Below are 72,089 nucleotides of genomic sequence, written 5' to 3'. Positions count from 1 at the left end.
TTCTTTGTCCCACGCCTCGGCTCCTTTCTTGCAACTTCTCTGTTCTCTTTGCTTCCATCCTTCGTCCCACGCCCCGGCTTCTTTCTTGCAACTTTGAGGTCGAGATGTCTCTGTCTTCATCTTTGCCTTTGTCTTCATCCTCATCTCCTTCCCCTTCTCCTCTTCCTTCTCCTTCTTCTTCCCCTTCTTCTATGAGTCCCCAAGATGAGGTGGTTAGTGTGTCTATGGGTAGTGCCTCCTCGGAGGCCTCAGAGAGTTCGACCACGCTTGATGTTCTTAAGTCATGGTATGACGTAGACTCGGTGGTAACCAAGGACCTTTTGAGAGTGCTCCGGGATCGCTACCGCATCCCGGAGTGATACAGTCTGCATGCCCCTCGGCCTGGGCAGCAACCGTATGATCGGTTTTCCAACGGGTTCGAGTTGACTGTGGGGGCGCTTGAGGTAGGGCTGCGGTTCCCGGTGCACCCCGTCATCAGAGACTGTCTTCGCCTTTGGGGGATCTCGCCCTCCCAGGTGTCGCCAAACTCATGGTGCCACCTAGTAGCCTTCATCTAGGAGTGTTAGGGGGCTAGGATCGAGCCATCCCGGGCCCTCTTTCTGGCTTGCTTGCGCTTGGGCAGGGGGCAAGGCGGGTATTACCTGACCGCCCACAATAGTTCAAGATCAGTGGTGCGCCCTCCAACAATAAAGGTTGGAAGAGGCATTTCTTCTTTATTAGTTGTGGTCAGGAGTGGGGCTTCTGCACCGAGTGGGCCTTCCAGGCCATCGAAAATTCCCCCCTCCCCCCCCCCCCCCCCGCTCTTTGATGGAGAAATAGCGATCATGGATTGACTGAGGGGTATCCTGTCCTCTTCTCGAGTAATCAAGGAGATGACCGAGGAGTGGATGGTCGAAGCGGATCTGAGCCCTACCACCAGGAGTATGGCCATTCGCCTATAATGGCTCGGACATTTGTCTTGACTTATCTAATCGATCCACCTTCTTTTGCAGAGATGGTGGACCTTCATTCAGTGAAGAAGACGCCCAGCATCAAGGCTGCCATGCCCCGATCTCGGGACGGGGAGGGTTCTGGAGGTGGGGATTCCCCACGGGAGGGCACTCCGAAGAGGGCGCCGGCGTCCCTGGTAGTGGGGCGCCCTCCGAAGAAGACGAAGACAGTGGCCTGGAAGATGCCTACGTGTCACAGACAAACTTCGAAACAGGATATTTGATGTAATGCTTATGTATGTCCGTGTCTTTTGGTATGTTCATGCTTTACACAACATGTAGAGAGTTGACCGAAGGCTTAATAGTCCTATTTTAGTTGGGTTTAGAGGCCGCTTTAGGCTTATAAATAAAGGTTGTGTCATATGGACACTTGTGAGAGATTTTCGGTCTATAGTGGACCATTTTGACCCTTTGTTGTGCAACTGTTCAGAGCTTATAAAGTCTGTTTATAATTTGTATTGTCTATGAAGTGTTTCCTGGAATGTTTGCTTATGGATCCCGAGTGAGGCGTTCTCTCTAGCCCCTTTTCTTTTTCGTAGGTCCTAAGGGACCATGGGAGGCTTCGGGGAGGCTGACCTTTGCGGACGTGTGGACGGACAAGCAAGGGTGCCGCATAACTTAGGCAAAAGTAGCTAAGTCTATGACATATGGTATCAGAGTGGGACAAGCACTCATAGAAACACTTAGCATGCAAATGTGGGGGATCTAGCGGGGCTGCGTTGAGGGCAGTCAGCACACGCATGACCGTTTGGGGGAAAACGAGCATGGAGATGTAGGGAAAAGGAGTCGCTCGGAGGAGCGAGCATTTGAGATTAGCATTTAGAGGATTAGTCAACCCTTCATGCAAGAGGCACCACGAGAACAGGCAAGCTTGGAAGAATGCGGAGCACATAAAGGTTGGGATGGCTGAGTTTGAGCTACGGCTCAACGTTGACAATTATACATGATGGTGCTTAAGGCAAGCGAGGCGCTTGGTAAAGGATGAGACCATGCAAGGTGGAATGAGTTGAGAAGGTGAATCACAATAACTAACTCAACGTAAGGAGTGCAAACACTTCAAGTGCTTCAGAAGTGTGAGCAAAGAGAGTAGGCGAAGGCCAGTACCCAGCTCGATGCATGGAGTACAACCTCGAGGAGGCAAGCGAAGTTAAGTAACCTTTGTCTTCTCAACTCTTAAGAGAATAGGCGAAACCGAGTACCCCAATTCTCTTATCTATCTAGTAGAGGAGCTCTACATAGGTTTAAAGACCCTTCGAAGATAATAGAAGACGATAGTTGTCAAATCCTCACTAATGGTGATCAGTGCTACTGAGAGTAGATTGTCCGCTTCATTTTCCAACGAAATGCCAATCGAAAGCGGAAGTGATGCAAATCTACTTGGAAGTGACAACTAAGTGAAAGAAGAGTCAATGGGCAAATTTTGTGGAGGAAGGACCCAAAACATCAGAAGTTTGTCAAGCGATGCTCATTAGAGCTCCAACAAGCATCCGCCTAGTTCAAGCAGCATGAGGCATTTGAGAGACTAGCACATAGTAAGAATGGTCTTTTCCTTCATCTAGAGGATCTGCAGGAACCAATAAAGATCAACACAACTCAGCCAACCCCACACTAGAGTCAGAGTCATTGGCGAGTTGAAGCAGCATGGCAGATCAAAAGGTTCGACTACTCAAAAATAGCAGCTGGGAGCCAAGAGGCGCATTACAGCTAGAGCAAAAGATTAAAGACTCAGCAAAGGCAAGGAGTTGTAGTGTTCACAAAGGCTTCGACGAGGACGTCGAAGGAATAAGTGGGAGAGAATGTTACAGACAAACTTCAAAACATGATTATTGATGTAATGCTTATGTATGTTCATGTCTTTTGGTATATTCATGCTTTACACAACATATAGAGGGATGATCGAAGGCTTATTAGTCCCATTTTAGTTGGGTTTGGTGGCCGCTTTAGGCTTGTAAATAAAGATTGTATCATGTGGATACTTATAAGAGATTTTCAGTCTATAGTGGACCATTTTGACCCTTTATTATGCAACTGTTCAGAGCTTGTAAAGTCTATTTGTAATTTACATTGTCTATGAAGTGTTTCCTGGAATGTTTACTTGTGGATCCTAAGTAAGGCGTTCTCTCTAACCCATTTTCTCTTTCGTAGGTCCTAAGGGACTATGGGAGGCTTCAGGGAGAATGACCTTTGCGGACGGACACGCAAGGGTGCCGCACGACTTAGGAAAAACCAGCTAAGCCCGTGACATGCAGGCCCAGCCACTCACTCGATGGTCATCCTGGAATTGCCCAGGGCCGCTCTCTAGGGTGAGGGCTCGAGGAGTGTGTAGGGAAAGGGGTCGGTCGGGTCGTCTGGTAGTGGCCCTTATAAGAGGACGCCGACGCGCCCCTTGCCAATACGGGAACTGTGTAGTATCCACTCCTGGGCCAGTGATGAGCAATACCAGGCCCTGAATATGGTCGATCTTCTGGCTGGGGAGCCGGGGGTCCCATACTCCACTCAATGGCCGACCCTCAAGGCCAATAGTCGCATTTGGGGTGACGGGCCAACGGCCCAGGAGTTCCTCCGAGGGGCGCTGCACCCGACTATAGCCAAGGACCTCTACAGCTCCACCTCTAAAGTGCTAGTAGAGCGGGCGACCAAGTCGCTCATCTGGGTAAGTGGTGGCTTCTCTTCCCTACTCCATCCCCTTTTTGTCTGAGTGCTGACACCGACCTTCGTGCAAAGCCAGCACTACGTTATGGCGCTGATCGACCAGGTCCTCGATGTCGGGCGAGTGATCGGGCACCAGTCGGAGACCTATGCTGCCCTCCGGCTGGAGAAACTAGAGCTAAGAGCTGGGGGGGCCAAAGGCTGTTGCCGCGGCAGAAGAGCGCGCCTCGGCATTGGGTGAGGAAGTGGCTCATTTGAAGACCAAGCTGGAAGAAAGTCGATCGCACATCCGATCGCTAGATGAGGAGCTACTAACCCTCTCCCATAACGTTAAGACCGCCAGGTCCATGGCTTGGGCCTCCGAGGAGGTCCTGAAGGAGGAGCGACTGGCGTTGCCTAAGAAGGTCGAGGAGGCGATCGCCGGATACAAGGCGTCCGCTAGGTTCGAGTGTGGCTTGGTGAGGTCGGGCCGGGCCACATACGAGTACGGGTACCGGGTGGCCTATGCTCGCTTCTGAGTGAAGTACCTAGACCTGGAGCTGGAGTCGGACCCATTTGCCGACAACCCGGTGGATCAGGACGTCGACATGCCGGCGAACGTCCCCTTCGACGATAGGCTCGAGACTCCCCCCCCCCCCCCCAAGCTAGGGGTTGCACCCCCTTTCCTTTTTCTTTTTGCTCTGGTTGGGTTTGGAACTGTGCCACCCAACCTCCATGTGTACTCCCTCTTTCATCAAGAAGGACTTTTATTTTAAAATTCTAACTTGTTTCTTCCCCAACTATGGGTGGGCGAACCTCGTATATCTTCTCTACATCCCAACCAGCCCCCTTCATGGGTAGAATTTCTTTAGGTTTTTCGCGTTCCACATTCATGGCAGAGACTTCCCTCTATAGTCTCCTACAAACGCACTTGCTAGATTGTGACTCCACGTCAATACAGCCCCCGTTGCACCACTCAAGGCCTTGCAACATGCTGAACTCACTGCACACTTCAGCCTCCTACGGACGTATCCTTTACATGCCGAAGAGAAAGTGGTGAGAGAATGCATTGATGGATGCATTCTTCCGTGGAATGGTGGGTGCGAGGGCCACCATCAACTCAATGCAAAAATGAGGAGCGGAGCAACTTGGGTGTAACTTGGCGAAGTACCCAAGCCGCATGAAGGGAGCCAGCATAGAAGATGGAACATGGAGCGGAGGCACAGTGCTTTCCTTGGACAGAGGTCAAGGACATGAACTCTTACAAAGGCAAGAGCAGGATTATGTTGTTTCATGGGTCTTTCATTCTGACGGAGCGGACTCATCTTGTTTGGTGCCAAAGACGAAGGGAGCTTCTAGGCACATGCACCTTATCTCGGAGAAGCATATGATGGAGGAACTAAGGCGACTCAACTTGCGGAGGCAAAGTTGGGTTCAGAAGGCCTTGGCACGGGGCAAGAGGATGCGAAGGCAGGTACTCTTGAAGAATATGCCACAGTGTTGCCATGAAAGAAGTGGTGTGCAGCGGAGATTGTGCTGGTAGGGGCAGAGGCCCAGGATCCAGACAATGGTACACTAATTACAGCGAAGTCGGGGGACTTCGGGAGCTACTAGGCTATGGACTGTTCTAGCGCGGTACTTCATCTAGGTGTGACCCAAGAGTAGGTGGATGAAGGTCGATTACCAAAGGAGAGAATAAAATCGAAGGTGAAAGAGACCCTGCAATATATTGGCAAAGGTCACACATGAAGGGATCACAATTCGAGTTCATCCCATAAGGATCAAAATGCAATGGAGATGTCACCAGGAGGCGACATGGTGTAGTGGATCATGGTGGAACAGTTTGTGGCAATGCGATACACATGAATGAGTCCCGTGAGGGACTAGATCAAACGGATGTATGACCGGGAGCTACTAGTAGCTCCACTTTGGTGAATAACATGACGGCAAGAAGGGCTATGAATTCAAGGAGTGAAGGCCATGGTACCGTAGAGGCGAGTCTTCCGTGCGTGCATCGAATTTTGCATCGGATAAAAGCCTTGGTCATCAGCATATGGGGGCTGTGTTCCACCAAGGGAAAAGTTTGAATGCAAATACTAGTGAGTCCCATGGGAGGGACTTGATCATACAGAGGTATGATCGAAGCAGCTGGAGAGTTGGACTGCTCTAGAGCTCATATTCGCTTAAGGGAGTCCGGCAAGTCAGAGGACAAGGTCAAGTAAGCGAACGTAGCTACCAAGGAAGCTAAGGAGAACAGAATCGATACAAATCCTACAACGTGATGGCAGAGGCCATGCATAGGAGTTGCAATCTGTCTTTCCATCGATCAAAAGGAGCTGCTTAGAGAACACAGAGGTGTTGAAGCAGAGGGTTGAAAGGGGCGAGGAAGCGACGATGAGTCTAGAGGGACTTAGCTACCCAAAATCAAGCATCGGTTAGAATGGAGGTGGACTCGGAGGAGTGTCATAGAGACATATCTACTGATCATAAAGAAAAGGGATGCAGATGCGAGGCGATGGATAGTAGGGCCATGGGCATGGTAGCGCCATGGTACCGTAGAGGCAGGACTTCCGTGAAAGTCATTGATCCCTTGCTCTCATGGAGGGAGAGCGCTTGGTCGTGAAAGGGGCCAAGGAGGTGGAGCATGCAAAGGCAAACTCCAAGTACCAAGACAAGGCTGAAAGGCAGAGGCCAAGGAACTTCGTAAGACCAGTGTCAATGAGCTTCTCATCAAGATAGCTGAAAGTGAAGGACTTCGAGTCAGGCAAGAGTGCACGACCAAGGAATGAAGTAGGCAATACGCGATGCTGTACCTTTGCCACTCAGTGGAGTAGGCAGCAGGGTTGATAGAGAAGACAGTACAATCCCAAAGGCGACCAAATCTATTAGAGAATTACTCCAAGTTGGGGTGAAAACTTCCTGCATTCTAGAAGTTCGATGGCATTGAGAAGGTGAATCACAATAACTAACTCAACGTAAGGAGTGCAAACACTTCAAGTGCTTCAGAAGTGTGAGCAAAGAGTAGGCGAAGGCCAGTACCCAGCTCGATGCATGGAGTACAACCTCGAGGAGGCAAGCGAAGTTAAGTAACCTTTGTCTTCTCAACTCTTAAGAGAATAGGCGAAACCGAGTACCCCAATTCTCTTATCTATCTAGTAGAGGAGCTCTACATAGGTTTAAAGACCCTTCGAAGATAATAGAAGACGATAGTTGTCAAATCCTCACTAATGGTGATCAGTGCTACTGAGAGTAGATTGTCCGCTTCATTTCCCAACGAAATGCCAATCGAAAGCGGAAGTGATGCAAATCTACTTGGAAGTGACAACTAAGTGAAAGAAGAGTCAATGGGCAAATTTTGTGGAGGAAGGACCCAAAACATCAGAAGTTTGTCAAGCGATGCTCATTAGAGCTCCAACAAGCATCCGCCTAGTTCAAGCAGCATGAGGCATTTGAGAGACTAGCACATAGTAAGAATGGTCTTTTCCTTCATCTAGAGGATCTGCAGGAACCAATAAAGATCAACACAACTCAGCCAACCCCACACTAGAGTCAGAGTCATTGGCGAGTTGAAGCAGCATGGTAGATCAAAAGGTTCGACTACTCAAAAATAGCAGCTGGGAGCCAAGAGGCGCATTACAGCTAGAGCAAAAGATTAAAGACTCAGCAAAGGCAAGGAGTTGTAGTGTTCACAAAGGCTTCGACGAGGACGTCGAAGGAATAAGTGGGAGAGAATGTTACAGACAAACTTCAAAACATGATTATTGATGTAATGCTTATGTATGTTCATGTCTTTTGGTATATTCATGCTTTACACAACATATAGAGGGATGATCGAAGGCTTATTAGTCCCATTTTAGTTGGGTTTGGTGGCCGCTTTAGGCTTGTAAATAAAGATTGTATCATGTGGATACTTATAAGAGATTTTCAGTCTATAGTGGACCATTTTGACCCTTTATTATGCAACTGTTCAGAGCTTGTAAAGTCTATTTGTAATTTACATTGTCTATGAAGTGTTTCCTGGAATGTTTACTTGTGGATCCTAAGTAAGGCGTTCTCTCTAACCCATTTTCTCTTTCGTAGGTCCTAAGGGACTATGGGAGGCTTCAGGGAGAATGACCTTTGCGGACGGACACGCAAGGGTGCCGCACGACTTAGGAAAAACCAGCTAAGCCCGTGACATGCAGGCCCAGCCACTCACTCGATGGTCATCCTGGAATTGCCCAGGGCCGCTCTCTAGGGTGAGGGCTCGAGGAGTGTGTAGGGAAAGGGGTCGGTCGGGTCGTCTGGTAGTGGCCCTTATAAGAGGACGCCGACGCGCCCCTTGCCAATACGGGAACTGTGTAGTATCCACTCCTGGGCCAGTGATGAGCAATACCAGGCCCTGAATATGGTCGATCTTCTGGCTGGGGAGCCGGGGGTCCCATACTCCACTCAATGGCCGACCCTCAAGGCCAATAGTCGCATTTGGGGTGACGGGCCAACGGCCCAGGAGTTCCTCCGAGGGGCGCTGCACCCGACTATAGCCAAGGACCTCTACAGCTCCACCTCTAAAGTGCTAGTAGAGCGGGCGACCAAGTCGCTCATCTGGGTAAGTGGTGGCTTCTCTTCCCTACTCCATCCCCTTTTTGTCTGAGTGCTGACACCGACCTTCGTGCAAAGCCAGCACTACGTTATGGCGCTGATCGACCAGGTCCTCGATGTCGGGCGAGTGATCGGGCACCAGTCGGAGACCTATGCTGCCCTCCGGCTGGAGAAACTAGAGCTAAGAGCTGGGGGGGCCAAAGGCTGTTGCCGCGGCAGAAGAGCGCGCCTCGGCATTGGGTGAGGAAGTGGCTCATTTGAAGACCAAGCTGGAAGAAAGTCGATCGCACATCCGATCGCTAGATGAGGAGCTACTAACCCTCTCCCATAACGTTAAGACCGCCAGGTCCATGGCTTGGGCCTCCGAGGAGGTCCTGAAGGAGGAGCGACTGGCGTTGCCTAAGAAGGTCGAGGAGGCGATCGCCGGATACAAGGCGTCCGCTAGGTTCGAGTGTGGCTTGGTGAGGTCGGGCCGGGCCACATACGAGTACGGGTACCGGGTGGCCTATGCTCGCTTCTGAGTGAAGTACCCAGAACTGGAGCTGGAGTCGGACCCATTTGCCGACAACCCGGTGGATCAGGACGTCGACATGCCGGCGAACGTCCCCTTCGACGATAGGCTCGAGACTCCCCCCCCCCCCCCCCCCCCCCCCCCCCCCCAAGCTAGGGGTTGCACCCCCTTTCCTTTTTCTTTTTGCTCTGGTTGGGTTTGGAACTGTGCCACCCAACCTCCATGTGTACTCCCTCTTTCATCAAGAAGCACTTTTATTTTAAAATTCTAACTTGTTTCTTCCCCAACTATGGGTGGGCGAACCTCGTATATCTTCTCTACATCCCAACCAGCCCCCTTCATGGGTAGAATTTCTTTAGGTTTTTCGCGTTCCACATTCATGGCAGAGACTTCCCTCTATAGTCTCGAGTTGGTAGGTCTCCTCTCGGACCATGTCGTAGACTCGGTAGGGCCCTTCCCAGTTGAGCGCGAGCTTTCCCCTCGCTCGGGTCGGGTCGCTCACTTCTACTGTTTGGAGGACGAGGTCCTTGACCTAAATCGGCCACAGAAGGACTTTACGATTGTATATCTGAGATGTCGCCTTCTTGTATACCAAGGTGTGTAGATGTGCCTTGGCTCTCCTTTCCTCGAGGAGATCCAAGTTTGCTCAGAGTCCCTTCTCAAAGCCCCCTTGCTAGTAATTGGAGGTGCGTAGGGTCGGGAACACCATCTCGGGTGGAAGGACCGCCTCGGTCCTGAACACCGGGCTAAAGGGGGACTCCCCTAAGGCGGTTTTGGGAGTTGTCTGCATTGCCCACAGGATGCTGGGAAGCTCGTCCACCCAAGCGCCATGTGAGCCTGAGATTCTCCTATTGAGGCCTTCTAGAATCGCCCGATTCATCACCTCAGTTTGGCCGTTGGTTTGGGGGTGCGCGATTGACCTGAACTTCATCTGGATCTTGTATGACTGACAATAGGCCTTAAATTTGGCGTTGTTGAATTGAGCTCCATTTTCGGCGATGATAGCCTTTGGGATCCTGAACCGGGTGATGATGTTCTTCCATGTGAAGCTTTGGACTTGCTTCTCAATAATGGAGGCCAAGGGTTCTGCTTCGACCCACTTCGTGAAGTACTCGACCCCGACTACGAGAAAATGTCGCTAGCCCGATGCCGGAGGGAAAGGTCCAAGGAGGTCGAGCCCCCATTGGGCAAAGGGCCAGGCCACGTCTATTGGAGTAAGGGGGACCGCTGGCCGGTGCGACAATTGGGCGTGCCTTTGGCATTGTGGGCACTGCTGCATGTATGATATAGCATCCAGGCACATAGTTGGCCAATAGTACCCTTGCCGGAGAGTCTTGAAGGCTAAGGTTTGTCCTCCATTGTGCTCCCCACAAATCCCCTCATGGAGCTCGGTGAGGACCGTCTCGGCCTCTAATGGCACGAGGCAGCACAAGAGGGGTTGAGAGAAGGCCCTTCGGTATAGCTTCCCTCCGACGACGCAGTACCAGGTTTGGGTTCGCCTCAACCAGCTCACAGCCGCTGGGTCGTCGGGCTCCTTCCCGTCCTCTTTGTAGTGGAGGATCTCCTCCATCCAGCTCGGTGATGAGCTCGTTTCGGTGACCTCGTGAGTCATCGCCGTCGATGCTGTTACGGACTTGGTCACTAGGGCCGATACCGGGCTGCGGGAGGAGGGTGATCTAGCTAGCTCATCGGCCCGCATGTTATGTGCCCGAGGTATCCTAGTGAGGGAGAGATGGTTGAAGCAGTGGGCGAGTCGCTTCGCCTCCATCAGGTTTGACGCCATTGTTAGATCCCGGGCTTCGTAGTTCCCGTTGACGTGTCTCGTCACCGGTTGGGAGTCGCTAAAGACTTCAAGGTCGTCCACATGCATCTCCAGGGCGAGGCACAGGCCGTGGAATAGCACCTCGTATTCGACCTCGTTGTTAGTGGCTTGGAATTATAATTGGAGCGACCTCTCGTAGGTCTCTCTTGACAGGCTTTTGAGGACGAGCCTAACCCTGACTACTCCGGTAGTGGACGAGCCATCCACATACAGGGTCCATGTGTCCTGGTTGTTCCCTTACCCCATAGCATAGTCTTCAGGAGTTAGCTTGGAAATAAAGTCAGCCAATACTTGAGCTTTGATGGTCGTCCTAGGGGAGTACTGAATGTTGAATTTGTTGAGCTTGACTGACCACTATAGCATGCGACAAGATGCATCGAAGTTGGAAAGGATCTGTCATAGCAACTGGTCGGTGGTCACTTTGATTATGTGGGCTTGGAAGTAGGGCTGCAACTTTCAAGCTGTCTTCATTAGAGTGAGAGTTAGCTTCTCGATTGGGGAGTACCATGCCTCGGGGCCAACGAGGATATGGCTAACATAGTACACGGGTTGCTGCATCGGTGGTATCTCCCAAACTAACACCGAGCTGACTGCTTGAGCCGAGGCCGCCAAGTAGAGGCTGAGAGTTTCGCCCGGCTCGAGCGAAGCGAGTCGGGGCAAGCAGGCGAGGTGCGCCTTCAATTTTTCTAAGGCTTCCTCCCACTCCGAGGTCCATGTAAAGTTGTCAGCCTATCACAGAACTCGGAAAAGGGGGAGGCACTTATCGCCTGGTCGCGACACGAACCTGCTGAGTGCTGCCAACTTCCCAGTAAGTCGTTGTACCTCCTTGACCGAGTAGGGAGAGTGCATCTAGGTTATGGCCCACACCTTTTCTGGGTTGGCATCTATCCCCCTCTAGTGAATGACAAAGCCGAGGAACCTCCCCGAGCTGACCATGAAGACGCACTTCGTGGGATTCAAACGCATGTTGAACCGCCTGAGCATTTGGAATGTTTCCGCCAGGTCAATCAAGTGTGTGCTTGCGACCTTACTCTTTATGATCATGTCATCCATGTACACTTCCATATTCCTCCCAAGCTGGTGCTTGAAGAGTTTGTCGACCATCCTTTGGTAAGTTGCCCTAGCGTTTTTCAGGCCGAAGGGCATTACTTTGTAACAGTACGCCCCACTGTTGGTGACAAAGGCAATGTTCTCTTGATCCTGAGCCGCCATCCAGATTTGGTTATAGCCCGAGAATGCGTCCATGAACGTTAGGAGTTCATGGCCTACGGTGGCGTCGACTAATTGGTCTATCCTGGGGAGCAGATAGCAGTCCTTGAGGTATGCTCGGTTGAGATTGGTGTAATCAACACACATCCTCCAGCTTTCATTAGGTTTCTTAACGAGGACTACATTTGACAACCATCGAGGGTATTGAACCTCGGTGATGAATCCGACCCCTTTAACACGGTCGACTTCATCACCGATTGCCTTCTATTAGTCGGGGGCAAACTTCCTTGGTCTTTGTCTCACCTGCCGAGCCTCGGGGTCGATATTGAGCCGGTGTTGGGCCACTTCCGGATCGATCTTGGGCATCTCGTCAGGGGACCAGGCAAACATGTCGGCGTTTCACCTCATAAATTAATGAGGTGGAGCTGATCTGCTACGGGGAGGGTGGTCTCAACCTTGATGGTCTGATCGGGTCGGTGTTAGAACCCTTGCAGATTCTAAACTTGGGGTTGATCTCTTTAGGAGATCGGCCTCCTTGGAACTCTATAGGGGTTCCTCCCTCCAAGTTGCTACTCAAAGGCTGCAGAAAAGATTCATCTATTGCTTATGAAAAGAGAAGGAATACATGGCTATTTATAGGGCTTCTAAACCCTAACTCCTAATAGGACTCCTACTTAAGACTCTTACTTCTAACCAACTCCTAGTAGGACTCCTAGTCAAGACTCCTATTCCCTTACAACTCCTAATTCTTCTCTAAGAAAACACCTCCTACATGAATGCCCCTCTCAATTAGGACTCTCCTAGCTAGAGTCCTAACAGAATGTCCCTCTCAATTAGGACTCTCTAAGCTAGAGTCCTAACAGACCCGCCCTCTTCAAATCAACCTTGTCCTCGAGGCTGATGATTCGTGAATTCTGGGAATTTGATCTTCAAGTCGTCATAGTTCTCCCAAGTGGCATCTTCTATTGGTAGGTTCGCCCACTGTATTAGCACTTCATTAGTGGGTCATCGTCGTCGAGTCATGATCCGTCAATCAATAATGGCACTTGGCTGGGTCTGGAGTTCTCTTTGGGTAGTCATATTTGGTGGGTGGCTTTGGGCTGTCTCCAAGCACCTATTTAAAACTTTCGTCTGGCCGTCTGTTTGTGGGTGATATGTCATACTCCTTTTCAATTTAGTACCCTGCATATGGAATAACTTTGTCCAAAATCTGCTCATGAAGATGCAAGTAGAATTTATCGTAAGCACAATGCGTCTCTTATAGTGTAATTCTTTTGAGTCCCAATTGTAATGAGCCATGGGGCTTGGTGCTTCCTCCAATTTTTTTATAATCTTACTAGTCTCTGAATCTTCCTGCCATTCCATCTTAATATCCTTAAGAAAGTCGCTGGTCGGAAGTGAAACGGCCAAAACTTCAACTTGCTCGGGTAGTTGCGAAAGCGCATCTGCAAGAACATTCTCTTTCCCCTTTTTGTAAGTTATTTGATAATCAAATCCAAAAAGTTTTATTACCCTTTTTTGCTGCTCAAGGGATGATATTTTTCGCTCCAAAAAGTACTTGAGGCTTTTATGGTCGGTTTTAATTTGAAATCGTCGGCCAATCAAGTAGGGTCTCCACCTCGTTGCTGCGTGCACAATGGCGAGCATCTCCTTATCATATGTTGACTTATTTTGATGGGAGGAAGATAATGCCTTGCTAGTGTATATGAGTGGTCGACCATCTTGCATGAGAATGGCTCCAATTCCGACTCTAGATGCGTCGGCCTCAATAATGGAGGGTCGGTTGAAATCTGGTAGTGTTAGCACCGGCGTCATCGTCATGGCTGCCTTAAGTTTGTCGAAGGCAGCGGAGGCTCTGTCCGACCATTGGAAGATATCTTTTTTCAGTAAGGAAGTAAGTGGTGCACTGATCTCTCCATAGTTTTTCATGAACTTGCAGTAGTAGCCTGTTAAACCCAGAAAGCCATGTAGCGATTTTATGTTCCACGGGGTCAGCCAGTTTTGCATTGCTCCAATTTTGAAGGGGTCTACTGCCACACCTTCCTCTGATATGATATGCCCAAGATATTCCACCTTCTTATGAAGAAAGCAAAAATTCATAGTGGTTGTTGTGTGTTCAAAAGGTGGTTTTCGGTATGTCTTCTTCGCATACTCGTATTTGATGATACCCGGATCGAAGGTCCAACTTTGTGAAGATTTGTGCTCCCTTAGCAACTCATCTACTACTGGAATAGGGTATTTATCCTTGATGGTTATGCCATTGAGAGCTCGGTAATCAACACATAATCGCCATATTCCATCCTTCTTTCGTATGAGGAGCACCGGTGAAGAGTAGGGGCTACAACTTGGCCGAATAACTCTTGTTTTGAGCATCTCTTTTACAATCCTTTCTATTTCATCCTTCTAGAGATGTGGATATTGATATGGCTGAGCATTTGCTGGAGATTTGCCTGGAAGAATCATTATACAATGATCATGCCGACGGGTAAGAGGTAGGTTGCGCGGTTCGTCAAATATATCTGAAAATTCAGTAAGCAAAGGAAGTAGATTTGGATCTTCAAATTTTGTTGGCTCTCCCTTAGTTTGTTGCTCAAGTTGTACCAAAAAGCCCCTGCATGCTTTATGCAAAACCTTCTCTATTTGTTGTGTGCAAATCATCGTTACGTCGCATATCCCGTGCAGTATCACCTGTTTCTCCTTACTGTAAAATTTTATAATTAGTTGCATAAAATTCCAAGAAATATCACCTAATGTCATCAACCATTTAATTCTGAGTATGGCCTCATGATCATCAAGAGGGAGGAGGAAGAAATCTGCTTTTATCTCTTGGTCCTGCAGCAACAGTTTCACCTGCGGGCACCTATGATCACACTTCAAAATCCGTCCGTTGGCGACCTTAACGACAAACCTGCTGCAATTCTCAATAGGTAAGTTCATATGGACAGCAACCTTACTATTTAGGAAGTTATTAGTGCTGCCCGTGTCGATGAGAACAGTGATCAGTTGTTGTTTGAGAAGGCCTCCAACTTTCATCGTTTGTGGGATTGAGTAGCCAACCAGTGTATGTACCGTAACTTTGGTCGGTTGTGGCTCTTCTTCTGCATCTTCTTCTTCATGTTCAAGGCTCTCTTTTGGATGTTCAATGACCTCTTCTTCTATTGGTTCAATCATAAGAAGTCCCCCTTTACTACAGCGATGCTCACGGCTCCACGGCTCATCACAATGCCAACATAACCCCTTCGCATATCGCTCCCGAAGCTATTCTCTTGTTAACCTCTTTGGTGTAGGGACTTGGTCAATAGTAGGGGGGGTGAGGGCTTCAATATTACTGGTTGAGGAGCGACCCTAGTCCTCCGAGCTTCATGGTTCAATTGCTCCTCTTGATGTCGTGCGAAAGAGATGGCTGCCATAAGCATATACGGTTGTCGCGCTTTAACTTCTCCTCGGATCTCCGGCTTCAAGCCCTCAATGAAGGTCCTCAATAGCTGTTTTTGAGACCAATCATGAGTTTGGTTAGATAACCTTTCAAACCTGGTTTAGTACTCTTGAATGGTGGAAGTTTGTCGGATCTTTGCTAGTTGTCCATCAATATTCTCGTAATCGGTTGTTCTGAAGTGGATCAGTAGTCCTTCTTTGAACTGTTGTCATGAAAGGACTCCATAAGTATGTTCAAACCAGTCAAACCATTGTATAGCATCCCCTTCAAGATGTATAGCTGCAATTTTCACCATAGATGCATCCGCGGTTTTGTGGTACTGAAAATATCGCTCCGCGCACGAGATCCAACCAATCGGGTCTCCTTCTTCCCATCTAGGGAAGTCCACTCTCATGCATGGATAGTTGGGTTCAGTCATAGAGCCTCCCCTCCCTTGGAACTCATCTCTTCGAGCCTGGTGTGATTGGGCAAAGCTCTCTCCGTGATATGATTTTTTTGGGCTTAGTGGTCGGCCCAATCTGAGTTCATTAAAGAGCGTCCGAATCTTATCCTCCATTTGCGCCTCCAAGGCTTCGAATTTAGCATTGATTGCCTCCTTAGATGCCATAGTATATGCCTCCAAATCTATGATGTTAAGATCTCTCTTTTGTTGTCAAGTTAAAGGCATATATAGTTGAGAGAAGTGATGGTCGAAAGGATTGGTGGATCGATGGATGTAGGCTACGATTTAGGCTTATTTTGTGGCTGTTTTGGGTGCAATTTGAGGGTGTGGTTTAGTGAAGTTTTAGGGCTATGGATGAATGTTTTGGATCTGTGGTAGATGGTAGCAAAGGTTTGATAGAAATCAGTGGAAGTTGCAGCAAGTATGTGTTGTCTTGTAAGAGTAGGATTGTCGTCGAAGAAACAACGGTTTCTCGACGTAATTTCCACCAAAAACTTGAGAGAATTGAGGAGGAAATTGATAGCAAAATCACAGTTTATATGACAGCAAGGATATCTAATTTAATCAAGAAAATTTTGGTAGTATTACAGAAAGGAAATTGGTGCAAGTTGCGATTGCAGAATTTTCGTCGAAAAATTTCAGCGGGTTACGATAAAAATTTGCAGCAACATAAAATCATTTTTAGAGATGAATTTCTTAATAAATCAATCTTAGATAGAAGCCAAGATAATCTATGAAGTGTATAAGAAATTTCATTCAAAAAATATTGCAAATAGATGGGTTAAGGTAACAATATGCGGCTGAAATTTTCTGCAGCATAGATTTTTAGGTATAGCAGATTGGACGTAAAAGATCAGTGGTTTATATTGAGAATTTTTTGATGAAACTAAAGGGAAATCTACTGTTAGGAAGTGTCAAAGCTATCATAAAAATTTCGTAGAGATTTGGATAGAAACAATATAGTATCAAGATCAAACAAACAGTGCTATGCGGCTGAAATTTTACAGTGCAGATTTTCAAGTATAGCAGATTTGACGTAAAAGATCAATAGTTTATATTGAGAATTTTTTAAAAAAACTAAAGGGAAATCTGCTGTTAGGAAGTGTCAAAGATGTCATAAAAATTTCATAGAAATTTGGATAGAAAAAGCATAGTAGCAAGATCAAAAAGATGATACTATGCGGCTGGAATTCTGCTATGTATCTTTCGTCGTAGAGATGAAAACTTTGTGACGAAAGGTTTATGCAGCAATATAGGAACATTTTTTTTTTGTTTTGGATTTTCGAATAAGGATAACTAAATTGCAGCAGTAGTAAGGTAGGAAACCAGAACCTGTTGCAATTCACGGGGAGATCAAAGGATGATCCGCGGTGGTGGAGATGATGGCGGAATTCGATGACGATTTTTTAAGCAATTGTGGGAATTGCTTTGGGCGGTTGTGGAGGGCTGATGGATGGCAGTAGAAGGGCAGCGAGATGCCAAGAACGCTGCTCTAATACCAGGTGTTAGAACCCTTACAGATTCTAAACTTGGGGTTGATCTCTTTAGGGGATCGGCCTCCTTGGAACTCTATAGGGGTTCCTCCCTCCAAGTTGCTGCTCAAAGGCTGCAGAAAAGATTCATCTATTGCTTATGAAAAGAGAAAGAATACATGGCTATTTATAGGGCTTCTAAACCCTAACTCCTAATATGACTCCTACTTAAGACTATTACTTCTAACCAACTCCTAGTAGGACTCCTAGTCAAGACTCCTATTCCCTTACAACTCCTAATTCTTCTCTAAGAAAACACCTCTTACATGAATGCCCCTCTCAATTAGGACTCTCGTAGCTAGAGTCTTAACAGAATGTCCCTCTCAATTAGGACTCTCCTAGCTAGAGTCCTAATAGTTTTACATGAATGTCCCTCTCAATTACGACTCTCCAAGCTAGAGTCCTAACAGTCGGCTCCTTTTTAGGGGCACCTCGATGAGTCACTCAGGAGGCTCTAGCAGCGTCGGTGCCATGGGTCCTTCACAGGGGTTGGGGGTTTGAGTCGGTCACGATTTCCTCGGGAGAGTAACCGTGGTGAGATAGCATCGCCTTGACTCCCCCGAGTTGCTCCGGGCCTCCCCGATTCCTGTCGAGGTCGGAAACTTGATGGCTCTGTGGTAGTGGAAACCACTGCCTTTAACTTGTTGAGCGTCGGTCTGCCAAGGATGACGTTATAGGTCGAGGGTAGATCGACTACCATGAAGGTGGTCAATACTGTCTTCGCTCTCGGCTCTTCCCCCATGGTGATAGGGACGACCGTGGTCCTGAGCGGGGAGATGGAATCCATCGTGAATCCTGTGAGCACTGACGCCATGGGGGTGAGGTCTCTCTCGGTCAAGCCGAGCTTCTTGAAGGAGTCGAAGTAAAGGACGTCGGCGGAACTCCCGGTGTCAACCATCACCCTTTTGACTCAGGCGTTGGTGACCTGGACCGAGATCACTAGAGCGTCGTCATGATGAGAGCGCTCGACTTCTCCAGCCCCGAAGGTGATTTCAGGCTCGTGTTTAGGCCGGGGTCGCTTCTAGATCATGCTGTGGGCGTAAGCCTTCCTCGACGCAGAGCTATTGCCACTATCTGCTGGCCCCCCAAAGATGACGTCGATTTGTCTTTCAACAGGGCCCCTAGGGCATGGAGTCACTTCTCGGGGTTCCTTGAGGTAGCGTCTTAGGTGGCCTCTCTGGATTAGCCCCTCTATTTGATTCTGGAGGTCATGGCAGTCCTCCGTGTCATGGCCGTAGTCCCGGTCGAACCTGCAATATTTAGACCGATCTTTGTGAGGGGCCTTCATGGGACGAGGTTGTCACAGGAGACCCTTTTCCTTAATTTGGAGAAAGATCTCGGTGCGGGACGTATTCAGGGGGCGAGGCAGGGGCCTTGGGAGCAGTAGCTCTTGTCGATCGGGCCTCCGGTTGGGCTACATCGGGGCTGCTGAGGTCGTTCCCCGGGACTGTTCTGCCTTTAGCCTCTTGCCATCCATGCGCTTCCCTACCACCAACGCTTCGGTGGTGATGTACTGGTTGGCGCGCTGAAGCATTTCGGAGATAGTCACTGGTGGTTTCTCGATCAGTGACCAAAAGAACCTCGAAGGCTTCAAACCCATCATGAATGCCTGCATGATTAAAGAGGGGTGAGCATTTGGGAATCCCCAAATCTCAGTGGCAAAATGTGTCACGAACTGGGAGAGCAGCTCATCTTCGCGCTGCGATAGCACGAGCAGGGTGGCCATGGAAGGCCTAGGTCACACGCTGGCGAGGAAGTTCTGCTCGAATTCCCGAGCGAGCTGATCGAAGGACGAGACCAAGGATTAGCGTAGTAGGCTGAACCATGCTTGCGCCGGTCCCCTTAGGGTGGTCGGGAATGCTCGGCACATCAATGCATCGGAGGTGCCATAGAGGGCCATCTAAGCCCGAAATGCGGAGACATGCTCCGCGGGATCGGAGCCATCGTCGAATGTCTCTAATGCTGACAGCCTGAAGTTGAGGGGTACCGGCTTGTCCTGTACTTCCTGAGTGAAAGGGGACTCGCCCGAGCCACCTTCGCTGGACTCGCCCTGTGATTTTTGAAACTCGCACTAGAACTCATCCAGGCGTTGGTTGACCCGGGATAGTTGGGCCCTAAACGAGTCATCTGTCGAGTCAGATGATATGGTGTTAGGCTCGGAGCAGGGTGGTGTGGTTCGGCAAGGCACGGGTGTGCTTTGCTTAGGCGGACCTCTCGCGTCCGTCATTTGCTCTCGGACTTCTCCGGTCCCGACCTACTCCCTGTCCGGCCTTTGTCGGGTCGGGTCAGTCGGGGAAGTTGCTAGCCATACGATCTTGGGAATGAGTGGAACAAGCGTCTGCATCATGCCCGCCATGGTTTGCACTTGCTTGGTCAGGCTAAGGAACGCCTCAGGTGTCACGGCCGAGGGTCCCGTAGTAAGTCCGGGGGGCGACAACTCCGGGTCATTGAACAAGCGCCAGTAGCGATCTGGCGTCGAGGCCGGGACCCTCCCCTCTCTGGGGGCAGGGAGGGGCTGATCTCCGGGCCCAGCGGAGGGGTGATCGGTCAATGGTTCTCCTTCGGGGAGAGCTCCTGTGAGATGCTCTTGCGACATGGCTCTCCTTCTAGTGCCAAAATGTTAACGAACAGATATGTCGTGGTTGATGAGTTAGCACGGCTTGGTTCATAGGTCAATGTCGGGAGCCTTCTATTGGCTGAGCTGGATGTCGTGGTCAATCGGGCCCTCGCGACGGGGTACTAGTTGGCGTCAGTCGAGATCTGGGCTGGTTGACGACTCGCCTTATGGACGTCGGTCAGGATCCGGGCGCCGTTTATGATGAGTCACACCTTTCCATCTCCGGGGTGGTTGACAGCTCGTCCTCGTACACTGGATGGCGATTCCTAGGCTTTGACACTTATCGCTCGTGGGTGATCGTCTACCTGCAAAAAATGGCCCCCGCCGGGTGATCCTCGGCCGTGGCCCCTTTGACGAGCAAGTCAGTGTGGGGTGGATTGTATTTTTTTTATCTTCCCTTAACTGGAGGTCGACCAAGGGCTTTATACTATTGCGCGAGAGTCGGTAGTGCATGACCGTTGACCCTCGAGGGGTGGGATGGGACTTCTGATCGGTCGTCGTGTCCGGGACATGCGGAGCAACGTCAGATGGCACCGCCCGAGCTCTCGGGACGGGACAAGTGGAACAGCTTCTTGGTACAGTTCTGACTTGGTGTGTGGCGTCGTGACATGTCTGGGGCTCCAAAACATGTCGTATCAGTTCCAATAGAAACGGCATGCCAATTAGCACCAGCAGGGAGAGACACTCTCATCAGCTGCTTGTCCACATTCTTTCTAGGAAACTATTATTCATAATTCTAACCTTAACTGCTATCCTTGTAAGTTTTTTTCTTTTCGTAATTTTAAGATATTTTATATCTGAACACAGCATCTCATTGTGTCATTTTGTCATCCAAACAAGATACACTAAGTTTTATCCAGTCTCCTCCATCTTCAGGTTGCATCCTTCCTCTGTTTTCTTGTAGCTTCCATTAACTGGCCCTGATAAAAACAGAGGCAAAAGACAAGTCCTTATGCCAATAAATCACTGAACTCGATCTTCACAGCTCGGACGTCGTTGCAGGTTCGATCGTCGATCTATATATATCCTCTACTGCACCACGTAAACCTTCTGCATGTTATCGTGGTGCATATCAATGAGTTCTAAGTTCGACATGTTTTCTTCTTTGGTAATGCAGAACAAGTTGCACCTTCGGTCGGCAACCACTTCAGAGGGCGTGCCATTGGAGCAGCAAGCTTCCCGTACGTATCACATGTATTCATCTCGAGAAGCTCGCTCGACTTGAGGGATTGATTACACACAGTGAGGCATAAAAACTGGTGAGGTCTTCCTTACTCTTAGCTTGGATGAAATAGGCTAGTCTCAGTGAACTTGAGAAGAGTGGGGTTCCATTTGAATTGGTTGGCAAATACGACCACAGCAATCTTCCAGCAAGCAAGATGACCATGGATGGGGACGAAGACAAGCTGAGGTTTATGCCCTAGTTGAGAAGGTCACCTGTCGATTGACACCGCATCCCACCCACGCTTGAAACCTCACCATGCAGTATTGTTTTAGAGTGATCCAGGGACACCAAAGCTAAGCTGAACTTGTGGTTGCCTTCTCTCTCTCTCTCTCTCTCTGTGTCAAGTTTGCTTGTAGCTTCTCAGAATGAACCAAGGAATAAGTTTCCTTCTCATCGTCGTTCCTTTCCTCGGATGGTAAACTATATCTCTCCTTGATACGTCGACAAAGAATCTGATCCTCCATTCGACACTGCAATGCATTTTCTCATCGTTACGACGGATGATTCCGTATGAGCTTCGCAGGCTTTTAAGCTTATATTGGAATGGGTCTTCTTCTACTCTTGTTAGGGCTTGCTCTACTTGTGGTCATGGAAAACACGAGCCCTCATGTGGCCGATGATGCAGCTAGCTTCTAGTGTTCCTTCACAGTGGGAAAACTAGAGTTGAACTCCACCCCAAGGCAAGTTTATGTTGAGATTTGATTCATAGTTATCTAGGTAGTTATCATAATCTAGTAGCTACAGGGTGATTTCAATAACTACCTCAATCATGATCTAGTAGTTATAGGGTCATTTCAATAACTACCTCAATCATGATCTAGTAGTTATAGGGTGGTTATCACTAGGTCCTATAAATAGGGCCATAGTTCATGAAGCAAGGTATATAGATAGTGTGTGCACTTAGGAATATCTTATAAGTGTTTTTGTCAATCCTCTTGATTTTAATACTATAATAGTATTTTATTTTTTCCTTGCTCCTCCATCCCTAATATTTGTGGTATCAAAGCCTAGTTTCAATCTGAACTAGGCATTATGATTTTCAATGGCAATTCTATGTCTCAACCCCTTGTCCCCATCTTCTCGGGTAAATGCTTTGAATTTTGGAGTATTAAGATGAAGACTTTATTCAAGTCTCAAGATCTTCCAGACTTAATAGAGAATGGATATGCGGATCCAGATGACGAAATCAAGTTGAGGGAGAATAGAAAGAAGGACTCAAAGACATTATTCTTCATTCAACAAGCTGTACATGAGATAATCTTTTCAAGAATTGCAGCAGCGACAACCACAAAGCAAGCTTGGTTGATACTTCAAAATGAATTTCAAGACTCATTAAGGGTGATTACGGTAAAACTTCAAGCCCTTCGTCATGAGTTTGAAATTTTGTTCATGAAAAGCAATGAATCGGTATAAGATTTTCTTTCTCGAGTGACTGAAATTGTTAATCAAATGAAATCTTATGGCGAACATCTTCTTGATCATATAATTGTTGCAAAAGTTTTGAGAAGTTTAACTCCGAAATTTGATCATGTTATTGCCGCAATTGAGGAGTCAAAAGATTTATCTACATATTCATTTGATGAACTAATGAGTTCCTTACAAGCATATGAAGTAAGGTTGAACAGGTCACTTGAAAAAAGTGAAGAAAAAATATTTCAAGTTAAGGGGGAGTCTTCTACTTCAAAAGAAGATAAAAAATCAACAGGAAGAGGACATGGTAGAGGAGGATTTCGTGGTAGAGGAAATGAAAGAGGGAGAGGAAGAGGACACTTTGATGGGCATGATGAGCAAAGGCAATCAAATTATGATCAAAAAAATTACAAGAGTGGAATTCAATGTCACTACTATAAAAAGTTTGGTCACATGAAGGCAGATTACTGGAAAAGAGAAAAGCAAGCAAGTTATGTGGAGGAAAATAAAGAAAATAATAAGTTGTTTATGACTCATTCACAAGTTCATGATATCTCAAATGATATTTGATTTCTAGATAGTGGATGTTCTAATCAAATATCAGACATAAAATTAATATTTAGAGATATTGATGAAACTCACAAGTTGAAAGTTAGACTTGGAGATAGCAAGCAAATCCAAGTAGAAGGGAAAGGAACAATTGAGATGAAGATAAATCAAGGGAAGGTAAAATACCTTGACAATGTTTTCTTTATTCCTACTTTATCACATAACTTGTTGAGTATTGAACAATTAATAGATGATAGATATTCAATAATATTTGATTATGGTTTATGCACCATTAAAGATAAAAAATTTGGTTTGATTATAGTAAATGTTTGCATGACACAAAACAAGATATTTCCACTTGATGTGTCAAATATTGAAAGGCATGTGCTTGTCGTAACTCAAAAGAATGAGTCTAATTTATGGCATTTAAGATATGAACACCTTAATATTAAGGGTTTAAGGTTGTTAAGTAAAAAAGGAATGGTTTTCGGATTGCCTAAAATTAATACACTTGATGTATGTGAAGGATGCATTTATGGCAAACAAAGTAAAAAATCATTTCCTATTGGAAAAGCATGGAGAGCATCTAATTGTCTTGAATTAATTCATGCTGACTTATGTGGACCTATGAATACAAAATCATTTGGTGGAAGTCAATATTTTTTATTATTTACTGATGATTATAGTCGCATGAGTTGGGTATATTTTTTGAAATTAAAATCTAAAATATTTGATAATTTTCAAAAGTTTAAGGCACTTATAGAAAGGCAAAGTGGTAGATATATAAAAACACTTCCAACAGGTAGAAGTGATGAATTTTTATCTAATGAGTTTAGTTCTTTTTGTGAAGAAAATGGTATTCACTGAGAATTGATAGTACCATATACACCGGAGAAAAATGGTGTAGCTGAGCATAAGAATCGGACTGTCGTTGAAATGACAAGAAGTTTGCTTAAAGGAAAACAAATTCCAAATCAGTTTTGGGCAGAAGCAGTTGCAACAGTAGTTTATTTATTGAATATTTCACCAACAAAGACTGTTATGAATCAAACTCCTTTTGAGGCTTGGTATGGTATGAAACCAAGTGTTAGACATCTAAGAATTTTTGGTTGTATTGCTTATGCTTTGGTGAATTCACAAAATCATCATAAGCTTGATGAAAAATCTAAAAAATGTATCTTAATTGGTTATTCCTTACAATCGAAAGCATATCGATTATATAACCCTATTAGTGGCAAAGTAATTATTAACAAAAATATTATGTTTGATGAAAGAGCAAGTTGGAATTGGGAGACCAATAAAAGTGGAACACAAATGCAGATTCCAGCAGAACTAGACACTCCACAAAATCAAATGACAGATCCTGCTCTAATAAGTTCATCGTCAATCTCACCCAATAGCAATTCAAATTCTGATTCCTCAGATGAAACCCCTCCAAGAAATTTCAAATCACTAACAGAAATTTATGACTCAACATTTGCTTTGTTTATTTCAGATCCAACAACTTTTGAGGAAGCAGTTAAAAAAGAGGAATGAAGAAAAGCAATAAAAGAGGAAATCAAGTCAATTGAGAAGAATGAAACTTGGGAGCTAATGGATCTACCGAAAGAAAAGAAACCTATTAGGTTAAAATGGGTGTTCAAAACAAAATTTAATGCAGATGGAAGAATCCAAAAGCATAAGCATGGCTTGTAGCAAAAGGATATTCACAGCAATAAGGTATTGATTTTGATGAAACTTTTTCTCGAGTTGCTAGATTCGAAACCGTGAGAACTTTCTTAGCTTTAGCTGCTCACTTGAGTTGGCCTGTTTATCAATTTGATGTGAAATCTATATTTTTAAATGGAGATTTACATGAAGAGATTTTTGTTGCTCAACCTGAAGGTTTTTTGGTTAAAGGACATAAAGAAAAGGTGTATAAGCTAAGAAAAGCTCTTTATGGGCTTAAACAAGCTCCAAGGGCATGGTACAGTAAAATTGATCATTATTTTCTTTAAAATGGATTTAAGAGGAGCAATAATTAACCTACTCTTTATCTAAAGAAGGAAGGTGAACATAATATTCTAATGGTTTGCCTCTATGTTGATGATATTATATATATGAGTTCATCTAACTCTTCTATAGCAGAATTTAAAAAATGCATGATGAATAGTTTTGAAATGTCAGATCTAGGTCTACTATACTATTTTCTTAGGTTAGAAATGAAATAAGGATCAGATGAAATTTTTATTTCATAAAGAAAGTATGCAATGGATCTACTCAAAAAATCTAATATGATTAATTGCAAAGCTGCAGCAATACCTATGAATATAAATGAGAAATTGAAACTTGAAGATAGTACAAGTCTGACAAACATAAAATACTACAGAAGTCTAGTTGGAAGTTTGATTTATCTAACTCATACTCGACCATGTTAGGATCAAGAGCACTAAGAGGGGGGGGGGTGAATTAATGCTGCGAAAAACTTTCGACGATTAAAACTGCGTTCGTACGTTGAAATCCGATTCCGACGTAAAAGTCATTTCATGTAGATAATAACTTTGAAAGCATACAGAAATGTATTTGAAATAAAGTAAGGCAGGAAGTTTGTAGTTAAGATAGAAATTGGAATGTAAGCGCAAACTGAAATATGCTGTTCGTACGATAAAATCGATTTCCGATGTAAAACCATTTTCGGAAACTTAACTTGAAAGTGAGTTCGTAAAAGAGCAAAAGGTAGTAAGCTATTGAGGAGGTTTGCAGTAAAGATAAAATGCTCAAAGTAAATGCAAACCGAGATTTAGAGTGATTCGGTCAATCTTGACCTACATCCACCAACGAGGTCACCGACATCCACTAGAGGCCTTCCTTCAATAGGCGAAGGCCAACCACCCTTTTACAGTTTCACTCCTTTTGACGGGCTTAGGAGACAACCCTTACAAACTTTTCTCTCCTCTCTTGAAAGATCAAAACTTGAAAAAAGAGGGAGGAGAACTTCTAGCCTTTACAACACTTTTGAGCTCTAAAAATCACGGAGTAAGATTGGATTTTCGGTGCCCTTTCATGCAAGAAAGGGTGGGGTATATATAGGCCCTAAACTAATTTGAATTTGGAGCTCAAAAATGTCTTTTCCCGGATTTTCGGGGTCCTAGCGGTACCACCTCCTAACTGGGGAGGTACAACCGCCTGGCAGCTCGGAGACTGAGCTTCTGGGCGATGCCACCGCCTGATAGGGGTGGTTGCACTGCCCAGTCTCGCTCGGAGACTGAGCTTCTGGGCGGTGCCACCGCTTGATAGGGGCGGTTGCACCGCCTAGTCTCGCTCGGAGACTGAGCTTTGGCGGGGCCACCGCTTGTCAGGGGCGGTTGCATTGCCCAGTCTTGCTCAGAGACTGAGCCCAAGTGGTGCCACCACCTGCCTGGGGCAGTTGCACCGCCCAACTTTCCTAGGAAACCCTCTCCTAGGGCGGTTGCATAGTAGGAATTCTGGTCCGAATGGGTTGATCCATTCGGCTCAATTTGGGTCTGTCAAGGGCCCAATTGCCCCCAAATTAAGTTAATGGGATCACATCTCATTCCTAACTTAATCTACATGCTAACTACGACAATTCTTAAGACATTTACTACAGCTTGCTCCGGTGCATCAATCGCTTCTTTCGACGAACTTCCGGCGAACATCCAACGAACCTCCGGCGATGCTCCGACGGACTTCCGGCAAACTCCTGGACTTGCGACGATCCACTTGGCGAGTTCCGAAGAGCTTCTTTTGGCAAGCTCCTAGACTTCTCGGATTTGTTCCCGCAGAACCTTCGACGACTGTCCGGACTTCCGTCGAGCTCTCGAACTCCCAACGTGATCATAGTCTTTGACTCCGGCTCAACTCCTGTTGCATGTCTTACTTTTATCGTGGTTAATCCTGCACACTTATCTCAACATATGGATTAGATAACAAATGACAATTGACTTCATCATCAAAATCCGAGATACAACAATCTCCCCCTTTTTGATGATGACAATCAATTGATAACGGAGTTAACCTTAACTCCCCCTATCTATATGCCATACTTGAGATAAGTCATTCTTGAATTCAAGGCCTTTGAAATCAATAGACTTATTAATAAGTTAAGAACTCTTATCCTTATCAATTGCTCCCATCATGATTCCTATCATGATATATCTTACTGAAAATGATGTCAAGACTTGACATCCATTCTCAAGTTTTACATTTCAAATATGAATGATTGTAGCAGTTCAACATAAGATATCAACATGTAAAATTACGATGCAAGTTCTTGATATCTTAATATGATGCAAACATGGCATAATGCAAATATGGCAATCATAGTTATCATCGATTCATATATTTTCGATGATGCAAGCATAGCATAATCATAGCATCAATTCATATATCTCTCCCCCTTTGTCATCAACAAAAAGGAAAACGATATAAATAATTTTTAAGCATAAGTGCGATTTTATTCATACCATAACTAGGTTCATGTCATTTTCCAATAGTGAGTGATAGGATACCAATTATACAAACATCTCAAGGAAAACATGACATGGAGATAGCTTTTAATACTTCTTCTTTTTCATTTGTTATTATCTTTTTGCATGAAGGAGGAAGGCTATTTGTGATACCAGCTATTTGTGAGTTTACTTTGAATGAAGTTAAAATCGATGAGAGATTAAATTATATTCTATTTTTACAAGGATCAAGATATGTATGTGAAACAAATCCTTACAAGTAAAAACACTATCATCCATATTTCAAAAAGGAATTTACACGCAGGAATCATTTTATCAAATTCATTTCTCAAAAAATATTTTTCACATGATAAGTGTATGAGAGATGTTTTTGTTAGTTGATTCCATATGTCAAAAATCAATGATGAGAATCAAACTCGATATACATATGCTTATTAAGTTCGAAAAAGGATAATGTATCGAGAAAATCCGATTGTTAGGATACCACTAGTTAAGAGAATCCGAAAATGAAATTAACACTTTCATGCATTCGGACAAGACTATACTATAGATTTTCAAATACAATCATGAAAATAAAACATGCTCATTGTTATGGAAATTTTTGTATCCAAAAAATATAATTTCCAACATGTAATTTTAGGTATGTAATGGCAATCAAGTGATTTGATCATTCAATCAATAAAGTCCGAAAAATGATTTTAACAAGTTTATGCATTCGGACACATTAACATTCCTAATTCTCTTCTAATGAAATCAAATTGTTCTTCGCTTAGAGGTTTTGTAAAAATATCAGCTAGTTGATGCTTAGTATCAATGAACTCTATGATTACATCATGATTAATGACATGATCTCGTATGAAGTGATGTCTAATATCAATATGTTTTGTTCTTGAGTGTTGAATGGGATTCTTTGTTAAACATATTGCACTTGTGTTCACATTTAATGGGAATGTTTTTAAGATGGACTTTATAATCTTCTAAGGTGTTTTTCATCCACACAACTTGTGCACAGCATGCACTAGCTACAATATACTCAGCTTCGATTGTTGATAGTGCAACCGAGTTTTGTTTCTTAGATGACCAGGAAACAAGGGAATGTCCCAAAAATTGACATGATCCTGATGTGCTTTTTCTATCTAATCTATACCCAGCAAAATCCGCATCAGCATACGCAATTAACTCAAAATTCTCGAATTTTGGATACCATAATCCTAGATTTGTGGTACCTTTAAGATATCTAAGTATTCTTTTAACCACTTTAAAATGAGATATCTTAGGGTTCGATTGAAACCTAGCACAAAGTCCTACATTGAATATGATATCTGGTCTAGTTGGAGTGAGGTAAAGTAAACTTCCTATCATACCCCTATAAGTTTTTTAATCGAAGCTTTCTCCACTTTCATCAACTTGTAACTTAGTGGAGGTGGTCATAGGAGTGTTAATAGCTTTTGAGCTATTCATATTAAATCTTTTTAGCAAATCTAAGGCATATTTAGTTTGACTAATAAAGATATTATTACTTAGTTGCTTAATTTGTAAGCCTAAGAAAAAGGTTAATTCTCCCATCAAACTCATTTCAAATTCGAGACTTATGGTTTCAGCAAAAGATTCACAAAGAGATTCATTCGTAGAACCAAAGATAATATTATTAACATAAATCTGAACAATGAGAAAATTATTTTCAAAATTTTTGATAAACAATGTGGTATCGACCTTGCCTTTTATGAAATTATTTTCAATAAGAAAAGTACTTAATCTATCATACCAAGCCCTTGGAGCTTGTTTTAAACTATAGAGAGCTTTGGTTAATTTAAATACATGATTAGGGAGGCTTTTATTTTCAAATCTGGGAGGTTGTTCAACATAAACTTCTTCAAAAATAAAGCCATTAAGAAAAGCGCCTTTAACATCCATTTGAAACAACTTAAAATTGTTATTACTAGCATAGGCAAGGAGCATCTTTATGGCTTCTAATCTAGCCAAAGGAGCGAAGGTTTCTTCGTAATCGATACCTTCTTCTTGGTTGAAACCTTTGGCCACTAATCTAGCCTTGTTTCTAACCACGATACCAGATTCATCTTGCTTGTTTCTAAAGACTCATTTAGTACCAATAACTAAATGGTTATTTGGCCTAGGAACAAGCTTCCATACCTTATTTCTCTCAAATTGATTTAACTCATCTTGTATTGCGATAATCCATGAATCATCTTTTATGGCTTCGTCAATACATTTAGGTTCAATTTGGGAGAGAAAAGCGGCGTTGGCATAGAAATTTTTAAGAGAAGAACGTGTTTGAACCCCCTTAGATGTATCTCCTAAGATTAGCTCCTTAGGATGAGCATCTACATACTTTCAATCCTTGGGTAAAGGTGTTTCGGAAGTGGATGCATCCAAGTTGCTAGTTGGAGAAGGGGTTTCATTTAAATTCAAAGAATTAAAATTAACATCATCATCAAAATCATTTTCCTTGACTTCGGAAGTCTCATTGAAAACAACATGAATGGATTCTTCTATAATTAAAGTTCTTTTATTGAAGATATGAAAAGCTTTAGAAACTGAAGAATAACCAAGAAAAATTCCATCATCAGATTTAGCATCAAATTTTCCTAAGGCATCTTTTTCGTTCAAGATAAAACACTTACACCCAAAAACTTTAAAATATGAAACATTGGGTTTTTTATTTTTCCATAACACATAGGGAGTTTTGGTGAGTAAGGGTCTTACTAGAACTCTATTCAAAATATAGCATGCAGTGTTTACGGCTTCGGCCCAAAAGTATTTGGGTAGGCTATGTTCATTTAACATGGTTCTTGTCATTTCTTGTAAATTTCTATTCTTTCTTTCTACTACTCCATTTTGTTGAGGATTTCTTGGAGTGGAGAAGTTGTGGTTGTATCCATTAGATTCATAAAATTCTTGGAAATCATGGTTTTGAAATTCACCACCGTGATCACTTCTAATTGACGAAATCATAAAATTCTTCTCATTTTGAACAAGTTTACAAAACTTAGTAAAATATCTAAAGCATTCATTTTTCTGTTTTAAGAAGTAAGTCCATGTGTATCTGCTATAGTCATCCATAATGACGAAGGCGTATTTGCTACCTCCTAGGCTTGATGTAGAGATTGATCCGAACAAATCCATATGGATCAATTGTAAGGGCCTAGAGGTGCTTATTTGATTCTTAGATTTGAAACTACTCTTAATTTGTTTTCCTAATTGACAAGTATCACACACATTATCTTTGATGAACTTGATATGAGGAATTCCTCGTACAAGTTCTTTGGATGATATTTGAGTGATTAGTTTCATGCTAGCATGATCTAATCTCCTATGCCAAAGCTAAGCATCCTCATTCAAAACTGAGAAACACATTTCATTGCAAAGATCATTAATGTTAATGGTGTATATGTTATTCTGTTTTAATGCAATCATAGATGTGTTTTGGTGTGGTTTTTCAATGATGCAAGCATTTGATTCGAATTTGACGATATATCCTTTATCACATAATTGACTAATACTTAAGAGGTTATGTTTTAAACCATCAACTAAAAAAACATCGTCAATAAAGAAGTTGGATTTGTTACCTATAGTTCCTTTGCCAATGATTTTACCCTTGTTGTTGTCTCCAAAGGTGACATAGCCTTCGTCTATGCTAGTGAGCTTAGAGAATTGAGATGGATCTTCGGTCATATGCCTTGAGTATTCACTATCAAGGTACCATCTCTTGCTCTTAGCTTATGATGGTGAATGTCTCTACAAGAAAGGATAATTTTTAGGTACTCATTTACTTTTGGGTGCCTCAAAAACTGATCTACATTGTTTATTATGTTGCATAGAGTTTATCATGGTTCCTTTATGAACCCAAATCAGTTTGTTCGGACTAATTTTCTTGAATGGACAATGATACATTTTATGTCCATGTTTGCAACAAAAGTTACATTTGCTTTGGTGTTGAACATGTAAAATAGTGCCTTTTATGAAGGTGGTTGGATTTTGGTGAGGACTTCTTACAAATCCGATTCCACTTCTTTTGGGAACGTGACCCTTGTTTGTAAGGATCATGTTCAAAGACTTGCTACCAACCTCGAATTTCTTCAAGGTGTCCTTAAGTAACAAGTTTTTCTTTTGGAGAGTTTCTAGATCATGGCATTTTTCACATTGAATTAAGCTATCATGATATTCAGTTTTTAATTTATCAAAATTGCTAACAAGACTATCATGCTTATTTTTCAGCAATTTATATTTTCTATTAATTATTTCGCATTCATCAAATAAGTCATGGAAGGTATTTAATAATTCATCAAATGATAAATCTACATCAATTAAATTTGTTACCTCTTCTCCGATGGCCATTAAGGCGTAATGAGCAACTTGCTCAGTGTTGGACTCCTCTTCTTCGGACGCGCTCAAGTCATCCCACGTTACTTTGAGCACCTTATTCTTTTATGTTCTCTTCTTGGCTTGGGGACAATCACTTTTGTAGTGTCCCGGCTTTTTGCATTCGTAACAAATAACTTGGTCCTTTTTGGGTTCAAGTTTATTTTTTGTGTCACTTTTAAACTTGTTTCTCTTAATGAATTTTTTGAATTTCCTTATTAGAAGTGCCAAGTCATCGTCACAGTTCTCATCACTTGAGTTTTCTCTCAAGTGGTCATCTAAAGTTCTAAGTGTCATATCCTTCCTGTTCTTTGGAATGATGTCTTCTTGCTCTTCATGAGCCTTGCAAGTTATTTCATAGGTCATTAATGACCCGATTAGTTCTTCAAGAGAGAAGTTGTTTAAATCTTTAGCCTCTTGAATAGCAGTGACTTTAGGGTCCCAACTCTTAGGAAGGGATCTAAGTATCTTATTTACGAGCTCAAAATCCGAAAAACTTTTGCCGAGTCCTTTTAGACCACTAACGACATCCATGAAACGGGTGTACATGTCGCCAATAGTCTTGCTTGGTTTCATTCGAAAAAGTTCAAAAGAATGTATCAAAAGATTGATTTTTGACTCTTTCACTCTACTTGTGCCTTCGTGAGTCACTTCGAGTGTATGTCAAATATCAAACGTAGTTTCACAAACCGAAACACGATTGAACTCATTTTTATCAAGCGCATAAAATAAGGCATTCATAGCCTTTGCATTAAGAGCAAAAGTCTTCTTCTCCAATTCATTCCAATCGATCATTAGAAGAGAAGACTTCGAAAATCCATTTTCGACAAGATTCCAAAGTTCAAAATCCATTGAAATAAGGAAGATTCTCATTCGGGTCTTCCAATAGGTGTAGTACGTCCCATTGAACATGGGTGGACGTGTAATAGAGTGGCCCTCTTGGTTTCCGGCGTATGCCATCTCTCTTAGGTTTTAATCCATTTGAGAGTTAACCCCGCTTTGATACCAATTGTTAGGATCAAGAGCACTAAGAGAGGGGGGGGGAGAGAGGGTGAATTAGTGCAGCGGAAAACTTTCGACGATTAAAACTACGTTTGTACGTTGAAATCCGATTCTGACGTAAAAGTCGTTTCATGCAGATAATAACTTTGAAAGCTGACGGAAATGTATTTGAAGTAAAGTAAGGTAGGAAGTTTGCAGTTAAGATAGAAATCGGAATGTAAGCGCAAACTGAAATATGATGTTCGTACGATAAAACCGATTTCCGACGTAAAACCGTTTTCGGAAACTTAACTTGAAAGTGAGTTCGTAAAAGAGCAGAAGGCAGTAAGCTATTGAGGATGTTTGCAGTAAAGATAAAATGCTCAAAGTAAATGCAAATCGAGATTTAGAGTGGTTCGGTCAATCTTGACCTACATCCACCAATGAGGTCACCGACGTCCACTAGAGGCCTTCCTTCAATAGGCGAAGGCCAACCACCCTTTTACAGTTTCACTCCTTTTGACAAGCTTAGGAGACAACCCTTACAAACTTTTCTCTCCTCTCTTGAAAGATCAAAACTTGGAAAAAGAGGGAGGAGAACTTCTAGCCTTTATAACACTTTTGAGCTCTAAAAATCACAGAGTAAGATTGGATTTTCGGTGCCCTTTCATGCAGGAAAGGGTGGGGTATATATAGGCCCCAAACTAGTTTGAATTTGGAGCTCAAAAATATCTTTTCCCGGATTTCCGGGGTCTTGGGAGTACCACCTCCTGACTGGGGCGGTACAACCGCCTAGCAGCTCGGAGACTGAGCTTCTGGGCGGTGCCACCGCCTGACAGGAGCGGTTGCACCACCCAGTCTCGCTTAGAGACTGAGCCCTGGTGGTGCCACCACTTGTCAAGGGCGGTTGCACTACCCAGTCTCGCTCGGAGATTGAGCCCAAGCAGTGCCACCGCCTGCTTGGGGCGGTTGCACCGCCCAGCTTTCTTGGGAGACCCTCTCCTTGTCGGTGCCACCGCTGACCCTGGCGGTGCCATCGCCTAGTAGGAATTCTGGTCCGAATGGGTTGATCCATTCGACCCAATTTGGGCCTATCAAGGGCCCAATTGCCCCCAGATTAAGTTAATGGGATCACCTCCCATTCCTAACTTAATCTACATGCTAACTACGACAATTCTTAAGACATTTACTATAGCTTGCTCCGGTGCATCAATCGCTTCTTCCGGCGAACATCCGACGAACCTCTGGCGATGCTCCGATGAACTTCCGGCAAACTCCTGGACTTGCGACGATCCACTTAGCGAGTTCTGACGAGCTTCTTTTGGCAAGCTCCTGGACTTCTCGGATTTATTCCCGTAGAACTTCTGACGACCATCCGGACTTTCGTCGAGCTCTCGAACTCCCAACGTGATCATAGTCTTTGACTCCGGCTCAACTCCTGCTGCATTCTTACTTTTATTGTAGTTAATCCTGCACACTTATCTTAACATATGGATTAGATAACAAATGACAATTGACTTCATCATCAAAATCCGAAATATAACAGACCAGATATTGCATTTTCTATTGGTGTAGTATTCAGGTTTATGCATAGCCCAAGCAAACATCATTTTGGAGCTATTAAAAGAATTTTGCATTATATTGCTAGAACTACAGATTATGGTATTTGATATTCTCATAATTTTAATTGTAAATTATCTGGTTTCACTTATAGTGATTGGGCAAGAGCTTTAAATGATCGAAAGAGTACTTCAGGCAATGTTTTTAGCCTCGGATCGGGAGCTATATCTTGGAGTTCTAAAAAGTAAGCAACAACTGTCTTATTAACATTGGAAGTAGAATATATAGCCATAACATCAGTAGTTTGTCAAGCAATATGGCTTAGAAGACTTCTTGAAGATCTTCATCAAGAACAAAAAGAAGCAACGAAAATATTTTGTGATAATAAAGCCATAATTGCAATGACGAAGAATCCAACATTTCATGGAAGAACGAAGCATATAGAGATGCGCTATCATTTTATCCAAGATCTTGTAGCAAGTGGAGCCATAATAATGAAGTATTATGGAACAGATAAACAAGTTGCAGATATCTTCACCATGTCGCTTTCAGTCCAAAAGCATATTTATTTCTATTGAATCTCGGATTTTGATGATGAAGTCAATTTTTATTTGTTATCTAATCTATATATTGAGATAAGTGTGCAGGATTAACTATGATGAAAATAAGATATGCAGCAGGAGTTGCGCCGGAGTCAAGACAATGATCACGTTGGGAGTTCGAGAGTTCGACGGAAGTTCGGACAGTCGTCGGAGGTTCTGCGGGAACAAATCCGAGAAGTCCATGAGCTTGCCAAAGAAGCTCGTCGGAACTCGCCAAGTGGATCGTCGCAAGTCCAGGAGTTTACCGGAAGTCCGCAGGAGCATCACCGAGGTTTCATTGGATGATCGACGGAAGTTCACCGGAAGCTCGCCGAAAGAAGCGATTGACGCACTAGAGCAAGTTGTAGTAAATGTCTTAGGAAATATCATAGTTGGCACAATGATTAAGTTGGAAATGGGAGGTGATCCCATTAACTTAATCTTGGGGCAATTGGGCCCCTGAAAAGCCCAAATTGGGCCGAATTGATCAACCCATTCGGACCCTGATTTCTGTCAGGCGGTTGAACCACCCCAGCCAGGCGGTGGCACCGCCTGGGCTCAGTCTCCGAGTGAGACTGGGCGGTGCAACTGCCCCTGACAGGAGGTGGCACCGCCTAGGCTCGGTCTCCGAGCTCTGGCTGAGCGGTGCAACCGCCTCAGTCAGGCGGTGGCACCACTTGAGCTCGGTCTTCGAGCTCTGGCAGGAGGTGCAACCGCCCCTGACAGGAGGTGGCACCGCCCAGAGGCTCAGTCTTCGAGCTCTACCAGGCGGTGCAACCGCCAGATCCCGGAATTCCGGGAATTGACCGTTTTGAGCTCCAAATTCAAACTGCGTTGGGGTATATAAATACCCCACCCTTTTAGCACTGAAAGGGCACCCAGAAACCACCGAAATTCTGATTTTACTTTGTGATTTTTAGAGCTCAAAAGTGTTGTATGAGTTGAAAGTTCTTCTTCCTCTTTTCTTCCAAGTTCTAATCTGTTAAGAGAGGAAAGGAAATTCTGTAAAGGCTGTCTCCTAAGCCCGTCAAAAGGAGTGAAACTGTAAAAGGGTGGTTGGCCTTCGCCTATTGAAGGAAGGCCTCTAGTTGACGTCGGTGACCTCGTCGGTGGAGGAAGCCAAAAGTGGAGTAGGTCAAGATTGATCGAACCACTCTAAATCTCGGTTTGCATTTACTTTGAGCATCTTATCTTTACTGCAAACCTCCTCAAAAGCTTACTGCCCTCTGCACATATATGATCGTGTTTCAAGCTTTGCATTTTCCGAATCGGCGTTTAGACGTAAATCAGTTTTATCGTATAAACATCATATTTCAGTTTGTGCTTACATTTTAACTTTCATCATAACTGCAAACTGCCTTCATAGATTTCCTTTAACTACATCTCGCTTGATTACAAGTTAAAGAGATTTACGAATCGGCTTTTCTACCGAAATCGTTTTTATTGTACGAACACTTTTTTAATCGTCGAAAGTTTTCCATTGCACTAATTCACCCCCCCCCCCCCCTCTTAGTGCTCTTGGTCCTAACAATTGGTATCAGAGCGGGGTTAACTCTCAAACGGATTAAAACCCAAGAGAGATGGCATACGCCGGAAACCAAGAGGGCCATTCTATTACACGTCCACCCATGTTCAATGGGACGGACTACACCTATTGGAAGACCCGAATGAGGATCTTTCTTATTTCTATGGATTTTGAACTTTGGAATCTTGTCGAAAATGGATTTTCGAAGTCTTCTCTTCCAATGATCGATTAGAATGAATTGGAGAAGAAGGCTTTCGCTCTTAATGCAAAGGCTATGAATGCCTTATTTTGTGCACTTGATAAAAACGAGTTCAACCGTGTTTCGGTTTGTGAAACCGCATTTGATATTTGGCACACACTCGAAGTGACTCACGAAGGCACAAGTAGAGTGAAAGAGTCAAAAATCAATCTTTTGTTACATTCTTTCGAACTTTTCCGGATGAAACCGAGTGAGGCTATTGGCGACATGTTTACCCGTTTCACGGATGTCGTCAACGGTCTAAAAGGACTCGGAAAAAGTTTTTCAGATTTTGAGCTCGTAAATAAGATTCTAAGATCCCTTCCTAAGAGTTGAGATCCTAAAGTCACTGCTCTTCAAGAGGCGAAAGATCTAAACAACTTCCCTCTTGAAGAACTAATCGGATCATTAATGACCTACGAGATGATTTGCAAAGCTCATGAAGAGCAAGAAGACATCCTTCCAAAGAATAGGAAGGATATGACACTTAGAACTTCAGAAGACCACTTGAGAGAAAACTCAAGTGATGAGGACTGTGACGATGACATGGTACTTCTAACAAGAAAATTTAAAAAATTCATTAAAAGAAACAAGTTTAAGAATGAAATAAAAAATAAATTTGAACCCAAGAAGGACCAAGTTATTTGCTATGAGTGCAAAAAGCCAGGACACTATAAGAGTGATTGTCCCCAAGTCAAAAAGAGAACATCAAAGAAGAAGGCGCTCAAAGCAACATGGGATGACTCGAGCGCGTCCGAAGAAGAGGAGTCTAACACCGAGCAAGTTGCTCATTACGCCTTAATGGCCATCGGAGAGGAGGTAACGAATTTAATATATGCAGATTTATCATTTGATGAATTATTAAATGCCTTCCATGACTTATTTGATGAATGCAAGATTATTAGTAGAAAATACAAATTGCTAAAAAAGGAGCATGATAGTCTTACTTGTAATTTCGATAAGTTAAAAACTGAATATCATGATAGTTTAGGTTCATGCATAAAATGCCATGATCTAGAAACTCTCCAAAAAGAAAACTTGCTACTTAAGGACACCTTGAAGAAATTCGAGGTTGGTAGCAAGTCCTTGAACATGATCCTTGCAAACAAGGGTCACGTTCCCAAAAGAAGTGGAATCGGATTTGTGAGAAGTCCTCACCAAAATCCAACCACCTTTGTAAAAGGCCCTATCTTACATGTTCGACACCAAAGCAAATGCAACTTTTGTTGCAAACTTGGACACAAAACGTATTATTGTCCATTCAAGAAAATTAGTCCAAACAAATTAATTTGGGTTTCTAAAGAAACCATGATAAATTCTATGCAAAATGATAAACAATGTAGATCTATTTTTGAGGCACCCAAAAGCAAATGGGTACCTAAAGATCATCCTTTCTTGTAGAAACCTATACCATCGCAAGCTAGGAGCAAGAGATGGTACCTTGATAGTGGATGCTCAAGGCATATGATCGGAGATCCATCTCAATTCTCTAAGCTCACTAGCATAGACGAAGGCTATGTCACCTTCGGAGACAACAACAAGGGTAAAATCATTGGTAAAGGAACCATAGGTAACAAATCCAACTTCTTTATCGAAGATGTTTTGTTAGTTGATGGTTTAAAACATAACCTCTTGAGCATTAGTCAATTATGTGATAAAGGATATATTGTCATATTCGAATCTAATGCTTGCATCATTGAAAAACCACATAAAAACACGTCTATGATTGCATTAAAATAAAATAACGTATACACTATTGACATCAATGATTTGTGTAATGAAATGTATTTTTCGGTTTTGAATGAGGATGCTTGGCTATGGCATAGAAGATTAGGTCATACTAGCATGAAACTAATCACTCAAATATCATCTAAAGAACTTGTAAGAGGAATTCCTCATATCAAGTTCATCAAAGATAATGTATATGATGCTTGCCAATTAGGTAAACAAATTAAGGGTAGTTTTAAATCTAAGAATCAAATAAGCACATCTAGGCCTTTACAATTGATCCATATGGACTTATTCAGACCAATCTCTACATCAAGCCTAGGAGGTAGCAAATACGCCTTCGTCATTGTGGATGACTATAGCAGATACACATGGACTTACTTCTTAAAACAGAAAAATGAATGCTTTAGATATTTTACTAAGTTTTGTAAACTTGTTCAAAATGACAAGGGTTCTATGATTTCGTCAATTAGAAGTGATCATGGTGGTGAATCGTTAGGATCGAGAGCACTAAGAGGGGGGGGTGAATTAGTGCAGCGGAAAACTTTCTGCGATTAAAATCGAAAGCTGCGTTCGAACGATAAAAACAACTTCTGTATGAAAGTTGATACTAAGCAAGGTTAAAGTCAAAATATGCAGGCAGTTTGCAGCTATGATGAAAACCAGAATATCGGCGCAAACTGAAATCCGACGTTTGTATGAAGAAACTGATTTACGTCTAAATGCTGATTCGTAAATCACTTGATTAGATAAGACGTAGTTTAAGCAGGAGTATAAAGGCAGTGTGCAGTTATGGTAAAGCTCAAAATGTAAACGCAATCTGCAATATGATGATCATACAAAAAAGCAGATTTACGTCTAAACGCAGATTTACGTCTGAACCTTGAAACTCGTTCGTAAAATCGCAGAGGGCAGTAAGCTATTGAGAAGTTTGCAGTGAAGGTAAAATGCTCAAAGGAAATGCAAACTGAGATTTAGAGTGGTTCGGTCAATCTTGACCTACTCCACTTTTGGCTTCCTCCACCGACGAGGTCACCGACGTCAACTAGAGGCCTTCCTTCAATAGGCGAAGGCCAACCACCCTCTTACAGATTCACTCCTTTTGACGGGCTTAGGAGACAACCCTTACAGAAGTTTTCTCTCCTCTCTTTACAACTCAAACTTTGAAGAACAGAAAGAGGAGAACTAGCAGTTTTGAGCTCTAAGAACCACAGAAAGACAGCAAGATTTCGAGTGTGTGTTCTGTGCTTTCAGTACTGAATGGGTGGGGTATTTATAGGCCCCAACCCAGTTCAAATTTGGAGCTCAAATCTGTCAATTCCCGGAATTCCGGGATCAGGCGGTTGCACCTCCTGACTGGGGCGGTTGCACCGCCTGGCAGAGCTCGAAGACTGAGCCTCTGGGCGGTGCCACCTCTGTCAGGGGCGGTTGCACCTCTCTACCAGAGCTCGAAGACCGAGCTCAGGCGGTTGCACCGCCTGACTGGGGAGGTTGCACCGCCTGGCAGAGCTCGAAACTTGAGCTCTGGCGGTGCTACCTCTTGACAGAAGAGGTTGCACCGCCCAGTCTCGCTCGGAGACTGAGCCCGGGGCGGTGCCACCTCTTGGCTGGGGCGGTTGCACAGCCCAGTCTTGCTGGGAGACATAGCCTGGGCGGTGCTACCTCCTGGCTTGGGCGGTTGCACCTCCCACAGCAGCCAGGGTCCGAATGGGTTAATCCATTCGGTCCAATTTGATTCTTTCAGGGGCCCAATTGCCCCAAGATTAAGCTAATGGGATCACCTCCCATTTCTAACTTAATCAATGTGCTAACTACGATTATTTCCTAAGACATATTCTGCAGCTTGCTCCGGTGCGTCAATCGCTTCTTCCGGCGAGTTTCCAGCGAACTTCCGTCGATCATCCGACGAACCCTCGGTGATCCTCCTGCGGACTTCCGGCAAACTCCTGGACTTGTGACGATCCACTTGGCAAGTTCCGACGAGCTCCTTTGGCAAGCTTCTGGACTTCTCGGATTTGTTCCCGCAGAACCTCTAACGACTGTCCGAACTTCCGTCGAGCTCTCGAACTCCCAACGTGATCATTGTCATGACTCCGGCGCAACTCCTGCTGCATGTCTTACTTTCATCGTAGTTAATCCTGCACATGTAAACAAAACTTCGATCGAGACAATTAATCCTAAGCGATTAACCAAGTTGTCCGGCATGTCATTGGTCCCTCGACGCTTCGTCCGATTCTTCGGCGCATCGTCCTTTCCTACGGCCTATTGCCCAATCGGCCAGTTGGCTCCGCAACTCCGATATCCTTGGCACAATACCCGCTCTTCTTGGCCCGATGCCTGAGTCCACGGCCCGAAGCCTTCTGTCGATACGTCGACCGATCCACCGGCCCGACGTCCAATCTTCTGACATGTTCCTCCGGCACAACATGATTTTCCTGCTTTAATTGTCTCATCCTGATCAAGGCATCCTACGTCACTCAAAACGCAGATTAAATCAATATCAAGTAGTTTCATCATCAAAATACGAGATTCAACAATCTCCCCCTTTTTGATGATGACAACCACTTGATGACGGAGTTAAACTTAACTCCCGGAGTTTAAACAAACTCCCCCTATCAATATGCCATATTGATAGAAATTCTTAGATTCAAAAATCTAAGCAACATGTCATCATAATCGGAGTTAACCTTAACTCCCAGAGTTTAAACAAACTCCCCCTATCAATATGTCATATTGATAGAAACTCTTGGATTCAAAAATCCAAGCAACATGTCATGTCATCAACATACTTCTCCCCCTTTGTCATCAACAAAAAGGAGAAGTACCACAATCAAGTGTTTGTGATATAAGTTTAACTCATTGCATGAAAAACATAATATCTATTGTTATCATCATGCAAGTTTACTATCATCAAATGGTAAGATATCAACATGTAAAATTGCGATTCAAGTTCTTGATATCTTAACATGATATGACATTCATAGCACCTATTCATATGAATGCTGCTTTTGATATCTCATCATAATATGGCATTCATGACATCTATTCATATTCTTCAAATATGGCACTCATAGTATCAATTTATATATTTCTCCCCCTTTGTCATCAACAACAAGGAGAACGATATAAGCAAATTTTAAATATAAGTGCGATGCCATAAGTTGGTTTATGTCATTTTCCAACAGTGAGTGATAGGATACCAATTATGCAAACATCTCGAGGAAAACATGACATGGAGATAGCTTTTATTGCTTCTTCCTTTTTATTTGTTATCTTTTTACATGAAGGAGGAAAGCCATATGTGAAGTTCAAATTGATAAGATATTAAAGCACACTTCATTTTTGCAAGGATTAAGATATGTAAGTGAGTCAAATCCTTGTATGTAAAAATATCTTCCTTTTATAAGAGGGAATCATCAAATATGTTTCTCGAAAAATATTTTTCACATGATAAGTGCATTTGCTAGATGATTCCATATGTCAAAAATCAATGATGTGAATTAAACTTGATATGACATATGCTTGTTAAGTTCGGAAGAGGATAATGTATCAAGAAAATCCAAAAATAAAATTTAACACTTTCATACATTCGGACAGGGTTTTACTAGAGATATTCAATTACAATCATGAAGGTAAAACATGCTTATTATCATGGAAATTTTTGTATTCAAGCACATAATTTCCAACATGTAATCATGGCAAGTAATTGTGTAAAATCTTTATGGCAATCAAGTGATTTGATCATTCAATCAAAAAAGTCCGAAAAATAATTTTAACACGTTTAATCATTCGGACATATTTTTGCCATAGTTTTTCAAATATAATCATGAAGATAAGGCATGCTCATCATCATGGTAGTATGATAGCAAGTTTACCATATACAAGCTAGCAAAAAATTTCTACATTTTAAGGCCCGCAAGCTAGCAATTTTGAGATGTTCAAGAAAGCAACTCTTGCTTCTTGAAATATAAGTTTTGCTAGATGTTCAATATAGCTAAGTTCTACATCATGCAAGCTAGTGATGTTGAGATAGGCAAGAGAGCATTCCTTGGTGATGTTCAATATAGCTAAGTTCTACATCATGCAAGCTAGTGAATTTTATAACATTTTAGAACATGCATAATCACCAAAGCATCATAAATTTTAATGATGTGCAAAATTACAAATTTTGCATGATTGCATTTGTGTGTCTTGAGATTTGCAAGATAGCACTTCTTGGTGATGTTCAAGATAGCAATTTCTTCTCTTTTGAGAAGTGTAATTTTTGCTTTCTTCTTGAATTGTGCAAGCTAGCTATCTCCCCTTTTGTCATTGTCAAAAAGAAGGGAAAAACCCTTTACATCAATTTTTAAATCATGACAAAGGTTAGTATCAATCTCATTTGTGCATCATTATATTTTCAAATTAAAACATGCATATTTTCAAAACATATAAACTCATTATTATATGCATGATTCCAAATCATCATTCATATTATTTCAATCATTGTTTCACTCATCACTATAGCTTATCATGCATAATATGTAAAACCATCTAACATGATATAAATATTTATTTATTTAATTTTTTTTAAGCATTCATGATACATCATACATTATCATAATAAAAAGCATATGCATCATTCCAAATCATAAATATTTCATATCATCATGGTATTAATTTGTCACATTGCATCCTACCATGCATGATCGAAACTTCTCATTTGCATACATCAAAATAAATTCATGAATATCTCATGCATTCATATCATCACTTGAGGAATATTGAAAAGAAATAATTGGGTGATGAGATAAATATTTCATGAATACAAAGAATTGCATAAAAATCATATCATGAATACAAGGAATACAAGTCACAATCATTCAAGACAAAAATCATCATTCATTTTCAGTTCATTCAATTTGATAAATCAAGATCATGATTTTGATAAAACTCATTTCAAATTTAATTCATCAAAATCATTTTTATGGCTCATAAAATTTATAACATAAATAGATTCATGATTTCCTTGATAATATATTTTATCCCTTTTTAAGTGTTTCATTTTAAGTGATCGATTTCATGTTAGCATGCCTTTTCATTTATGAAAACATGCATCAATTTTTTTAAAGCCACTGTTATTATCATGAAAATTGATAATCCATAAATATCAAGAATATATACTCATTAATCATAACTTCAAATTAAACATGATTTTATATACTCAAAATCGAGAAATAACAATGGAAATCAACATGATACACATTATTACTTCTCAACCACATATAGCATGATTTCATAAGGTATTTTTAATCAAAATCATTTTGTTTATCATAAACATGTAATTTTCATGATTATTTTCAAAATTACTAGAATGATAAGCATGATTCCTAATTTTTTGTATTTTTATTATAAAATTATTAAACATGTAATTTTCAAGAAAATTAAATAAAAAAGAAAAATGCATCATGAAAAGCATTATGTAATTTCAAAGTAAATTAAAGGTATTTTGATTACCTCAGCGTCGAAAGGCATAAAGGCGTAGTTTGTCACCTCGCCTTTGTTGATTTTCTCCTCGTCTTCGGAGGAGCTCGATTCATCCCAATTTTTGTTCTTCTTCTTGCGTTCAAAGCAAGTAGTTCCGTTCTTTTTACTTTTTAATTTTTGTTTCATTTGTTGTTTAAGTTCACCATCACTTGAGCTTATGCTCGAGTGGTCTTCAAATGTTCTATGTCCCAAATCCTTCCTGTTCTTTGGAAGGTGGTTCTCAAGTTCTTCACATGCATTGCATGTCATTTCATATGTGATCAATGAACCAATTAGTTCTTCAAGTGAAAAAATATTTAAATCTTTTGTTTCTTGTAAAGCCGTTACTTTTGAATCCCACTTCTTAGAAAGAGAACGCAAAATCTTGTTCACAAGTTCAGAGTTCGAAAAACATTTGCCAAGAGCTCTTAAACCATTGACGACATCCGTAAAACGGGTGTACATGTCACCAATGGTTTCGCTTGGCTTCATTTGAAAAAGCTCGAAATCATGCAGTAAAATATTAACTTTCGAGTCTTTGACTCTACTAGTTCCCTCGTGCGTGATTTCAAGAGTGCACCAAATATCGAAAGCCGTTTCGCACAAAGAAACCCGATTGAACTCATTTTTGTCCAAAGCGCAAAATAAGGCATTCATAGCCTTTGCGTTTAAAGAAAAATGCTTCTTCTCTAAATCCGACCATTCGATCATTGGAAGAGAAGACTTCGAAAAACCGTTTTCGACAAGATCCCAAAGTTCAACATCCATAGAAATAAGAAAGATCCTCATTCGGGTCTCCCAATAGGTGTAGTCTAATCCGTTAAACAACGGTGGACGAAAAACCGAAAAGCCCTCTTGAAAGCCATGAAGAGCCATTTCTCTCGGGTGTAAGTCCGAAATGAGAAATACCAGGCTCTGATACCAATTGTTAGGATCGAGAGCACTAAGAGGGGGGGGGGGGGGGGGGTGAATTAGTGCAGCGGAAAACTTTCTGCGATTAAAATTGAAAGCTGCGTTCGAACGATAAAAACAACTTCTGTATGAAAGTTGATACTAAGCAAGGTTAAAGTCAAACTATGCAAGCAGTTTGCAGCTATGATGAAAACCAGAATATCGGCGCAAACTGAAATCCGACGTTTGTACGAAGAAACTGATTTACGTCTAAATGCTGATTCGTAAATCACTTGATTAGATAAGACGCAGTTTAAGCAGGAGTATAAAGGCAGTGTGCAGTTATGGTAAAGCTCAAAACGTAAATGCAATCTGCAATATGATGATCATACGAAAAAGCATATTTACGTCTAAACGTAGATTTACGTCTAAACGCAGATTTACGTCTAAACGCAGATTTACGTCTGAACCTTGAAACTCGTTCGTAAAATCGCAGAGGGCAGTAAGCTATTGAGAAGTTTGCAGTGAAGGTAAAATGCTCAAAGGAAATGCAAACCGAGATTTAGAGTGGTTCGGTCAATCTAGACCTACTCCACTTTTGGCTTCCTCCACCGACGAGGTCACCGACGTCAACTAGAGGCCTTCCTTCAATAGGCGAAGGCCAACCACCCTCTTACAGATTCACTCCTTTTGACGGGCTTAGGAGACAACCCTTACAGAAGTTTTCTCTCCTCTCTTTACAACTCAAACTTTGAAGAACAGAAAGAGGAGAACTAGCAGTTTTGAGCTCTAAGAACCACAGAAAGACAGCAAGATTTCGAGTGTGTGTTCTGTGCTTTCAGTGCTGAATGGGTGGGGTATTTATAGACCCTAACCTAGTTCAAATTTGGAGCTCAAATCTGTCAATTCCTAGAATTTCGGGATCAGGCGGTTCCACCTCCTGACTGGGGCGGTTGCACCGCCTGGCAGAGCTCGAAGACTGAGCCTCTGGGCGGTGCCACCTCTGTCAGGGGCGGTTGCACCTCTCTACCAGAGCTCGAAGACCGAGCTCAGGCGGTTGCACTGCCTGACTGGGGAGGTTGCACCGCCTGGCAGAGCTCGAAACTTAAGCTATGTTTACATGTGCAGGATTACATGTGCAGGATTAACTATGATGAAAATAAGATATGCAGCAGGAGTTGCGCCGGAGTCAAGACAATGATCACGTTGGGAGTTCGAGAGTTCGACGGAAGTTCGGACAGTCGTCGGAGGTTCTACAGGAATAAATCCGAGAAGTCCATGAGCTTGCCAAAGAAGCTCGTCAGAACTCGCCAAGTGGATCGTCGCAAGTCCAGGAGTTTGCCGGAAGTCCGCAGGAGCATCACCGAGGGTTCATCGGATGATCGACGGAAGCTCGCTGGAAGAAGCGATTGACGCACCGGAGCAAGTTGAAGTAAATGTCTTAGGAAATATCGTAGTTAGCACAATGATTAAGTTGGAAATGGGAGGTGATCCCATTAACTTAATCTTGGGGCAATTGGGCCCCTGAAAAATCCAAATTGGGCCGAATGGATCAACCCATTCGGACCCTGATTTCTGCCAGGCGGTGGCACCGCTTGGGCTCAGTCTCCGAGCGAGACTGGGCAGTGCAACCGCCCCTGATAAGAGGTGGCACCGCCTGGGCTCGGTCTCCGAGCTCTGGCTGAGCGGTGCAACCGCCTCAATCAGGCGGTGGCATCGCCTGAGCTCGGTCTTCGAGCTCTGGCAGGAGGTGCAACCGCCCCTGACAGGAGGTGGCACCGCCCAGATGCTCAGTCTTCCAGCTCTGCCAGGCGGTGCAACCGCCTCAGTCAAGCAGTGCAACCGCTAGATCCCGAAATTTTAGGAATTGACAGTTTTGAGCTCCAAATTCAAACTGGGTTGGGGCATATAAATACCCCACCCTTTCAGCACTGAAAGGGCACCCAAAAACCACCGAAATTCTGATTTTACTTTGTAATTTTTAGAGCTCAAAAGTGTTGTATGACTTGAAAGTTCTTCTTCCTCTTTTCTTTCAAGTTCTAATCTGTTAAGAGAGGAAAGGAAATTCTGTAAGGGTTGTCTCCTAAGCCCGTCAAAAGGAGTGAAACTGTAAAAGGGTGGTTGGCCTTCGCCTATTGAAGGAAGGCCTCTAGTTGACGTCGGTGACCTCGTCGGTGGAGGAAGCCAAAAGTGGAGTAGGTCAAGATTGACTGAACCACTCTAAATCTCGGTTTGCATTTACTTTGAGCATCTTATCTTTACTGCAAACCTCCTCAAAAGCTTACTACCTTCTGCGCATATACGATCGTGTTTCAAGCTCTACATTTTCTGAATCGGCATTTAGACGTAAATTAGTTTTATCGTACGAACATCATATTTCAGTTTGCGCTTACATTTTAACTTTTCATCATAACTGCAAACTGCCTTCATAGATTTCCTTTGACTATATCTCGCTTGATTACAAGTTAAAGAGATTTACGAATCGGCTTTTCTACCGAAAAAGTTTTTATCATACGAACACTTTTTTAATCGTCGAAAGTTTTCCGCTACACTAATTCACCCCCCCCTTCTTAGTGCTCTTGATCCTAACAATTTCATGTCATAACTAGGTAGTTATCATGATCTAGTAGTTACATGGTGTTTCAATAACTACCTCAATCATGATCTAGTAATTATAGGGTGGTTATCACTTGATCCTATAAATAGGACCATAGTTCATGAAGCAAGGTATATAGAGTGTGTACACCTGGGAATATCTTGTAAGTATTCTTGTCAATCCTCCTATTTTTAATACTATAATAATATTTTATTTTTTCCTTCAGTTTACATACTGTACGTAGCCAACTTGTAATGCTGCCACATAGATTAGTGTATGTATATATTTTACGTTTCAAGCTATGTTATAGAACATTTGACACATAGATTGGAAAAGTAATACGTAATAATGTATTTTACGGATTGGGTTGGGATTTCTATATTCACTGTAAATGCAGTTCTAAGTTTGATTAAAAGATATCTAAACCGATAGAGCTTAGTATTTGTAAATGTTTGATATACTGTCATTATCATTTAATTGTGGATAGAATTTATACTTCAAGAAAACAACATACAAACATGGTGAAGTGAGTGTCCGGTCCGGTCTCGTCTCGTCCGGCTCGACATGGTCCGGTCTGATCCGGCCCATCGCCAAGTCCGATCCTTAACCGACCGCCCGTCTCAAAACCGTGAACCCGACGTTAAGGAGCCCGTTAGCTTCGTTACGAATGCTGACGTGGCGCTCACGGCAATGCGTATAAAAATGGGCAATTGCTCTCCACCTAGCGGACACCTCATCACTTAGACGCCTGCCCGTCTTGGTCTCTCTTCCCGTTCCTTCCCCTCTTCTTCCCTTCTTCTCCCTCATCCCTTACGATTCCTCTCCTTGATTGTTCCCAATCCCAATCTATACTCGATACCGATCGAAGAGCGAAAGTGTTCGGATCGCATCCATCTCCAACTTGAGCTCTAATTTGCGATCGTGGAGAAGAACAGGGAAAAGGGATAAGGGAAAGAGCACAGGAAGCAATCGCCCATCACTCGGTCAGTCGGCGCCATCTGGACTCCTGTGGGAATCGGTGGGGTGGTTTACTGTGTTTCTCGTTCTTGTCTTGCTCGATCTGACCCGATCTGGATCATACAAATCCGATCTTTTCTCCTGCCTCTGTTTCTTTGCCTGGCCTTTTCATCTGTCTTCCGAGTTCCATCTCTTTTCTTACGGAATGATTTTCGAATCTGTAGTTTTAATGCCGTGTTGACCTAAAGATTCAATTTTTTGTCTAATTTAATTTTTCTTCATCTGGCATCTTTTGCTTGAATGAAGAATATGGTGTTCTATGTCCATTGGTGTTCAATTCTTTTTGTCAGTGTGGGTATTTGTCCATGAGATTGGATCCAGCTTTCAAGACCTAATCTATTGGAGTTGGAGTGTTGTTAATAATCATCTGCTTTGGGATTTCCGTTCCCTTTTTCTTTCTATATTTAACTGTCTTTTCTCTTAACTACTGCTTTCGTTTTAGATTTCATGTTCTTAGTGTGTGACTAATTGCCGAGTCGACGGCTAAGTATGGATGTGTATGGGAAAAGTATTCTCTTTGAAGTGCAATGCTTTTCTTATATATGATCTTTGATCATTGGGAATATGCTTTCCTGGTTCTATTTGGCTTTGTACTCTTTCTATTTCTAGATTATCTCTTATATGAGGCTGAGACTTATTTTCAGTCTTCTGTCCCAATTGATGCGTCTAAGTTTCTTCATAACTTTTTCTCATTCATGGTCTTGAGCTGTAATCTTAGACATGGCCACCTCTTCAATTCTTGATGTACAAGGATTGTTGTGACAGTGCCAACATATGGCCAGACTAATTTGTGGTCTATACCTACCAGTGCAAGGGCATGCCAATGACACAACATGGTACCTACAATGCCAGAAAGATGCTGGCATGCTTCGCCCCATAAAACTAGCAGTCCTTGCTTTGGTCTCTTATCCATTCTACTTGTTATTCTGGATTCATAAATTTGTTAGCTGATATAAATTTTGTGTTTTTTTCGAACAGCCTTTGTGTTTCTTAACTTTTGTAGTTTTGTTCGTTTGGATTACCTTATATTTTTTTGTCTTAGCTGGATTGGTTTTGCTTCTTGATATCTTATCTGATGGTCATCCCCTTTTCTCCCTGCTCTTCTATTAGGCTCCTGACATATACAGTACTCTTTGTGACCGTTTGTTTGTTAAAATCACATAGGTTTGAGGATCAAAATCAGTTGATTGATCATAAGACGTAATGCAGCGATTAGATCTGGGTGTTGCTTCGCTACAATATGGAGTTCATTGGTCTTTTGGAGTGGTGCTTTGGCAATGGTGGTTAATGGCATAAGCTTCATCTTGAATTCCCTGTGCTCTTGGTCTTTGGGGCACTTTAGGATCAGGACAGTGCCCGATGGATGCCACCACTAGTGGTAGCAGTTCCTCCATACCATTTCACACCATTGTAGATCCATCGCTCTCTCTCATGCCCCCATTACAGCAGACCTTCCAACGGGTGCAAAGGCATTGCTTTGGTGACTTGACCCCAGGGGAATTCCCCTTGGCTGCAAGCCCCTCTATCGTTCTCCATGTTCTTACCGCTTGCAATTTGGACCCCCAGGATCTTGCTAATCTGGAGGCAAGTAGCGTTCTTATGTTTCTCTTGTTGATAGAATTGATAATGCTGTTGATGGTTTTCGATGTTTGTGGCAGGTGACATGTACATTTTTCAGGAAGCCTGCCAATTTCACTCCCGACTTCCAGTTATCTATTACGGAGCTTGCAGCATTGGACATGTGCCAGAAGAGGGCCATCTTTAAGCCGATGACTTCAGAAGAAAGGGGCTTTCTAAAGCAACGCTGTGGGGGATCTTGGAAACTAGTTCTTAGGTATATATTGGCAGGTGAGGCATGTTGCCGAAGAGAAAATTCTCAGGCAATTGCTGGACCTGGTCACAGTATTGCTGTCACTTCATCTGGATCTGTGTACTCCTTTGGGTCGAACAGCTCAGGGCAGCTTGGCCATGGCACCTTGGAGGAAGAGTGGCGGCCACGACTCATAAGGTGCTTTAAATTTTGCAGTTGCTTCATACACTTGATGCACATTATCGTGTACCAAGAACAAGAAAGGTTTGCTGCTTGACAGATCACTGCAAGGCATTCGGATCATTCAAGCAGCTGCTGGAGCAGGGAGGACAATGCTGATCAGTGATGCTGGGCGAGTTTATGCATTTGGAAAGGACTCATTTGGGGAGGCAGAATATGCAGTTCAAGGGTCCAAGGTTGTGACCACGCCTCAAATGGTGGAATCATTGAGAGACATATATGTGGTTCAAGCAGCAATAGGGAACTTCTTCACTGCAGTCCTTTCTCGAGAAGGCAGGGTATACACTTTCTGTTGGGGAAATGACTCAAAGCTAGGCCACCACACCGAACCAAATGACCTGGAACCACGGCTTCTGTTAGGCCCTCTTGAGAATGTACCAGTTGTTCAGATTGCTGCTGGCTACTGTTACCTTCTAGCACTGGCTTGTCAACCAAGCGGCATGTGAGTCTTCTTTGACTTAGTATTCTAAGATGAGATGTATTCCTTGTCCTTTTCCTTGTCATGTGAACCAATGTGGTCGTTTTAGTGCATCAAGAGAAGCAACTTGCCATGACATCCTTCGTATTGTTGTTTAGGAAGGCATTACTAATTAGTATAGTAATCACATGATCTATCAATTGCTGTTATATCTTTTCGCTTGTTTTAGTATACGTCATATTGGTTGACCGGTTTCCTAGATCCTAGATTTCCAACAAGTTGTACGTCCCCTGAATGCAATTGATGCATTCGTTGTCAAATTTTTATCTTCGATCTTAACTTGATCATAATGCAGGTCTGTCTACTCTGTGGGCTGTGGCTTAGGAGGGAAGCTTGGGCATGGTTCCAGGACAGATGAAAAGCACCCAAAGTTAATCGAGCAGTTCCAGGCTTTAAACCTGCAGCCTACAGTGGTTGCAGCTGGTGCCTGGCATGCCGCTGTTGTTGGAAGAGATGGGCGGGTGTGCACATGGGGATGGGGGCGTTATGGCTGCTTGGGCCATGGGAATGAGGATTGTGAATCTGTTCCCAAGGTGGTTGAATCGTTGGACAACATTAAGGCTATACATGTCGCAACAGGCGACTACACTACGTTTGTAGTCTCCGATACTGGGGATGTCTACTCATTTGGATGTGGAGAATCCTCAAGCTTGGGTCATTCCACTGCCATTGATGGACAGGTTTGTCGCTCTGTTTCTCATTTTCCTTTTGATACTAAATTTACAACAGAGCTCGCCTAAGAATTTTGAGGCCAATAGTGTAGTTTAGCCTTGGAATTTGCCTCTTGTGATCCTTTTCTTGACTTTAGGTGATGAATTTAGATTATGAAACATTTGCAAGTTCAGCAGTGGAATGTCTGCTCCAGTTCGAGTTTTGGCACTTGATACCGGGCAATGTTGATAATGTATCTCAGCTAATTCCAAGCTCTGTTTTGATTGCAGGGTAACAGACATGCCAATGTACTCAGCCCAAGATTAGTAACTTCACTTAAGGACATCAATGAAAGGGTAGTGCAGATTAGCCTCACCAACTCAATCTACTGGAATGCACATACCTTTGCCTTGACAGATTCTGGGAGATTGTATGCATTTGGAGCAGGGGACAAGGGGCAGCTTGGCGTCGAACTTGTCGCACAGCAGACCGAAAGGGAAACTCCAGAGTGCGTCGAAATTGACCTTAGTTAGCATCATCTCCTGACCCCTGTTGATTCTTTGCAGCAAGCTTGGGTTTCTCCTGACGTATAATCAATCAAAAGCTCCTCTTGCGCACATAACTCTTGTACATAACAAAAAACCTCATTAAATGCATGGCCGAGCTCGGGGAAGCGCGCAGGTGGTGATGATGGAATTGGATGAAAAGCTGTGTCGTTAGCTACTTAGCAATTTGCAGTGTGTCAACTTGTTGTTTTCTTTCTCTCGTTTCATTGATTGGCTGCAGAATAACGATGTTATGACTCTATGCATCCAAATGGTGTCAATGGTATCCCTGTGTTCTAAGCTAGAGGCAGTTGAAGTACTTTTCTTGTTCATACATCGCAAGCAACCAATGAACAAATTGCTTGGGGTTTGATATATGTTGTGCAGATACGCTGCAATACTTTAAAGCGGCCACCTTTGACGAGTGGGGGCAATTGCAGATCCAAAGAGAGAGGCCTTTGACTTGGTCCCTCCCTCTGTATCATTATTGCTTTAAGGCGTACTCGAACGGATCTTTTGGCATCAATGTCAAACATATTAGCTCACCACGTCTCACACCCAATTAATTCCTCCTGGCTGTGTTATGGTGATGGAAGGGATTCAATTGCTGATTTCAGAGATGAATTTATGATCGATGATTCAATGACAGTGGTGCCAACCACACTATTAATGAGAAGGCCAAGTTGCTGCTCTGCGGATGATATTTACACATCATACGGATGGTAGATTATGAAATGCTAGCTCGAACCCGAATCCTTTGAATCATTAGGATGTTTGTTTAGAGATGTGATCTTTTCCGTACATACATATATATATATATATATATATATAGGAAATTAAATACTTGTGCTATTTTTCCCATGTAAATAACGAAGTAACAGATGCACACTTTTTTTTATGGTTGTGATGAACCAGATTGACTTCATCATTACTGATTGATGCTTCAGCTTTACATATATTTTTTTTTTATTGGAATCAGGAAGTTGGCCCAAATCTTGATTCGACACAGCAAAGGAGCACATTCCACGGCAAGGCAACGAGCTTGGCTTGGTGTCATCAACTAATTCGATACGAATCTTAAGACTCTGAGCTGTGGTGCCTTCATTCATTCAGAAGTTAAAAACATATTTTGCCTTTTTTAAGATTCTTTCAGCTATAAGAATGTCAAAAGTGGAACACTCAAAATATATGTTTTCCTACTTGTGAACTCGAATCCAACTAATAGGTAATCTTTCGTTCTTATCCCAATAATGTGGACAGCTAATTATTACCATCCAATTTTATTAAACTACTATAATCTATTTCTTTATTCTTTTGACCTTCCATGTTCAACATAAACGACACATGGAGCACCAACACGGGTGATACTTATATTTTCTACTTTTTTTCTTTTTTTTTTTGAAATATGCATACACCATTGCAAAAAATATAAAAACATCCTTCAAGGTAAATAGTGGAAATATATACTGTTTCCAATTATCATAAGTGAAAGATACAAATATCCATGTCATATATAATCTCACAATTAATTTTCACTACATGGAAACAGTAAATAAGCTTAAACTGACCAGCTTTCTGGCGAAAAGTTTGAAGTTCAAACTAGCTTCCCTAGAATTGATATTGATGAGCCGAAGGCCATCATCGGTCACTATGTTAAAATTCCACAACCTATCCAAAAGGCAAATTGATACTGCTGTCCAATCTATCGGACAGCTAATATTTGCATCATTCAAGCATCAAAGCTTTCCAATCAAGAAAGATACTTATGTCAGGCCCTGAAAGAAATTCTAGCTACCCAGATTCCTAGAACATCAAGAGTTGCAGTGTATCAAATCCAGACTTCAAGTGCATACAGTCAGTCTTCTTTTACAGTTTCTAACAACTAATTTCCCATTTGGAAAGAACCAAATGAAACGAAATACATATGATGCCGATAGATTGGCCGGTGACAAAATTGTCGCAAGACTGACATTGTACACTCATAAATCATTAAAGAAAGCACAAAAGGGATGCAATGAGAGTCTTCGGATGCAAGGATAATGCTTATATCCCACTTAGCCATAGCAAATTCTGACAAATAGATCTTAGCTTAGGAACTTATCCACCAAAATCAATAGGCGGATGGAGTGATCACATCATCAATCTTCAAAATCATTTTCACTACTTGAGTTGCCAGCAAGATCTGTTGTTGTTTGCCAATCAGCGTCTCAAATACATTCTGCTCCATCATGTTATTTGTCCCAACATCGTTGCAATCTATACCACAATAAGGATTATTTTCCTGCACCAACAATGGAAAAATTATGAAGACAAAACATTCATTGTTTAAGCTTCACATAAACATGAAATATTCTGAGTGACGATAAGGATACAATGTATGCCAATTATTAAAAGCAACTGATTTGTACCAACCTCATTCAGAAAAAAAACAAAACTGATCGTAGCTACCCGCAAATGCTCTCAGGAAAAAATGCTTTAAGGCAAACGCATGAGAATCATATGTGGCATGCCATATAATAGACATGAACAGTTTAAACACCATATATGTCGACATGATGTTGGCTAATAGGAAAGAAGCTGACAAAAGACAATTCAAGAATAAAATACGGCCTTGGCCATGACATCTCCTAAGAGAGGTATACAGCAATGAGGTTGATGGCTGTGATTAATTGACAGTAAATTATCACAGCACAACATGCTGAGGCATCTAAACACCTACTATATGTAGGGATATGTTTGTGATATTGTTAGGACATGACCAATATATGGAAGAACGTTTTTAGCTTATCATGAATAAAACATGTTAAAAGAATGTCATTATCAAGCTTAGATTTAAAGCATTTACCCTCAAAACATTTAAACCTTTGGTTGCATGTCAATCAAGTGTTTGCACTGCAGATGCTATGAAAACTAAATTTACAAAATGAACTTTTTTGCCACCAGTACTCATGTGCATTATTAAAATCTAAGCTGTAGGCCTTCCTTTTCCTCATAGTTTCATCATCGACAATAAAATTTGGAGCTGCAAAGTACCAATATGAGGAGATTCAATCAGGAAGGCCCAGCTGGGTTACCTACATAAAATGGTTAGTTTCAAGTCTAGAACATTTTCTTCAGGAAAAAAGAAGATTCTGATAACAAGGATTTCTGACCTTGTCAGAAGTTAACCTTTTTCAAATCTTGAATAAGATTATACCAAAGAAAATGATCAAAGTAAGCGGTAGAAGTCACTACCGAACTTACTAAAAGACAGATACCATAAAAAGGAAAATATCATATTAATAATTAGCGGTTTACTAGTTTCCCTTCTAGGAGGGGTAGGGGGTTCCCAGCATCACAATTCATCAGCTGATCTGTGTCTTGCCAGCTGATTCTATGGATAGTGTTCCATTAAAAGATACATTGTGCAAAAAAAGGACAGTAGCACAACTATACTTGGACAAAAAGCTCATGAACACCTCAGTGCAAATGTCACATACCAAGCAACAATGTAGAAAATGGTAGAGGAAGCATGGACTCTCACTACGAGTCTCCATAAGATTGTACAAGCAACAATGTAGAAAACGATAGAGGAACACAAACTCTCAACCCACATATATCGTACAGATAAATGTTGCAGATTGGTTAATTAACAGCATACCTTAATTTGCTGAGATTTGACAGCTGTAACAGTATCAATAGGTGGGAGGCCACAGTTCTCAGCAAGAGCCATCGGAATAAAATCTAAAGCTTCAGCAAAGGACCTGATAGCATACTGAAAGAGGATACAGGAAAACAGAACACGAACGTCAGGGGTTAGAATATTCAGAACAATATGTGACAGGACCAGAATATTTCACCTGCTCAACCCCAGGATATTTGTCTGCAGCAGCTTCTACAGCAATTGAGCAAGATAATTCCGCAGAGCCACCACCGTAAACAATTGAATTGCTACGGATCAGATTCCTTGCCACACAAAGTGCATCATGAAGACTACGCTTAGTTTCGTCTATCATCATTTTGTTACCTGTAGCGTCATAATCATAATATCATTTCAAATTCAAATGAACCAAGGCCAACTGGTCTAATCTGTGAAAGGCATTACTATCAAATCAAAAGCATAAACATATAGAAGTGCACATAACAACCTCTCCCACTCTATTGACAATATTATAAGTTACCACATCTAAATGATCTATGGATTGATCAGAACATTCTTTCAATTAACTAGAATCCCTTATGTTAATCATGACCAATGGTGTCAAGATTCCAATTTAAAGAAATGCCATATGGTTTTCAATGAGGATCGAAAGATCAAAACATTTTTTGGATACAATGACAGTGAAGACAAATACCATAACCTAAGCTCATACCATGACAGCAGAGCATCCACTAATTGTTTGGCTTGATGGGGCTGGCATAAAACTCTCTGATCAAAATAATACCCAGAAAAATAACACACCATGATTACTTCCATCCATAGTAAGAGTAACAAGGGTCAAAGCACAACCATGCTGCACCTGCTATGATGATGAGCACTTATTTGTTTCACCTACTACTCTTCCCAAACTAGTAAATGTAGAATCACAAATATCCTATATTGATTATTCAATCAATAATATTTTTGGATACACAGTTAATTTAAAAAGTAAATGACTCAAAGATTGATACACAGTTTCAAAATGCAGCTTAGATTCTTAGTTACTAGATTTAGAACTTTTATTCCAACCCAAACTGTTCACTAAAGCACATTAGACACTTCTACGAAATGAAATGGAACATCAGCATTATTAAAACAACCATGGAGAGATATAACTCTAGGTAGCAATGTTATTAATGCACATGCTTTTAAAAAATATTTAAAAATAATTAAGCAAAAGATATAAATTTCAGCAAGAAGCCACCATTTAGAACTAAGTAACTTCACATAGTCAAATCCCAACATTTTTCTTTTACCAAATTCTTACAGAATTAATAATTAGGCAAATTGAGGAACAAGTATCCACACTGCAAATACAACCAAGAGTTACCATACCACCACGAATGAAAATTGTTACGGCTCTGGAGTTAGCACAATGTTCAATATACAACATCCGGTCCTTAGTTGTTCCAAATGATTTTTCTCTAACTAATCCAGCCTGGTGATGAACAGAAAAAAAAATCCCTTCAGAAAATAGTAATCTGTGCAGAACTGACGAACATTAAAATTGAATAATAAGTATTTAAGACACCCAATTATATATAAAATCAGTAACTTAAAATCTCCATACCAGGAAGTCAAGAATGTCTACATGTACAAGGCATGTCAAAAGCCAGATGCCATATCTTAAATCTATATATGTTACATCATAGTCAATTTGAGTTCGTATGCAAGATTGACAAATTGTTGCAAGCAAGTATAAAAATATGGCAAGAATGAACACTGTAATCAAGAAAGGACAATTAACGAAGTTGATTAAAGCATTAAAAACCATTAAATGAGCAAGCAGATCAGTCTTAAAAAAACGAAATAAATCAACTAGCAATAATTCACATACAAGTTGCATGTAGAGGCTAGAGGAGGCACTCAACCACTGATTAGAGGACGAAGCCTTCAAATCGAATCAAATTTGACCCCAATTGGACATAAATCCAGATACAGATGTATATTCATGCACAAGCTTATCAAAACATTGTATTTTCCACTTTACAAAGGCAATGAGCAGATCTCTTTCATGCATTTCACTTTGAAAATGTAGTCATAAGGATTTAAGTACTGAAACAAATCATGCCATGGTATTCAGTACATATCATAAAGTAGGCAGTTGGCTTGCCAGAGAAACACTGTATCAAGCAGATAGAGGAAGCATATGTCAGATATTGTCAGTTCCTTTGATGATCAACCTGAACCATAAGTCTTACCTCTCTTCTTCTTTCTTATTAGCCTAGAGAAAGTTGTGCCACTTGTTTGGTTTAATAAAACCACTCTAGAAATTTAACTTCAAAGATAAACAGACAATTTTAGAACCCTAAAACTCCTACTCTGTTCAGGCATAATCAAACCTTCAACTGATGGAACCTTACTAAATAATCTTATTTGTTACTATAGGTGTCATTTTAACACCTTTCAACCATTAGTGCTGGCATGCTTCTCTAGTTCAAGAGAAGAGAAGAATATCCAGCAAGTAAATTGAAGAACAAAATAGATGGTTTATTGCTGAATAACAGAGTAAAATTACTAAATGATCGTCAGAGGGGCTTACATGGTCTAATCATATGCTACTATGCTCTCTCCTAACTATGATAGTTAATGACTATACCACCCTTCAAAGATAGGCTTTTTCTCCTTGCTTTTCTGCTGGACAAACAGCCTTTATTAGCTATTTGAGCTAACCAAATCTGGCACAAGTACCTATTCTAGGAAGCGGACCACTTTTGAATCTGCAATTGGAGTCAAAACTTCTATACGGGCAAGAAAAGGGACTTGAAGCCAATAACTGGAATAAACAAGTTCCGCAATCATATGGAACAAATCAGCTGCAAACATTGTAACACCAACAATACAATTCAGCAGAAGAAATTATTATGGATGTCTTATTATTTCATAATTGATGTGTAAAATTAACACAAAATCTTTAATTGATGATTAATTTCAAGAAAATTTGTACAGTTTATTTTCCAAGACTTCCAAAAAGTTCTCTAAATATTGAATTCACACTGAAAGTTAAACAACTTAAAAATTAACAATTAACAGAACATAGATTCAGTTGTATAAGTTATAAATGTTATACGAAGGAATTTCAAGTATTTCCTACCTTTCCCAGCTTTTCATCTGTCAAGTCCTGGAACCTCGGAACTATTCTCCCACCTGTGTAAATAGTGAACATAAGATAAGTTCCCTTTCTTATCTTATTATTTTCAGGCGAATGACAAAATACAAATGCCAACCTGTAGCGATTGCAATTAATTCTAATTCAACACCACCAACCCATCTAACAGCAGGCAAATTTCGATGCATCAATAAATGATTTGCCTCATCATCAAAACCCCACTGACAGATAACTAGGGTTGCACCAACATCCTACAACAATCAAAAGCAGACCTCAGAAAGAATTTATTGAAAACCAAAACCCAATAATTGGTCAAATGACAAAAAATGAACCAGTATCTTCCATGTTGAATGACTGCAGACATTATACAAGTCAATGCTTATAACATTTAAAAAATTGAAATTGATATAAGTAAACAAATGACAGTTTAAAAAATCAACTCTAGCAAAGAAGAAACTAACTATTAGCAGACCAATATGAAAATATTTTAGGCTGCAAAACTTCTACAATCCAAATGTTACTTAGAAAACCAGACACTTCCAAAAGGTTACTCATTAATGCGAACAAAGCTATAAACAACATTTGGCATATGTACCTTGCATTTTTGGACCATATCATCAAAGTATTTCTGCTCTTGCTCGCGTAGAGTTTGAAATTTTTCAACAGTGTCAATGTCAATCTTATGCTTTGTCTTTGGCTTGGGTGGTTCAAATGGGCATGTAAGAATAGCAATCTTTGCTTCTTCAATTCTTTTTGGCATTTGGGGGTGGCTCATATCCTTGTCGACAACAATTCCGTAAATGAGTTCTGTGTCTTCCAATTTTCCTCCAACCTTTCCTTCAACCTTAATTAATTCCAAGTTAACATCTTTCCTCTCCAAATCTGCAACTGCAAGAACTGCCTTAACAGCAATCTCAGCTAACGCACGCTTGCAACGGTTAACACTGCATCATGATCATGATAAATTGTTTATTGAATAGGCAGATGACAGAACAATAGAAAGAGAAGAGATACCTCAGCGGCATAGTCAAAGATGGTTAAAAAATGTTTCGACGAATATTACATTAGAAGATAAGGGAATAGAATAATCAACTTTTTTTCCATTCTTTGTTTATATGCTTCAAGAGTTCCATGCGGTATGAGTGCACAAATGTATGATAGCCTTTTACTTCCCACTATTCCTCCTTGAGTTGTATCTTTCATACTGTTTGCTACTTTATCTTGAAAATCAATAATTATGACTCACAGGAGCCCTAACTTGCATGCAGCTCTTTTTACCATCCTTATACTTCAAGTAAGAAAGGATTGTCTAATGATGGCATGAATTATGCTGATTGCCATCTAGCACAGTAGGTATCATTGACACAGCATGGCACTAGAAAATTGCTTACATAGGTGTCCAGGAAATATCCAAAGAAAAAGAAGGGGGACAAGAAAGAAGAAGCAAGAGAAAGTTCTTACGAACCAAAGGCATCATCTATTTCTATTAAAATATTGCACTGTAAAAGGGATCTTCCATATATTTGAAAAAAAACCGATAATTCTGACTAGATTAAATACTTTCCAGAGAATCCAAGTCCTTCAAAAGATACAGAATATTATAAGCAAACGAAATAAAATAAACTGGTTAGCTCCAGCAAAAAAAAAAAAGAGCAAGATATTAACAAGAATTAATAAAAATTGTTGTATGATGCTCTGATAAAGATATTAATGGTATTTCACTGGACATAAACATAACAAAGGGCAAGAACAGAGAACATCATCATGTAACCTTGATAAATCAAATAAAGACGTCTGAACTTACATTTTTGAAGATAATGTTGTCATGCAAGTTTGCACCAAAGGCTCTATATTGGTAACACTAAATTCAAATTTCTGTGATATGTGCTCAAGATGATCCACAGCTAGCCTAGAGGCCATTTCATAGCCCTCAGCAATTCTAATAGGATGAATACCACGTTCCAAAAGCTTCTCAGCCTGTTCGAGAAGTGCACCAGCCAAAACAACAACCCCAGTGGTACCATCACCAATTTCATAGTCCTGACTACGAGATAATTCCACCATCAGTTTGCCAATCTGATTATCAACATCCATCTGCTCCAAGATAGTGGCCCCATCATTTGCTGATACCATAAAAGAACAATGATAAGAATCAAAATGAAGGTCCTGATAAATGGAATTATAAACAACATAACCAACTGTTCAGTAGTGTAAATAGATACAATGCTCACACAACTTCTAGTTTTTATCATCATAAGTTGTTGATAAAACCAATAGGTATGGATCTTTTCAAGTTAGTCCTACAATGTCTACCATCCAAAAGATCATTTCCAAGGTTTCAAACACCATGCTATCCGTACTATAACAATCCCAATATTGTACCAGTGTTACGGAGTAACTACTGTATCTTCTAGTAAATTATTATTGGTACACCAAGGTGTCTCATAGCACACTGGTCAATACATACTAATCCAATAAGATTCATTACAAGTACATTAATGTATTTAAAATTTGCATTTTCCAAGAAATTATAATCAGTATTTAGGGTTCAAGGTGCCAAGTGCCATCGGCATGCCCCATGATACATGTTATGATAGTCATTGTGTGTGCTTCACATGACACAAGATGAATACACATCAATTTCATGCTAGTTCCTATGTGCACACAGGGAACATGCACTTGCAACACAGAGGCAGCACCTTAAACCATGAAAAACTTGATTACTAAACTTAACTCCGTGAAGATCAACACAGGAAGTGTTTTGAATTTGTTAAAGCATGCTATTGCAAGTACAAGAACAACATTTATTGAGCATTGCCAGGGGCAAGGTAAAAGAAGTCCCCTGGCAACTTCAGTAATCACGATCATCTAAACTATTTTGTATTTCCAATGTCATAGCCTTAGAAACCAGATCCTCATTGAGCACTACTTTAAAAGCTAGTAATCCATATCATATTTTCTCTCAGGCCCAAACTAATTTTTTTTTTTATCATTGCCATCGATATCCTGCTTCAAGTCCCATATACCAATCATACAAAAGAACGCACGTCTTCACCAAAAAGCACCGATCAACAGAGAGAAAAAAAAAATTACCACGTTCTCCATACATCCAAAAGGTCCAACAATTTACCTTGAGGCAAAAACCCTAACGAGCAAGCCTGATGGCTCCGCTCCCTTCCCATTGCCACCAAACCCCCTCAAAAAAAAGTTGGTTTTTTTCCACAAGTGATCGCTAAGAACAGCAAGAAAAAAACAAGATCTAAGCAGAGGCAAAGGATGCAGAGAAGGAAGAATACTGACTGACGATAACGTCGCCATCGGGGCTCTGCAGCATCTTGTCCATGCCCTTGGGGCCGAGCGAGGTACGAAGGATACGAGCGACGGCCTTCCCGGCGGAGATGTTGGCCTTCTGCGCCTCGAGGCCCCGCAGCCGCGCCTTCTGCCCCTGCTCCTTGATTATGATGAAGGGCCGGCCGTACTCGTCGAACGCCAGCGCCATTCTGCCCCCCTTATACTTCTTCTCTTCCTTTGCCCTTCTTCTACTACTTCCAAAGAATGGTTGTGTCAGGAGGAAGCAAGGAGGTCCTTGAGGAGGAGGCGGTGGGCGGAGGCCCTTATATTTCCGCAGGGAAACAACAACCGGGGCAGCGGAAGCCACTAGGGTTGGGGATTTCTGGCATGGAGCTCGACCCACGCGGCAAACCTTGTGTTGCTGGACCGAGTTTGCGTCGTGTATGTCGACCCATCACCAACGAAACACGAATCTTTATTTGATCCGACGACTGAGGCACGTTCGAATTTGTCAAAACTGTAATGCGTGGGACTCGGTAGAAAAGAGGCTTTGAATGCTGTTCCTCAAACAAGTGGTAAACGGGTCAATGGGTAAATGGGTAAGCGGATCGTGGTCGCATCGATACCCGGATCAAAGGTCCAGCTCTACGAAGATTTATACTTTCTTTCATCTAGTAATTCATCTGTTATTAAAATAGGTTATTTATCCTTGATAATTATGCCATTGAGAGCTCGATAATCAACGCATATTTACCATGTTCCGTCCTTCTTGTGTACAAGTAGCACCGGTGAAAAGTAGAGACTACAACTTGATCGAATAACTCTTGTTTCGAGCATCTCTTTTACAATCCTTTCTATTTCATCCTTCTAGAGATGTAGATACTGATATGCCGAGTATTTACTAGAGGTTTGCTTAGAAGAATCATTATATAATGATCATACCGACGGGTAAGAGGTAGGTTGTGTGGTTCGTCAAATATATCTGAAAATTCAGTAAGCAAAGGAAGTAGGTTTGGATCTTCAAATTCTATTGGCTCTCCCTTAGTTTGTTGCTTAAGTTGTACCAAAAAGTCGCTGCATGCTTTATGCAAAACCTTCTCTATTTGTTGTGTGCAAATCATCGTTATGCCGCCCCCTACGTTTCCCGTACAGTATCACATGTTTTCCCTTACTGTAAAATTTGATAATAGTTTCATAAAATTCTAAGAAACATCACCTAATGTTGTCAAACATTCAATTTTGAGCATGGCCTTATGATCATCAAGAGGGAGGAGGAAGAAATATGCAATTATCTCTTGGTCCTGTAGCAAAAGTTTCACTCGCAGGCGCCAACGATCATACTTTAAAATCCATCTGTTGACGATCTTAACGTCAAACCTACTGCAATTCTTGTAATATCCCCCACTTTTAAAAATGTATTAATAAGGATTTATATGTAAATTGGGGGACCTATATGTAAATATAGAAATTACAAGGACTAAACTGCTAAGTTGCAAAAAGAAAAAAAAAAGAAAAGGAAAAACCGAAAATTCGGTATTATCCCACCGCCTCCCACGCACTCTGTTTCTTTCCAGAAACAGAGAGAGCGGTGGGGCGTGAGGAGAAGAAGGAGAGTGGTTGAAGAAAAGAAGAAGAAGAGGGAAAAGAAGAGAGGAGGAAGAAGAGAGGAAGAAGAGAAGAAGATGAAGAAGAAGAAGAAGAGGAGGTGGCTGCAGCGAGGGCTGCAGCGAGAAGCTGTGGGGCGTGGGGAGAGGAGGAAGAGGGAGAAGAGAAGAAGAAGAAGAAGAGAGGATGATAGCTGCGGCAAGGCTGCAGCGAGGAGGTGTGTGGGGTTGGGGAGGAAAAGGGAAGAGGAGAAGAAAAGAAGGAGAAGAAGAGGGAAAAGAGAGGGAAGAGGGAGAGGAGCGAGAGGTGGCAGCAGCTAGGGCTGCAGCACCTCTGTTTCCTACAGGTGGAAACAGAGGAGAGGTGGGGCGTTCGAAGAGGAGAAGAAGAAGAAGAAGGAAGAGAAGAGGAAGAGGAAGCAAGAGAAGAGGTTGTGATACCTCTGTTTCCTGCAGAGGAAACAAAGGAGAGGGTGTGTGTGACGTCGGGGAGAAGAAGGGGAGGAAGAAGAAGAAGAGAAGAAGAAGAAAGGAAGGAGAGGAAGAAGAGAAGGGAAAGGAGGAGCTGCGGCTGCGGCGGTGGCAGCTGCAGCTGGAAGAGAAGGAGAGGAAGAGATGGTGAGGAAGAAGAGAAGAAGTAGAAGCGGGTGAAGAGGCGGCACCTCTGTTTCCTGCAGGAGGAAACAGAGGAAAGGAGGTGCTGTTCGTCGGGGAGAAGAAGGGGGCTGCAGCTGCGGCGATGGCAGCTGCAGCTGGAAGAGAAGAAGAAGAGGAAGATGAGCAGGGGAGGAGGGAGAGGTTGCGGCCGTGGCTGCGGCCGCGACTGCAGCAGTTGCAGCGGGGAGAGAAGAAGAAGAAAGGAAGGAGAAGGAAGAGGAGAAGGGAAAGAAGTAGCTGCGGCTGCGGTTGTGGCAGCTGCAGCTGTGGCAGGGAAAGAGGAAGAGAAAAAGGAAAGGAAGAAGAAGAGAAAGGGAAGGAGAGGAAGAAGAGAGGAAGAGGAGAAGGGGCTGCGGCTGCGGCGATGGCAGCTACAGCTGTGGCTGGGAAAGAAGAGAAGGAAAGGAAGAAGAAGAGAAAGGGAAGGAGAGGAAGAGAAGGGGTGGCAGCTGCGGCAGTGGCAGCTGCAGCTGGAAGAGGAGGAGGAAATAGAGCAGGGGAGGAAGAAGAGGCTGCGAGTGTGGTGGCTGCGGCCGTGGCTGCGACTCCGGCTGCGGCTGCGACGTTGGCTGCGGTAGCTGCGGCAGCGGTGGTGGCTGCAGTAGCTGCAGTAGCTGCTTTTGGGAAAGAGAAAGAGTAGGAACGAGAGAAGGGAAGAAGGAAATAGTGCAGTGGAAGGGGGCTGCGGTTGTGACCGCAGTTGCGATTGTGGCAGCGGCAGCGGCGGCGGCTGTGGCAGCTGCGTTTGGGAAAGAAAAAGAAGGAATGAGAGTAAGAGAGAGAGCAGGTGACTGTGCCTCGATGTTCGACACGTGATGTAGTTACGAAGAAAGGAAGAAAACGGGAGCACAAAACGAAACAGAGAGAGGACACGGAGGAAAAGTAGAAAGATTGGACTGGCACCTTCCTTGGATATTCAGATCAAAATATTTGAAAGGCAAGTTCCCTGATCGTTTCTCCTATAATTGCTCTGATATTTCTTATTTCAAGTTCCCTGATCGTTTCTCCTATAATTGCTCTAACTTTTCTTATTGCAAGTTTCCCGATCGTTCCGCCTGTAATTGTTCTAATCTTTCCTATTGCAAGTATCCTGATCGTTCCTCACTGCAATTTTATCTCTACATTTGCTTTGAATATGAGGAACTTTGAATTGTTCTAGCCTTGCATTTGATATATCTCCTGTTTAGACGTAACGATTCGAATCTGTGCAACTTCTGATATTCTGACCTTTTGATACCGAGCTGCCTATAAGTCTTTGTTGGAAACTCTGATTTGTTCAAAACTGATTTCATTGGAAAATAGACTCGTAGACCTTTCTTTGATATATGGATTGAAAGATTTGGAATCCAAACACCTGTCCAGCTATCTGTTGAATCTGACATTAGGAATTCTGCCAACAGAGATTTTGTTCTACGACACTTGCTTACCAAATTATTTGTAACTCTCTCTGTTGGACAGTTCAATTCATATGAAGCATGTCTTATCTGAAAGTATTATCCAATGATTATTTCTGAGTAAATTGGAGCACGTTTGATAGTTTGAATCATTTGTTCAATGTGCCTTCTGTATTCTGCCAGAAATCGAGCTTTGGTCGATTTCTCATATTCTGGTTTCATTCCTTTGGAAATTGATATCCTTTAGCTTTCTTATTCAATTGAGCTTTATATTACTGCTTTGAATTCTTGTATGTTCTTGTCCTTAAAGTTATTGCATTCTTGAAAACTGTTGTGTAACGTTTATGCTATATCGTATTGACTCATATAGGCACATGTATATCCTATTGTTCCGCATTTGCTTTCGATATGTGCCTATTCCAGTTTCATTCCTTTGGACATTGAATTCATCAAATCTTCTTATTGAATTGAGTTATATGTGATTGCTTGGATTCCATATGTGCCCTTGCTTTCAATTCCTTTCAAATCTGAATATGCTTGTGAAATATTATTGCTTACTTCGGATTGACTCGTAAAGGCACATGTACGCTTCGTTGTTCCGCGTGTGCTTCCGACATATGCTACTTGTTGTTGAAACTGCCCTTTTGTACTCTGGTGTGTGGGATTGTCTGGACCTTTGCCAGAAATGGTAAAGGGTATGCGCTATTTGCCCGCTATGTGGGGTCCCGCTATGAGGGATATTCTGTTTGCGCTTGTTGCCCACTACGTGGGTATGTGATTAGAGCCTGCGATGCTCTGCCGGCCCCCTTTGACTTCACCTAGACGTGGGTGGATGGAGCTCCCAGACGTGGGAGACTTTTGTCAGGTGGTCATTCAGAAATGGATGAATCACATTCTGACTGAGATCCCACTACACCCTCTATGTGTTTGATATGACATCCAGAGTTTTGGTGAGTTTGTTTCTGTTCATACTCTGGATAAGATTGATATGATTGCAACGTCAAGGACGACGTTTGAGCTCTTGTACGATATGTGTACCGATATGCTCTGAAAGGCTTCATTCCCTGATGATTTTGTTTCGAAATGTTCCATATGCCGTTGATATGCTTCGGAATATTTTATATGCCATTGATAAGCTTGATATGTTTCCTTTGCTTCTGATATGCTCCAATTACGCTGTGCTCCATTTGCTATGAACTGATATGTTCTTATATGTCCTATTTGCCATTGATATGCTCCAATTACTCTGTGCTCCATTTGCTATGAACTGATATGTTCTGAAATGTCCTATCTACCATTGATATGCTCCAAATTACTCTGTGCTCCATTTGCTATGAGCTGATTTGTTTTGAAATGTCCTATCTGCCATTGATATGTTCCAATTACTCTATGCTCCATTCGTTATGGATCAAATATGTTATGAATGACATGATACGTATGATTTGGTATCTATTGAGATGGTATCCTTGAGAATTCTGGTATTCTGCCTTGCATTATGATACCTTACTCGTTTCAAACCGTTCCTTTTGTTCTGAATATGCTTTGTCACTTGCTGAGCCGTTTTTGGCTCACTCCGTTGTTATATAAACCTTTCAGGTCAGCTTGTCACTCTTCGAGATGTTTGATTTGGGCTGAGACAGTGGATAGCTATTCAGAATTATGGGCAAGTCCTGTTGGTTGTTATGCTATTGTTGTATAAGCATATTTTGTATGTAATGAATTGTTCTGATGATCGAAATGGATATACTGTGTAAAAGTGTTAGAAGATCTCTCTTATTTGGAATTTCGGAATGTTAAGTCTAATTTATGACGATATGAACTTGTGGTGAATAGTTGGAGTTCTGATTGTATAATTTATTTAGCTTGTGGATTTATAAATGTTGTTCATGTTTGTCAAGTTGGCTTGGGTTGCCATAAATGTGAATTATCGAGTGATGTGATATATGATTATAAACTGCACAGGTTTTATGGATGTGAATATGAATAGAATGTTTTCAGTGTCCTCAAACGTTAGTTTGGATCCTAGATTGGTCTGTGACGAAAATTTTAAAAATCATGGATATTTTGAGGGGCGTGACAATTCTCGATAGGTAAGGCTATCTTGACAGCAACCTTACTGTTTAGGAAGTTATTAGTGCTGTCTGTGTCAATGAGAACAGTGATCAGTTGTTGTTTGAGAAGGCCTCTAACTTTCATTGTTTGCCGGTTTGATTCCCCGGCTAGTGCATGTACCATAACTTCAGTTGGTTGTGGCTCTTCTTCTGCATCTTCTTCTTCATGTTCAAGGCTCTCTTCTGGATGTTCAATGACCTCTTCTCCTACTAGTTCAATCATAAGAAGTCTCCTTTTACTATAGCGATGCTTACGGCTCCACGGTTCATCGCAATGCCAACATAACCCCTTCGCAGATCACTCCTGAAGTTCTTCTCTTATCAAACTTTTTAGTGCAGGGACTCAATTAATAGTAGGGGGGCTGAGGGCTTCGATATTGCTCGTTGGGGAGCAATCCTAGTCCTCCGGGCTTCATGGTTCAATCGCTCCTCTTGAAATCATGCGAAAGAGATGGCTGCCATAAGTGTGTACGGTTGTCGCGCTTTAACTTCTCCCCGGATCTCCAGCTTCAAGCCCTCAATGAAGGTCCCTAATTGTTGTTTTTGAGACCAATCACAAGTTTGATTAGATAAACTTTCAAACCTGGTTTAGTACTATTGAATGGTGGAGGTTTGTCGGATCTTTGCTAGTTATCCCTCAATGTTCTCGTAATCGATTGGTCCGAAGCGGATCAGTAGTCCTTCTTTGAATTGTTGCCATGAGAGGACTCCATGAGTGTATTCAAACTAGTCAAACCACTTTATGACATCCCCTTCAAGATGTATAGCTATAATTTTTACCATAGATCGCTCCGCATGCAAGATCCAACTAATCGGGTCTCCTTCTTCCTATCTAGGGAAGTCCACTCTCATGCGTAGATAGTTGGGGTCAGTCATAGAGCCTCCCCTCTCTTGGAAGTTATCTCTTCGGGCTTGGTGTGATTGGTTAGAGCTCTCCCCTTGATGTGGTTTCTTCGGGCTTGGTGGTTGGCCCAAATTAAGTTCGGTAAAGAGAGTCTGAATCTTATCTTTCATTCGCGCCTCGAAGGCTTCAAATTTAGCATTGATTGCCTCCTTAGATGTCATAGTATATGTCTCCAAATCTGTGATGTTAAGATCTCTCTTTTGTTGTTGGATTAAAGGTATATATAGGTTGAGAGAAGTGATGGTCGAAAGGGTTGGTGGATTGGGGGATATAGGCTATGGTTTAGGCTTATTTTGTGGCTGTTTTGGGTACAGTTTGAGGGTGTGGTTTGGTGGAGTTTTAGGACTGTGGATGAAAGTTTTAGATCTGTGATAGATGGCAACAAAGGTTTGATAGAAATTAGTGGAAGTTTACTGCAAAATTGTGTTGTCTTGTAAGAGCATAATTATCATCGAAGAAACAGTAGTTTCTCGATGAAATTTCCACCAAAAACCTGAGAAATTTGAGGAGAGAATTGACAACAAAATCTCAGTTTATATGACAGTAAGGATGTCTAATTTAATCAAGAAAATTTTGGCAGCAACAGCAAGAAAATTGGTGCAAGTTGCGATAGCAAAATTCTCGTCGAAAAATTTCAGCAGTTTACGATAAAAATTTACAACAATACAAAATCATTTTTAGAGATAAATTCTTCAATAGATTAACCTTAGATAGAAGCCAAGATAATATATGAAGTGTATAAGAAATTTCATTAAAAAAAGATTGCAAATAGATGGGTTAAGGCAACAATATGCGGTTGAAATTTTCTGCAGCACAGATTTTCAAGTGTAGCAGATTGGATGTAAAAGATCAATGGTTTATTTGAGAATTTTTTGACAAAACCAAAGGAAAATCTGCTGTTAGGAAGTGTCAAAGCTGTCATAAAAATTTTGTAGAAATTTGGATAAAAAAAACGCAGTAGTAAGATCAAACAGTCTGTGCTATGCGATTGGAATTCTATAATGTATCTTTCATTGTAGAGATGAAAACTTTGTGACGAAAAGTTTATGCAACAATATAGGAACAATTTTTTTTAGAATTTTGAATAAGGATAATTAAATTGCAGCAGCAGTAAGGTAGGAAACCATAACCTATTGCAATTCACGAGGAGATCAAAGGATGATCCGTAGTGGTGGAGATGACAACGGAATTTGGCGACGATCCTTTAAGCAATTGTGGGAATTGCTTTGGGCGGCTGTGGAGGGCTGATGGATGGATGTGGAAGGGCAGTAAGACACCAAAAACACTGCTTTAATACTAGGTGATAGAACCCTTGTAGATTCTAAACTTGGGGTTGATCTCTTTAGGGGATCGACCTCCTTGGAACTCTATAGGGGTTCCTCCATCCAAGTTGCTGCTCAAAGGTTACAGAAAAGATTCATCTATTGCTTATCAAAAGAGGAGAAATACATGGCTAGGCTTCTAAACCCTAATTCCTAATAGGACTCCTACTCAAGACTCCTACTTCTAACCAACTTCTAATATGACTCATACTCAAGACTCATATTTCTTTACAACTCCTAATTCTTCTCTAAGAAACAATCTCCTAACCCTAGCCGGCCTCTTTACCTCTTTAATAGGGGTTGGCATAGATAGGTTTTACATGAATGTCCCTCTCAATTAGGACTCTCCTAGCTAGAGTCCTAACATCGAGGTTTGCCCGGAAGCCTTCCTCCAAGGTGTCTTCTTCGAAGTTCTCAATGCGCAGGGTGGGGAACACCATTTTGGGTGGCAGGACTACCTCGGTCTTATATGCTAAGCTGAACGGGGATTCCCCCGTGGCTGTTTTGGGGGTGGTCCGATATGCCCATAGAACACTCGGGAGCTCATCGACCCATGCCCCGCAAGCCCAAGTCACCCTTTTCTTCAACCCCTCTAGGATGGCTCGATTTGTGGCTTCAGCCTGGCTGTTGGTTTGGGGGTGTGCGACTGAGCTGAACTTCAACTATATCCTGTAGGACTAATAGTAGGCTTTGAATTTGGCGTTGTTGAATTGGGCTCCATTGTCGGTGATGATGGCCCTTGGGATCCCGAACCGGGTAATGATGTTCCTCCATACGAATCCCTCCACCTACTTTTTAGTGATGGATACCAGCGGCTCAGCTTCAATCCACTTTGTGAAGTAATCTGCCCCAACTATAAGAAATCTCCTTTGTCCAGATGTGGGGGGAAAGGGGCCCGAGGAGGTCGAGACCCCATTGGGCAAAAGGTCAAGCGGTGTCCATCGGGGTGAGAGGAACCGCATGCTGGTGTTATATTCGGGCGTGCTTCTGGCATTGCTGGCATCGTTGCATGTATAACCGCGCATCTCATCATAGGGTCGGCCAGTAATATCCCTACCTGAGGATTTTGAAGGATAAGGTTCGGTCGCCGGCATGTTCCCCGCAGATGCCTTCATTGACTTGAGCGAGGACCGTTTTAGTCTCGAGTGGTGCTAAGCAGCGTAAGAGGGGTTGAGAGAAGGCTCTTCAGTATAGCTTTCCACCGACTTCACAGTACCATGCCTGGATGCATTGGAGTCGGCGGGCGACTGCTGGATCGTTAGGTCGCGTTCCTTCCTTTTTATAATGGAGGATCTTGTCCATCCAGTTCGGGGTGACTTCAGTTGCAGTGACAGTTTTGGTTGATATCGTTAAGGCTGAGAGGACTTCGGTTCTCGGCAGGAGTTCCCCCAAGCTACGGGAGGAGGCTAGTCGGGCTAGGGCATCGGCCTGTATGTTCTGGGTGCGCGGTATTCTTTCCACCGAGAGGCGATCGAAACGGCCCGTGAGCCATTTTGCTTCGGCTAAGTATAACACCATGGTTGCATCTTGGGCTTTGTAGCTACCGTTGATGTGGCCTACTACCAGTTGTGAATCATTAAAGGCCTTTAGATCTTGGATGTGCATTTCCAGGGCGAGTCGTAGTCCCGAGAGCAGTGCCTCGTATTCGGCTTCGTTGTTGGTGGCTTTAAACTCTAGTTAGAGTGCCTGTTCATATGTTTCACCCTGTGGGCTTTTTACAATGAGCCCCGCCCCTGCTCCTCCCGAGGTTGCGGACCCATCTACGTACAGGGACCAAGTATGCTCGTCGGGTTCCTGTTGTACAAGGCGCTCATCGAGGGTTAGTTTGGAAATGAATTCGGCCAATACACGTGCCTTTACGGTGGCTCTGGGTGT

At 42.3% G+C, this 72,089-nt stretch overlaps 2 protein-coding genes and 1 pseudogene across 2 annotated transcripts; 2 read left to right on the top strand and 1 right to left on the bottom strand.

Annotated features, from left to right (window-relative positions):
• Positions 1–48,134: 48,134 nt before the first annotated feature.
• Positions 48,135–52,477, top strand: LOC135676606 (ultraviolet-B receptor UVR8-like; annotated as a pseudogene).
• A 1,442-nt stretch (positions 52,478–53,919) lies between these two features.
• LOC103974618 (T-complex protein 1 subunit epsilon) lies at positions 53,920–62,633 on the bottom strand. The gene is made up of 9 exons (XM_009389482.3): positions 62,232–62,633; positions 60,736–61,054; positions 59,527–59,875; positions 59,050–59,182; positions 58,917–58,969; positions 57,158–57,260; positions 55,983–56,149; positions 55,784–55,897; positions 53,920–54,424 (listed from the first exon to the last, which is right to left on the bottom strand). The coding sequence occupies exons 1-9, from the start codon at positions 62,428–62,430 to the stop codon at positions 54,254–54,256; spliced, it is 1,608 nt and encodes a 535-aa protein (XP_009387757.2). The 5' UTR covers positions 62,431–62,633; the 3' UTR covers positions 53,920–54,253.
• A 1,816-nt stretch (positions 62,634–64,449) lies between these two features.
• On the top strand, positions 64,450–67,774 carry LOC135676605 (conglutin alpha 2-like). Its single transcript, XM_065187973.1, has 2 exons — positions 64,450–65,420; positions 67,474–67,774. The coding sequence occupies exon 1, from the start codon at positions 64,566–64,568 to the stop codon at positions 65,121–65,123; it is 558 nt and encodes a 185-aa protein (XP_065044045.1). The 5' UTR covers positions 64,450–64,565; the 3' UTR covers positions 65,124–65,420; positions 67,474–67,774.
• The last annotated feature ends 4,315 nt before the right edge of the window (positions 67,775–72,089 follow it).

This window comes from Musa acuminata, chromosome BXJ1-6 (genome assembly GCF_036884655.1).
Source record: "Musa acuminata AAA Group cultivar baxijiao chromosome BXJ1-6, Cavendish_Baxijiao_AAA, whole genome shotgun sequence".
Classification (NCBI taxonomy): domain Eukaryota; kingdom Viridiplantae; phylum Streptophyta; class Magnoliopsida; order Zingiberales; family Musaceae; genus Musa; species Musa acuminata.
This window is presented reverse-complemented; position numbering and strand designations above follow the sequence as displayed.

Bases quoted from the DNA above. Each gene is read 5' to 3' on its own strand.
- LOC103974618 (XM_009389482.3), bottom strand. From the start codon at position 62,430: ATGGCGCTGGCGTTCGACGAGTACGGCCGGCCCTTCATCATAATCAAG. The intron at 56,150-57,157 runs GTATGGTAACTC...ATGACGCTACAG, and splicing joins AACAATTTTCATTCGTGGTG to GTAACAAAATGATGATAGAC. The intron at 54,425-55,783 runs GTATGCTGTTAA...TTGTTGGTGCAG, and splicing joins TCAAATCTCAGCAAATTAAG to GAAAATAATCCTTATTGTGG.
- LOC135676605 (XM_065187973.1), top strand. From the start codon at position 64,566: ATGGCAGCTGCAGCTGGAAGAGAAGAAGAAGAGGAAGATGAGCAGGGG.